The sequence below is a fragment of the Salmo salar genome, chromosome 16 (genome assembly GCF_965601325.2).
Source record: "Salmo salar chromosome 16, fSalSal1, whole genome shotgun sequence".
In the NCBI taxonomy this organism is placed as follows: Eukaryota; Metazoa; Chordata; class Actinopteri; order Salmoniformes; family Salmonidae; genus Salmo; species Salmo salar.
The window spans coordinates 98,074,315-98,142,500 of NC_138306.1; the positions used below are offsets into that span (position 1 = coordinate 98,074,315).

Consider the following 68,186-nt stretch of genomic DNA (forward strand, 5'->3'; position numbering starts at 1 on the left):
AATGGCACGAGTATTCATGCAGTTTGGATGAACACGGGAGCCGTGGCCGACTTTTTCAAGTGATTGGTTTGAAATCAGATGAAAGTATCATGCCAGATTAAAAGCAAATATATTTTTACAGTTTAGATGATGCCTTTATTAGTTCCATTTAATAATGCTTACGTAAGCACTCAATAGAGACCCTGAATGTCATGGTGGAATTGGCACTGTGAGGGCTACAGGGCAGTAGTCAATAGACCCTGAATGTCATGGTGGAATTGGTACTGTGAGGGCTACAGGGCAGTAGTCAATAGACCCTGAATGTCATGGTGGAATTGGTACTGTGAGGGCTACAGGGCAGTAGTCAATAGACCCTGAATGTCATGGTGGAATTGGTACTGTGAGGGCTACAGGGCCGTAGTCAATAGACCCTGAATGTCATGGTGGAATTGGTACTGTGAGGGATACAGGGCGGTAGTCAATAGACCCTGAATGTCATGGTGGAATTGGCACTGTGAGGGCTACAGGGCAGTAGTCAATAGACCCTGAATGTCATGGTGGAATTGGCACTGTGAGGGCTACAGGGCAGTAGTCAATAGACCCTGAATGTCATGGTGGAATTGGTACTGTGAGGGCTACAGGGCAGTAGTCAATAGACCCTGAATGTCATGGTGGAATTGGCACTGTGAGGGCTACAGGGCAGTAGTCAATAGACCCTGAATGTCATGGTGGAATTGGTACTGTGAGGGCTACAGGGCAGTAGTCAATAGACCCTGAATGTCATGGTGGAATTGGTACTGTGAGGGATACAGGGCAGTAGTCAATAGACCCTGAATGTCATGGTGGAATTGGCACTGTGAGGGCTACAGGGCAGTAGTCAATAGACCCTGAAAGTCATGGTGGAATTGGTACTGTGAGGGATACAGGGCAGTAGTCAATAGACCCTGAATGTCATGGTGGAATTGGTACTGTGAGGGATACAGGGCAGTAGTCAATAGACCCTGAATGTCATGGTGGAATTGGTACTGTGAGGGCTACAGGGCAGTAGTCAATAGACCCTGAATGTCATGGTGGAATTGGTACTGTGAGGGCTACAGGGCAGTAGTCAATAGACCCTGAATGTCATGGTGGAATTGGTACTGTGAGGGCTACAGGGCAGTAGTCAATAGACCCTGAATGTCATGGTGGAATTGGTACTGTGAGGGCTACAGGGCAGTAGTCAATAGACCCTGAATGTCATGGTGGAATTGGTACTGTGAGGGCTACAGGGCAGTAGTCAATAGACCCTGAATGTCATGGTGGAATTGGTACTGTGAGGGCTACAGGGCAGTAGTCAATAGACCCTGAATGTCATGGTGGAATTGGTACTGTGAGGGCTACAGGGCAGTAGTCAATAGACCCTGAATGTCATGGTGGAATTGGTACTGTGAGGGCTACAGGGCAGTAGTCAATAGACCCTGAATGTCATGGTGGAATTGGTACTGTGAGGGCTACAGGGCAGTAGTCAATAGACCCTGAATGTCATGGTGGAATTGGTACTGTGAGGGCTACAGGGCAGTAGTCAATAGACCCTGAATGTCATGGTGGAATTGGTACTGTGAGGGCTACAGGGCAGTAGTCAATAGACCCTGAATGTCATGGTGGAATTGGTACTGTGAGGGATACAGGGCAGTAGTCAATAGACCCTGAATGTCATGGTGGAATTGGTACTGTGAGGGCTACAGGGCAGTAGTCAATAGACCCTGAATGTCATGGTGGAATTGGTACTGTGAGGGCTACAGGGCGGTAGTCAATAGACCCTGAATGTCATGGTGGAATTGGTACTGTGAGGGCTACAGGGCGGTAGTCAATAGACCCTGAATGTCATGGTGGAATTGGTACTGTGAGGGATACAGGGCGGTAGTCAATAGACCCTGAATGTCATGGTGGAATTGGTACTGTGAGGGCTACAGGGCGGTAGTCAATAGACCCTGAATGTCATGGTGGAATTGGTACTGTGAGGGCTACAGGGCGGTAGTCAATAGACCCTGAATGTCATGGTGGAATTGGTACTGTGAGGGCTACAGGGCGGTAGTCAATAGACCCTGAATGTCATGGTGGAATTGGTACTGTGAGGGCTACAGGGCAGTAGTCAATAGACCCTGAATGTCATGGTGGAATTGGCACTGTGAGGGATACAGGGCAGTAGTCAATAGACCCTGAATGTCATGGTGGAATTGGTACTGTGAGGGCTACAGGGCAGTAGTCAATAGACCCTGAATGTCATGGTGGAATTGGCACTGTGAGGGCTACAGGGCAGTAGTCAATAGAGACCCTGAATGTCATGGTGGAATTGGTACTGTGAGGGCTACAGGGCAGTAGTCAATAGACCCTGAATGTCATGGTGGAATTGGTACTGTGAGGGCTACAGGGCAGTAGTCAATAGACCCTGAATGTCATGGTGGAATTGGTACTGTGAGGGATACAGGGCGGTAGTCAATAGACCCTGAATGTCATGGTGGAATTGGTACTGTGAGGGCTACAGGGCGGTAGTCAATAGACCCTGAATGTCATGGTGGAATTGGTACTGTGAGGGCTACAGGGCGGTAGTCAATAGACCCTGAATGTCATGGTGGAATTGGTACTGTGAGGGCTACAGGGCGGTAGTCAATAGACCCTGAATGTCATGGTGGAATTGGTACTGTGAGGGATACAGGGCGGTAGTCAATAGACCCTGAATGTCATGGTGGAATTGGTACTGTGAGGGCTACAGGGCGGTAGTCAATAGACCCTGAATGTCATGGTGGAATTGGTACTGTGAGGGCTACAGGGCAGTAGTCAATAGACCCTGAATGTCATGGTGGAATTGGTACTGTGAGGGCTACAGGGCGGTAGTCAATAGACCCTGAATGTCATGGTGGAATTGGCACTGTGAGGGCTACAGGGCAGTAGTCAATAGACCCTGAATGTCATGGTGGAATTGGTACTGTGAGGGCTACAGGGCGGTAGTCAATAGACCCTGAATGTCATGGTGGAATTGGTACTGTGAGGGCTACAGGGCGGTAGTCAATAGACCCTGAATGTCATGGTGGAATTGGTACTGTGAGGGCTACAGGGCAGTAGTCAATAGACCCTGAATGTCATGGTGGAATTGGTACTGTGAGGGCTACAGGGCAGTAGTCAATAGACCCTGAATGTCATGGGGGAATTGGTACTGTGAGGGCTACAGGGCAGTAGTCAATAGACCCTGAATGTCATGGTGGAATTGGTACTGTGAGGGCTACAGGGCCGTAGTCAATAGACCCTGAATGTCATGGTGGAATTGGTACTGTGAGGGCTACAGGGCAGTAGTCAATAGACCCTGAATGTCATGGTGGAATTGGTACTGTGAGGGCTACAGGGCAGTAGTCAATAGACCCTGAATGTCATGGTGGAATTGGTACTGTGAGGGCTACAGGGCCGTAGTCAATAGACCCTGAATGTCATGGTGGAATTGGTACTGTGAGGGCTACAGGGCAGTAGTCAATAGACCCTGAATGTCATGGTGGAATTGGTACTGTGAGGGCTACAGGGCAGTAGTCAATAGACCCTGAATGTCATGGTGGAATTGGTACTGTGAGGGCTACAGGGCAGTAGTCAATAGACCCTGAATGTCATGGTGGAATTGGTACTGTGAGGGATACAGGGCAGTAGTCAATAGACCCTGAATGTCATGGTGGAATTGGTACTGTGAGGGCTACAGGGCAGTAGTCAATAGACCCTGAATGTCATGGTGGAATTGGTACTGTGAGGGCTACAGGGCCGTAGTCAATGTGGCTTGAACCCTTAAGAGTTTTTGGGAACAGGAATGATGGTGGTCTTCTTAAAACATTTCAAACAGGAACAAGGAGAGGTTGACCTCATTAAAGACTGGTGTTATTCAACCTCCATTGGCTTCTTATTCAATACAGATCAAATGTAAGATTCTGCTGCTCACCTTTAATGCCCTCAAGGGTGTTACACCTAAATACATATGCCAACTTCTTGCCAACGATTCCCCAGCACGCACACTACGGCCATCAGACTCAAATAGCCTGGCCACAAACCTGTGCTGCATGGCTGAAGGGGGTTGGAACCGGTTCAGGGAACAAAACTGGAAAATTTGACATTTTTAGAGAAACGGAATCAGAACCGGGAACAAAATTGATCTATACTGTTCTGGAACAGAACCGCTCTTTTAAAGCATGGGGACTAGTTAATAACTTTATTTTACATTCCGGGCATTTTTTTCCCAGTCCCACAAAAATGCAACAAAGCGCCTATGTAAAGCCCCCTCGGTCACAAAACGTATTCCAGTGTTGCCTGGCAGCTGAACACCTTGGCCAGTGTTTGTGGGCGTGTAGACTACCCGCCCCTCCCCCTTTCCAGTGTTGCCTGGCAGCTGAACGTCTTGGCCAGTGTTTGTGGGCGTGTAGACTACCCGCCCCTCCCCCTTTCTGCCTGGTAGCTGAACATCTTGGCCAGTGTTTGTGGGCGTGTAGACTACCCGCCCCTCCCCCTTTCCAGTGTCCGCCTGGCAGCTGAACATCTTGGCCAGTGTTTGTGGGCGTGTAGACTACCCGCCCCTCCCCCTTTCCGCCTGGCAGCTGAACACCTTGGCCAGTGTTTGTGGGCGTGTAGACTACCCGCCCCTCCCCCTTTCCGCCTGGCAGCTGAACACCTTGGCCAGTGTTTGTGGGCGTGTAGACTACCCGCCCCTCCCCCTTTCCGCCTGGCAGCTGAACACCTTGGCCAGTGTTTGTGGGCGTGTAGACTACCCGCCCCTCCCCCTTTCCGCCTGGCAGCTGAACACCTTGGCCAGTGTTTGTGGGCGTGTAGACTACCCGCCCCTCCCCCTTTCCGCCTGGCAGCTGAACACCTTGGCCAGTGTTTGTGGGCGTGTACACTACCCGCCCCTCCCCCTTTCCAGTGTTGCCTGGCAGCTGAACGTCTTGGCCAGTGTTTGTGGGCGTGTAGACTACCCGCCCCTCCCCCTTTCCAGTGTTGCCTGGCAGCTGAACGTCTTGGCCAGTGTTTGTGGGCGTGTAGACTACCCGCCCCTCCCCCTTTCCGAAGGCTACTGTAGCCTACTGACATTACAAGCCTGATTCAGAAATTATGGAGTTTTTAAAATGTTATTACAGAAGAATGGATTCACTTTCAATACTAATTTAACGATACTCTAGTTATGTTTCATATTGGATTTATGAACTGCAAAAAGGTAAAACGCGCTTTATTTTAATTCTGGTGCCGGCTTTGCACACACGAGCTTGTTAGCTAGCCAACTCTGGTCGGAAGTTCAAAGATATTGAAAGTTCCTGGATAGAAGCAGCTTGTATAATTGGGCCTAATTCAGATATGACATTTCATAAGATTCCCAGTGCGCCAAGCATCCTCCTCCACGCTCTCTCCCCACCTGCAAAATGTAAGCTCTTTCTGGAGACCTTTCCAATGCTCCACAGCCAGCTGCTTAATCTGCATTGCCTGGCTACTCAAACTCCATGCTCTGGCCAAACGCTACGCCACGCCCACGACGTTAGTTTCTTCACCACAATGAGTCTGGATCTGAGTACCTCCCCAACTTGTCTTGTTTTTCCTCACACCTGGTTCTCATTTCCCTCATTATGTGTTGTGTATTTAACCCTCTGTTTTCCCCGTGTCTTGGTGTGGGATTGTTTATTGTTAGGTCGGTATGTTTCCGGGTGCTGTTTAACCCGTGTTTTGTGAATACCGTTATTTGTTTGCACATTGGGATTGTTACTTTGTGCTTATTGCCTTAAGTAAAGTGTGTTGTTCACTCATCTCTGCTCTCCTGCGCCTGACTTTATGCACCAGCTACACCCACCACCTGACAGAAGGAGAGTGATGGAAGACTGCATCAGATGACCTGGCCTCCACAATCCCCCGACCTCAACCAAATTGAGATGGTTTGGGATGAATCGGACTGCAGAGGGAAGGAAAAGCAGCCTACAAGTGCTCAGCATAGGTGGGAACTCCTTCAAGACTGTTGGAAAAGCATTCCAGGTGAAGCTGGTTGAGAGAATGCCAAGAGTGTGCAAAGCTGTCATCAAGGCAAAGGGCGCTATTTGAAGAATCTCAAATTCAAATTTTGATTTGTTTAACACTTTTTTGGTTACTACATGATTCCATATGTGTTATTTATTCGTTTTGATGTCTTCACTATTATTCTACAATGTAGAAAATAGTAAAAATAAAGAAAAACCCTTGAATGAGTCGGTGTTATAAAACTTTTGACCGGTACTGTAAAAGTTTTTAAAAAAGATATTCATTTGAAAAAATGATTTTGGAGGTTTAGAAAGGAACGATATCAACCTAAACTTTTTGGGGGTTTGAACCAGTTCAGAACTTTATTTTGCTGGTTGGCACAGTGAAACTGAACAGACAAAATAATGCTTCTGTTCAGAACAAAACGATTGCAAAGTAATTTGGGTTCCAACCCCTGTTTCTCTCATGGCCCCTCATGGTTAGGGTTAGGGGTTAGGGGTTAGGGTTAGGATTTGGGGTTAGGGTTAAGGGTTAGGGGTTAGGGTTAGCCTAACCCTAACCCTCAGCTCTGGAAAACTCTACCTGCACATGTCAAGGAGGCAGCTTACATTTCATTGTTTAAAACACAACTAAAGACCTACCTTTTCAAGCTAGCGTTTAATGTTTGATCGCTTAATCTGCTTCAAGCCTATATGTTTTATTAGAAGGTTAGGGTTAGCTAGGTTATATCAGGTTAGGGTTAGCTAGTTAATGAGGTTAGGGTTAGCTAGTTTATATAAGGTTAGGGTTAGCTAGTTAATGAGGTTAGGGTTAGCTAGTTTATATAAGGTTAGGGTTAGCTAGTTTATATAAGGTTAGGGTTAGCTAGTTAATGAGGTTAGGGTTAGCTAGGTTATATAAGGTTAGGGTTAGCTAGGTTATATAAGGTTAGGGTTAGCTAGGTTATATCAGGTTAGGGTTAGCTAGTTAATGAGGTTAGGGTTAGCTAGTTTATATAAGGTTAGGGTTAGCTAGGTTATATAAGGTTAGGGTTAGCTAGTTAATGAGGTTAGGGTTAGCTAGTTTATATAAGGTTAGGGTTAGCTAGTTTATATAAGGTTAGGGTTAGCTAGGTTATATAAGGTTAGGGTTAGCTAGTTAATGAGGTTAGGGTTAGCTAGTTTATATCAGGTTAGGGTTAGCTAGTTTATATAAGGTTAGGGTTAGCTAGTTAATGAGGTTAGGGTTAGCTAGGTTATATCAGGTTAGGGTTAGCTAGTTAATGAGGTTAGGGTTAGCTAGTTTATATAAGGTTAGGGTTAGCTAGTTAATGAGGTTAGGGTTAGCTAGTTTATATCAGGTTAGGGTTAGCTAGGTTATATAAGGTTAAGGTTAGCTAGTTAATGAGGTTAGGGTTAGCTAGGTTATTTAAGGTTAGGGTTAGCTAGTTTATATAAGGTTAGGGTTAGCTAGTTTATATAAGGTTAGGGTTAGCTAGTTAATGAGGTTAGGGTTAGCTAGTTTATAAGGTTAGGGTTAGCTAGTTTATATAAGGTTAGGGTTAGCTAGTTAATGAGGTTAGGGTTAGCTAGGTTATATAAGGTTAGGGTTAGCTAGTTAATGAGGTTAGGGTTAGCTAGTTTATATAAGGTTAGGGTTAGCTAGGTTATATAAGGTTAGGGTTAGCTAGGTTATATAAGGTTAGGGTTAGCTAGTTTATATAAGGTTAGGGTTAGCTAGTTAATGAGGTTAGGGTTAGCTAGTTAATGAGGTTAGGGTTAGCTAGTTTATATCAGGTTAGGGTTAGCTAGTTTATATAAGGTTAGGGTTAGCTAGTTAATGAGGTTAGGGTTAGCTAGTTTATATCAGGTTAGGGTTAGCTAGTTAATGAGGTTAGGGTTAGCTAGTTAATGAGGTTAGGGTTAGCTAGGTTATATAAGGTTAGGGTTAGCTAGTTAATGAGGTTAGGGTTAGCTAGGTTATATAAGGTTAGGGTTAGCTAGTTTATATAAGGTTAGGGTTAGCTAGTTAATGAGGTTAGGGTTAGCTAGGTTATATAAGGTTAGGGTTAGCTAGTTAATGAGGTTAGGGTTAGCTAGTTTATATCAGGTTAGGGTTAGCTAGTTAATGAGGTTAGGGTTAGCTAGTTTATATAAGGTTAGGGTTAGCTAGGTTATATAAGGTTAGGGTTAGCTAGGTTATATAAGGTTAGGGTTAGCTAGTTTATATAAGGTTAGGGTTAGCTAGTTTATATAAGGTTAGGGTTAGCTAGTTTATATAAGGTTAGGGTTAGCTAGTTAATGAGGTTAGGGTTAGCTAGTTAATGAGGTTAGGGTTAGCTAGTTTATATCAGGTTAGGGTTAGCTAGTTAATGAGGTTAGGGTTAGCTAGTTTATATAAGGTTAGGGTTAGCTAGTTTATATAAGGTTAGGGTTAGCTAGTTTATATCAGGTTAGAGTTAGCTAGTTTATATAAGGTTAGGGTTAGCTAGTTTATATAAGGTTAGGGTTAGCTAGTTAATGAGGTTAGGGTTAGCTAGTTAATGAGGTTAGGGTTAGCTAGTTAATGAGGTTAGGGTTAGCTAGTTTATATAAGGTTAGGGTTAGCTAGTTAATGAGGTTAGGGTTAGCTAGGTTATATCAGGTTAGGGTTAGCTAGTTAATGAGGTTAGGGTTAGCTAGGTTATATAAGGTTAGGGTTAGCTAGGTTATATAAGGTTAGGGTTAGCTACTTAATGAGGTTAGGGTTAGCTAGTTTATATAAGGTTAGGGTTAGCTAGTTTATATAAGGTTAGGGTTAGCTAGTTAATGAGGTTAGGGTTAGCTAGTTTATATAAGGTTAGGGTTAGCAAGGTTATATAAGGTTAGGGTTAGCTAGTTAATGAGGTTAGGGTTAGCTAGTTTATATAAGGTTAGGGTTAGCTAGTTTATATAAGGTTAGGGTTAGCTAGTTTATATAAGGTTAGGGTTAGCTAGTTTATATAAGGTTAGGGTTAGCTAGTTAATGAGGTTAGGGTTAGCTAGTTAATGAGGTTAGGGTTAGCTAGTTAATGAGGTTAGGGTTAGCTAGTTTATATAAGGTTAGGGTTAGCTAGTTTATATAAGGTTAGGGTTAGCTAGTTTATATAAGGTTAGGGTTAGCTACTTAATGAGGTTAGGGTTAGCTAGTTTATATAAGGTTAGGGTTAGCTAGTTTATATTTGACTGGGTACTCTGTTTTCCTGTTGGATACCCTTTGGCGTCATGCTTCAGTGTATGTTTTCCATAGCTCAGCTTTTCGTACCCAAACATCCCCCTTCACCCTAGATAATACTGCACTGTTGGAGCTGGGAACACAAGCATTTAGTTAGATATTACTGTTGGAGCTGGGAACACAAGCATTTAGTTAGATATTACTGTTGGAGCTAGGAACACAAGCATTTCATTACACGCACAATAATATCTGATAAATATGTTTGTGACCAATAACTTATTTTATTTGACCCTCTACCCTAACCACCCTCCCCTCTACCCTCTACCATAAGCCTTCCCTAACCACCCTCCCCTCTCCCCTCTACCATAACCCTTCCCTAACCACCCTCCCCTCTACCCTCTACCCTAACCCTTCCCTAACCACCCTCCCCTCTACCCTAACCCTTCCCTAACCACCCTCCCCTCTACCCTAACCCTTCCCTAACCACCCTCCCCTCTACCCTAACCCTTCCCTAACCACCCTCCCCTCTACCCTCTACCATAACCCTTCCCTAACCACCCTCCCCTCTACCCTCTACCATAACCCTTCCCTAACCACCCTCCCCTCTACCCTAACCCTTCCCTAACCACCCTCCCCTCTACCATAAGCCTTCCCTAACCACCCTCCCCTCCACCCTAACTTTCACCTTCCATTCCCTCCCCTCCACCCTAACCCTCCTCCACCCTAACTCTCCTCCACCCTAACGCTCCTCCACCCTAACTCTCCTCCACCCTAACGCTCCTCCACCCTAACGCTCCTCCACCCTAAGCCTCACCTCCCATTCCCTCCAGCTGTATACGACATGTTTACGATATGTGGTGATGTTGATCTGCTGGGAGAGCTTTGACAGCTCCTAGCCCTCTTCTTTCCCTACCCTAGAAACCTACCCTAGAACCCTGCCCTAGAACCCTGCCCTAGAACCCTACCCTAGAACCCTACCCTCTAGTCTAACTCTAGTCCAGTCTAGTGTACTGCATAGAACTCTACCCTAGTGTACTGCATAGAACCCTGCCCTAGAACCCTGCCCTAGAACCCTGCCCTAGAACCCTGCCCTAGAACCCTACCCTAGTGTACTGCATAGGGCTCTACCCTAGAACCCTACCCTAGAACCCTACCCTAGAACCCTACCCTAGAACCCTACCCTAGTGTACTGCATAGGGCTCTACTACCCTAGAACCCTACCCTAGTGCTCTAGCTCTAGTCCAGTCTAGTGTACTGCATAGGGCTCTAGTCCAGTCTAGTGTACTGCATAGGGCTCTAGTCCAGTCTAGTGTACTGCATAGGGCTCTAGCCCAGTCTAGTGTACTGCATAGGGCTCTAGTCCAGTCTAGTGTACTGCATAGGGCTCTAGTCCAGTCTAGTGTACTGCATAGGGCTCTAGTCCAGTCTAGTGTACTGCATAGGGCTCTAGTCCAGTCTAGTGTACTGCATAGGGCTCTAGTCCAGTCTAGTGTACTGCATAGGGCTCTAGTCCAGTCTAGTGTACTGCATAGAGCTCTAGTCCAGTCTAGTGTACTGCATAGGGCTCTAGTCCAGTCTAGTGTACTGCATAGGGCTCTAGTCCAGTCTAGTGTACTGCATAGGGCTCTAGTCCAGTCTAGTGTACTGCATAGGGCTCTAGTCCAGTCTAGTGTACTGCATAGAGCTCTAGTCCAGTCTAGTGTACTGCATAGGGCTCTAGTCCAGTCTAGTGTACTGCATAGGGCTCTAGCCCAGTCTAGTGTACTGCATAGGGCTCTAGCCCAGTCTAGTGTACTGCATAGAGCTCTAGTCCAGTCTAGTGTACTGCATAGGGCTCTAGTCCAGTCTAGTGTACTGCATAGGGCTCTAGCCCAGTCTAGTGTACTGCATAGGGCTCTAGCCCAGTCTAGTGTACTGCATAGAGCTCTAGTCCAGTCTAGTGTACTGCATAGGGCTCTAGTCCAGTCTAGTGTACTGCATAGGGCTCTAGTCCAGTCTAGTGTACTGCATAGGGCTCTAGTCCAGTCTAGTGTACTGCATAGGGCTCTAGTCCAGTCTAGTGTACTGCATAGGGCTCTAGTCCAGTCTAGTGTACTGCATAGGGCTCTAGTCCAGTCTAGTGTACTGCATAGGGCTCTAGTCCAGTCTAGTGTACTGCATAGGGCTCTAGCCCAGTCTAGTGTACTGCATAGGGCTCTAGTCCAGTCTAGTGTACTGCATAGGGCTCTAGCCCAGTCTAGTGTACTGCATAGGGCTCTAGTCCAGTCTAGTGTACTGCATAGGGCTCTAGTCCAGTCTAGTGTACTGCATAGGGCTCTAGTCCAGTTCTCAGCCCCGCCTCTTCTTTCCCTACCCTGATGGTTTGACTGTCCAACACCATACCTCCTGTCGTTGCTCATTTATCATTCAGCTATATTGCTATAGCTTGTTGCCTGAGGCTGGGGAGGGACAGAGATCAGGCTGGGGAGCGGCAGAGGGAACATGCCTCTAAGGTGGATCAGCGTCATGTGGGTGATCATCCAGGTATGATGCATAAGGCAAACATTTAGTTCTGTGCACGTGGGGCTGTCTTTTAGCACGCATCATACTGGTGTAGATGGCTTCGTCTCCCCGCTATCCTTTGAACCAAATGACTATACTGAACAAATATTAAAACGCAACAGGTAAAGTGTTGGTCCCATGTTTCAGGAGCTGAAATAAAAAATCCCAGAAATGTTCCATATGCACAAAAAGCTTATTTCTCTCATTTTGTGAACAAATGTATTTACATCCCTTTGCCAAGATAATCCATCCGCCTGACAGGTGTGGTATATCAAGAAGCTGATTAAACAGCCCGATCATTACACAGGTGCACCTTGTGCCGGGGACAATAAAAGGCCACTCTAAAATGTGCAGTTTTGTCACACAACATAATGCCACAGATGTCTCAAGTTCTGAGGGAGCGTGCGCATCTGCAGGAATGTCCACCAGAGCTGAATGTTCATTTCTCTACCACAAGCCACCACCAACGTTGTTTTAGAATAATTTGGCAGTAGGTCCAACCGGCCTCGCAACCGCAGGCTACATGTAACCACGCCAGCCCAGGACCTCCACATCCGGCTTCTTCGCCAGCGGGATCGTCTGAGACCAGCCACCCGGACAGCTGATGAAACTGGGTGCATCTGAGACCAGCCACCCAGACAGCTGATGAAACTGGGTTCATCTGAGACCAGCCACCCGGACAGCTGATGAAACTGGGTTCATCTGAGACCAGCCACCCGGACAGCTGATGAAACTGGGTTCATCTGAGACCAGCCACCCGGACAGCTGATGAAACTGGGTTCATCTGAGACCAGCCACCCAGACAGCTGATGAAACTGGGTTCATCTGAGACCAGCCACCCGGACAGCTGATGAAACTGGGTTCATCTGAGACCAGCCACCCAGACAGCTGATGAAACTGTGGGATCGTCTGAGACCAGCCACCCGGACAGCTGATGAAACTAGGTTCATCTGAGACCAGCCACCCAGACAGCTGATGAAACTGGGTTCATCTGAGACCAGCCACCCGGACAGCTGATGAAACTGGGTTCATCTGAGACCAGCCACCCAGACAGCTGATGAAACTGGGTTTGCACAACCAAAGAAATTCTGCACAAACTGTCTCGGGGAAGCTCAACTGCGTGCTCGTCGTCTGCACCAGGGCCTTGACCTGACTGCAGTTTGGCGTTATAACTGACTTAAGTGGGCAAATGCTCACCTTCGATGGCCACTGGCATGCTGGTGAAGTAGATCTCCAAGGATGAATCCCGGTTTCAACTGTACTGGGCAAATTGCAGACAGCGTGTGTGGCGTCGTGTGGGTGAGCGGTTTGCTGATGTCAACGCTGTGAACATGGTGGGATATTGGTATGGGCCCCATGGTGGTGGTGGGGTTATGGTATGGGCCCCATGGTGGAGGTGGGGTTATGGTATGGGCCCCATGGTGGCGGTGGGGTTATGGTATGGGCCCCATGGTGGAGGTGGGGTTATGGTATGGGCCCCATGGTGGAGGTGGGGTTATGGTATGGGCCCCATGGTGGAGGTGGGGTTATGGTATGGGCAGGTATGCTAGGACAAAGAACACAACTGCATTTTATCTATGGCAATTCGACTGGACAGAGATACCGTGACGAGATCCTGAGGCCCATTGTCGTGCCATTCATCCACCGCCATCACCTCATTTTTCAGCATGATAATGCACGGCCCCGTGTCGCAAGGATCTGTACACAATTCCTGGAAGCTGAAAATGTCCAGTTCTTGCATGGCTTGCATACTCACCAGAAATGTCACCCATTGAGCATGTTTGGGATGCTCTGGATTGACAGAATGTTCGAGTTTTTGCCAATATCCAGCAACTTCGCACAGCCATTGAAGAGGAGTGGGACAACATTCCACAGGCCACAATCAACAGCCTGATCAACTCTATGTGAAGGAGATGTCGCGCTGCATAAGGCCACCCCAGATACTGACTGGTTTTCTATTCCATGCCCCTACCTTTTTATTTAAGGTGACCAACAGATGCATGTCTGTATTCCCAGTCATGTGAAATCCATAGATTAGGGCTTAATGAATTTATTTCAATTGACTGATTTCCTTATGAACTGTTGCAGAGTAAAATATTTGAAATTGTTGCATTTATATTTTTGTAAAGTGTATATAACGTTAACTGCTGCTGCTTACCTGCAGTCTAACACTAACCAACAAGTATTGGATTCCTTTGTAGCGCAGTTGGTAGAGCATGGTGCTTGTAAACGCCAGGGTAATGGGTTTGATTCCCAGGTCCACGTACATAAGATTTCTGCACGCATGTCAAACCTCATTTGGATAAAAGCGTCTGCTAAATGTCTTTATTATATGAACATTTGTTGTCATTTTATGTGAGTGGGAAGCACAGAGTTACATCTCGTAAAACTATTTATGTAGAGGTCATTACAGGGACCGACTGGTACCGGAACCGAGCGCCACTTCGACAACTAGTTGAGGGCATGCGCAGTAGCTATGTTTACCTCCCCTCATCTCGTCGTCAGGGAGGGAGGGAGAGAGCTAGGGAGCGAGCTAGGAGCTAGCGTTGTCCTGCGCCTGGGTTAAAGGGGCCAAGCGAGAGAATGAGGAGGATACAACAACTCTGACCAGAAACCATCGAGATGGATTAAAACAAGTTTATGTGCTAAGAGGATGTTTATCCAGTGATGGTTGTCTGACTGAATTTCCCAACAACAAACCAGAGTCTAGGAGACGAGACGTCTGGTGTTGCCATCGATGGAGGTGATCTCTTACGACCGCTTTTGACGCTGAATTTGGCACTAACGTTATAATATTTCCGTAAAATAATTTCTTCCAGTGAGATATTCATATTATATTTAAGATATGTTTGGCGTTGTTTAAACGTTTGTATAAGCGCCTCTTCGTAGTTGACATTTCAGCTAGCTATAAAACAGTTAGCTTGGTTGTTCTGGCCATGTCTGAACTAACATTAGTAATTATCGTTCACTTCATTATCGACAGTTTATCAGACGCAGAGTGAAGTGCTCAACTACTGAAAACAGAAATGAACATCGTCCCAGCTTTGTTGTGATTTATTGTGGGACTGTCACCTTGCTTACGTTAGCCACCGTTGGCTAACTATTAGGTAACTATTAGCTCGCTAACCTCTGAGTACATGAACGTTACTAGATAACTTTATTTATGCCTGGATATAACAACCATCTAACATTAGTAGCTACACAGCTAGCCACTTCTTTGCCCTGTTACTGGCTTCGTGTTGGTCACAAAATGCATCAACAGGACTTTTCAGGAGATTCCTCTGGGTCTAGGAAGATGTCTTTCCACAATAGAAGAGGCAGTAACGCAACCGGTAGTGGCGGGGCATCTGGGTCTGCTGCAGGTAGTAGTAATGTAATGCCCACTGATGATTATCAGTCAACTAGCCAGGCTGGGTCCTCCTCCCCTGGGCTGCACCACCACCCCCTGAGCCTTAACCTCCCCCAGTCCGGGTTTCAGGTGAAGAAGAAGAGTGGCTTCCAGATAACTAGCGTGACCCCAGCCCAGGTCTCTGTTAGCACCAACAACAGCACAGCAGACGACACAGAGAGTTATGATGACATGGATGAATCCCACACAGAGGACCTGTCCTCCTCTGAAATGCAGGAAGCGTCCGTATCTCGGGACACCGGCGTCCCTGAGAGGAGCTCCTCGGACGAGACCCTGAACAGCCCCCATGGGGTGGAGACCCCAGGCGCAGCGTCCCCTAATGAACCCCTGAACCCTCACTCCCTACCCCAGGACCCTCCGTGCGAACCCCTGCAGCCTCAGGACCCTCCACAGCCTGGTAACATGGAGAATGGGACTGTGCATCATCTGCAAGAGAATGTGGTGCCAGCAGCCTTTACTGTCTCAGTGGCAGGGGGGAGTTCCTCTGAAATGGCTGGGCCCAACCAGACCCAGATGGGGCAGGGTATGGTTCAGAATACCACCGCCCAGGTCTCTGTTACCATCACTGCTGGGCCAGGCATGGATGTGTCATCTATAGTCAGTGGTAGTGGTGTCCCTCCCTCTGCGGGCCCTGTAATCTTTGACAGTAGTGGAGGCCGGCAAGGGACATCCAGTGGAGTAGGGGCTCTCCCTGGAGGCACAGGGCCCACCAATAGCACTCAGATTGGGGTGTCAGTAGCAGTGGCACAGCCTGTGACCTCCAGCACCCAGACACAACAGACCCAAGCCACACCGGGGTCTCGCTTCAGAGTGGTGAAGCTGGACTCTAACTCAGAGCCGTTCCGCAAGGGAAGATGGGTATGTACAGAGTACTATGAGAAGGAGCTTCCCCCTGCCGGGCCCACTTCTGACCCTGCACCCAGCGCTGCCGGCCCAGAGAGCCAAGCAGGGAATGGAAGTGTGGTGGCCGGTGTTGTCCAATACAGAGGCACAGAGATGGGAGCAGTGGCACCCCAGACCTTTCAGCCATACCAGCACCAGGACTACACCAGCCCTGAGACTGTCCAGAACTCTCTGCAGGCCCACATGGTCCCTCAGGACCCTAACCCTCTCCTGTTGCAGCAGACCAGCATGGTCCCCCTTGGTACTCTACCAGCAGCCCCCCAGGTGAATGCCCAGGGCGCTCGGAGTCAGGCCATGCCCCAGCAGATGCCCTATGATATGGAGCATGCCCAGACAGGCTACCCCACGCCCCAGCTCCCAGCGGGGCTCGTGAGCCAGACAGGCAGCCGGCCTCCAGACTTCATTCAGCCTACGGCTCCTCTCCAGTCCCAGGTCCTCCCCCCACACCCTGGCTCCCTTGGGGTGTCCATGCCTGGCCCGGCCGCTGTCCCTCAACCCCTTCTGAGTCAGCTCCAGAACCTCCCAGCTCAGCAGCTGCACCCTCATCCCCAGCACCCCTCCGCCCCTTTCGTGACCACACTCCGAGCTGACCTCCAGCCCCTCCTGACTCACGGGGTGCCCCTCAGCCACACCAGCCTGGCCCAAAGCGGGGCTCTGTACGGGGGAAGCATCCCCACCCTAACGGCATCCCAGCTGGAGGATGCCCAGAGGCTGCTGTTCAAACGCCAGTCCCTGCTGACGCTGCCCCGGCTGGGGGCTGCAGGAGGAGGCATGGCTGGAGATGCCAGTGCCTTAGTGGCCGCTGCTGCAAGCCTGAGGACACAGTCTGCAGATGGAGAGGAGGACAGGTAAGGATGGATGGATGGATGGATGGATGGATGGATGGATGGATGGATGGCCTCCGTGTTGGAATTAGAACTGTTGAACATAGCTGAGTCTATATGACATCAGACTGCTTTAAAGGTCCAATGCAGCTGTTTTTCAGTATGACATCCAGACTGCTTTAAAGGTCCAATGCAGCCGTTTTTCAGTATGACGTCATAGACTGATTTAAAGGTCCATTGCAGCCGTTTCTGGGTAACACTTAAGTAGGCCTACCTTACTGTGATAGTTTTACATTTAAAATGCTAAAAAAGAAACAAATAGCTTCTTTGCAAAAGTTTCTGCAATTTCTCAAGCAAGAACTTTGCCAGGACTGACTGGTCTGAGTGGGGAGGGGAAAAGAACTGAGAACTAGCTGTTATTGGCAGAGAGGTTTGGAACTCTCTTTCTTATTGGTCTATTAACTAATATACCGCCTGGTGATGTCACCAGCCAAGCCAAAACTCCATCCCACCAAAACAGGCTGAAATTTCAGGCGATCTTTTCAAACAGCTCTTACACTAAAAGGGCATTATCATCATTTTCACAATTTCATAGTATTATTCCAACCTCATACATTTACATTTAAGTCATTTAGCAGACATACACACATATATATATATATATATATATATATATATATATATATATATATATATATATATATATATATATATATATATATATATATATATATATATATATATATATATATATATATATATATACTCATACACACAGTACCAGCCAAAAGTTTGGACACCTACTCATTCCAGAGTTTTTCTTTATTTTTATTATTTTCAACATTGCAGAATAATAGTGAAAACATCAAAACTATGAAATAACACATGGATTCATGTAGTAACCAAAAAAGTGTTAAACAAATCAAAATATATTTGAGGTTCTTCAAAGTAGCCACCCTTTGCCTTGATGTCAGCTTTGCACGTTCTTGGCTTTCTTTTAATCAGCTTCATGAGGTTTGCTTTTCAAACAGTCTTGAAGGAGTTCCCACATATGCTGAGCACTTGTTGGCTGCTTTTCTTTCACTCTGCGGTCCAACTCATCCCAAACCATCTCAATTGGGTTGAGATCGGTGATTGTGGAGGCCAGGTCATCTGATGCAGCATTCCATCACTCTCCTTCTTGGTCAAATAGCCCTTACACATCCTGGAGGTGTGTTGGGTCATTGTCCTGTTGAAAAACAAATGATAGTCCCAATAAGCCCAAACCAGATGGGATGGCGTATTGCTGCAGAATGCTGTGGTAGCCATGCTACCAGTGTCACCAGCAAAGCACCATCACACCACCTCCTCCATGCTTCACAGTGGGAACTGCACATGCAGAGATCATTCGTTCACCTACTCTGCATCTCACAAAGACCAACACAATTGAACCAAAAATCAAATTTGGACTCATCAGACCAAAGGACAGATTTCCACCGGTCTAATGTCCATTGTTCATGTTTCTTGGCCAAAGCAAGTCACTTCTTCTTGGTGTCCTTTAGTAGTGGTTTCTTTGCGGCAATTTGACCATGAAGGCCTGATTCACGCAGTCTCCTCTGAACAGTTGATGTTGAGATGTCTGTTACTTAAACTCTGAAGCATTTATTTGAGCTGCAATTTCTGAGGCTGGTAACTCTAATGAACTTATCCTCTGCAGTAGAGGTAACTCTGGGTCTTCCTTTCCTGTGGTGGTCCTCATGAGAGCCAGTTTCATCATAGCGCTTGATGTTTTTTGCGACTGCACTTGAAGAAACATTCAAAATTCTTGAAATTTATCTGAATTGATTAACCTTCATGTCTTAAAGTAATGATGGACTGTCGTTTCGCTTTGCTTATTTGAGCTGTTCTTGCCATAATATGGACTTAGCCCTATTTGGTTGAAAGACCATCTTCTCTATACCCCCCCAACCCACAACACAACTGATTGGATCAAATGCATTAAGAAGGAAAGAAATTCCGCGAATTAATTTTTAACAAGGCACACTGTTTAATTTAAATGCATTCCAGGTGACTACTTCATGAAGCTGGTTGAGAGAATGCCAAGTGTGTGCAAAGCTGTCATCAAGGCAAAGGGTGGCTGCTTTGAAGAATCTAAAATATAAAATATGTTTTGATTTGTTTAAAACTTTTTGGGGTATGCTACATGATTCCATATGTGTTATTTCATAGTTTTGATTTCTTCACTATTATTCTACAATGTAGAAAATAGTCAAAATAAAGAAAAACCCTTGAATGAGTAGGTGTTTCCAGACTTTTGACTGGTACTGTAGGTAAACCATTGGTATGGGTTACCGCGGTCCTGGCTACCTACCAGACGGAGCAGTTCAGTCTACCGCGGTCCTGGCTACCTACCAGACGGAGCAGTCCTGGCTACCTACCAGACGGAGCAGTCCTGGCTACCTACCAGACGGAGCAGTCCTGGCTACCTACCAGACGGAGCAGTCCTGGCTACCTACCAGACGGAGCAGTCCTGGCTACCTACCAGACGGAGCAGTCCAGGCTACCTACCAGACGGAGCAGTCCTGGCTACCTACCAGACGGAGCAGTCCTGGCTACCTACCAGACGGAGCAGTCCTGGCTACCTACCAGACGGAGCGGTCCTGGCTACCTAACAAACCGTGCTCCCCTTACAGCTGTCCCTCACCCACTCAGCAACAATGGTAGTTAATGCCGTGGTTCTCTGGTGTGTCCTCCTCCATGTTGTCAGTCCATGGATCTTCCATGTCCCACTTCTCATCAATGTGACGGCTCGTTGCAGTGATGTATTACAGCGTGTTCATAGACGCCCAACAATTTGTTAACGTCAGCCTCGTATGGTGTTTGAGAGCTTGCGCTTTGTATTTGCAGAGCGATCATTGTATAATTTAGGCCCTTACGGTTTTCCCACATGGTATCTAGTAGTCTGGTTCTAGAGATGTCATATGGTTATTGAAGCGGACATCCTCTACCATTGACAGTGGCTGCATATCAACTGCAATCATTTCTGGAATCAGTACTGTGATTTTTCTCACTCCGTCCCTTATTCCACTGCTGCCAGCAATGGGTTGGGTCTTATGGTGGTGCCTCTTTCAGATGGTTAAGCATTGCCTTTGTACTGCCACTGTAGCTTAATTCCACCTCACAAAATGAGTATTTATTTCACCACCTTCTCATCCAACTCAAAGTATTGCCATACAGGACTGGGCTGCTGTCTCTTCCCTGTCTCGCTCTGACATCTCTCCAGCTGTTGATGATGATGGCGTGCAGAGTGCTTTATATCCATGCCAAATCATTTTGTTGTTGTTGAAAGATGCAGATCTCCTAACGTTACAGCGTTGTTGCGTTAGGTATTTGTAAAATGAAGAACGTTTGGGACCTGTTAGTGGTAGTGTTGTGATAACTGCACTGTGATTTTTGAAATGTTGTAAAAAAACAAATCTAAACTTTTCGGTTAGGGATTTTTTCCTAAACGTTAGTGATCCCAATGTCATTTAAATGTTTACACCACTATTTTGTCTTTCTAATGTGTCAAGTAATTATCTTTTTGTTTTCTCATGATTTGGTTGGGTCTAATTGTGTTGCTGTTTAGGGTTGTACATTTTGGGGAATATTCAGAGGTGGAAACTTTCCGTGGGAATATATGGGAATTCATATTAATACCGTTTTAAATGTAGATGTTTTTTGCATTGGATATATTTACCATATCATATGGAGACAAACATAAACCTATTACCTTATCATAAGTAGACATAATTGCGAATTATTAAATCTTTCCAATAGGAAAAAAAACAAACTATTTAGTTATGAATGTAACTTTAATTAAATGAGTTGACTCTTCACATGGGATGATTTCACTGAACAACAAAATAAAGGGAATATTGAATGATCCCCAGTGATCCATCTCATCTCCCAAAAACGTTTTCAACTTACATCTGTAAAATGATAGTCTAGAAACTAAAGCTTTGGTTGTCTTCCTCTCAGGCTTCCATGTCTTCTCCCTGGACCTCCTCAATGTCCACCTCTTGAACATCAGACTGAGGCCTCATCTTCACTGTCACTTTCCAACCTTGTTGAGGATGGCTCGTTGTCAGGCTCGTTGTCAGGCTCGTTGTCAGGCTCGTTGTCAGGCTCGTTGTCAGGCTCGTTGTCAGGCTCGTTGTCAGGCTCTAAAAGCCTGAAATTTTCCCGGCTGGCCACCAATTTTTCAACCCTTGTATTGGTCAGCCTGTTGCGTGCGGGGGGTGTGTGGTGTGTGTGTGTGTGTGTGTGTGTGTGTGTGTGTGTGTGTGTGTGTGTGTTCCCAAACAAGGACCAGTTGCGCTCTGAGGCGGCTGATGTTGGTGGGATTTGGAGGATGATGGAGGCAACAGGGGAAAGAGCCTCAGATCCACAAAGTCCCTTCTTCCACCTGGTGGCTGATGATCTGTTGGCACGACTGCCATATTGCATCTCCATCCCAAAGCCTTTGCTTGGAAGTGTACTTCGCCAGACTGCCATATTGCATCTCCATCCCAAAGCCCTTGCTTGGAAGTGTACTTCACCAGACTGCCAAGAACCTTGCCCTCATCCAGGCCAAGGTGGCGAGACACGGTAGTGATGACACCATAGGCCTTGTTGATCTCTGCACCAGACAGGATGCTCTCGCCAGCATACTTGGGGCCCAACATGTACGCTGCGGCGTGTGGAGTGTATGGACAGGACAGGATGCTCTTGCCAGCATACTTGGGGTCCAACATGTACGCTGTGGTGTGTATGGGCTTCAGGCAGAAGTCTTCACGCTTTTTGATGTATTTCAGAACTGCAGTTTCCTCTGCTTGGCGCAACAGTGAAGTGGGCAGGGCTGTATGGATTTCTTCTCTTACATCTGCAAGTCTGAACATCAGACAGGATGGCATTGTCTCCCTCAATCCGTGCAATGGCTACTGATATAGGTTTCAGGCTGCTTACCACTCTCTCCCAAAATACAAAACACACCCCAACATACCTAACCATTTATTTCGCTCTCTTACAGAGTGTTTCCATTGTTTTTAGTGTCATGATGTCCTTGAGGAGCAGATTCAATGCATGAGCAGCACAGCCAATGGGTGTGATGTGAGGATAGGACTCCTCCACTTTAGACCAAGCAGCCTTCATGTTCACAGCATTGTCTGTCACCAGTGCAAATACCTTCTGTGGTTCAAGGTTATTAATGACTGCCTTCAGCTCATCTGCAATGTAGAGACCGGTGTGGCTGTTGTCCCTTGTGTCTGTGCTCTGGTAGAATACTGGTTGAGGGGTGGAGATGATGTAGTTAATTATTCCTGGCCCACAAACATTCAACCACCCATCAGAGATGATTGCAATGCAGTCTGCTTTCTCTATGATTTGCTTGACCTTCACTTGAACTCTGTTGAACTCTGCATCCAGCAAATGAGTAGATAAAGCATGTCTGGTTGGAGAGGTGTATGCTGGGAGAAAAACATTCAGAAATCTCTTCCAATACACATTGCCTGTGAACATCAGAGGTGAACCAGTTGCATACACAGCTCGAGCAAGACATTCATCAGCATTTCTCTGACTACGTTCCTCCATTGAGTCAAAAACACTTCTGATTCCAGGAGGACCGTGAGCTGTTGCTATCGATAAGGCGTCTGATTCATCATTTTCACCTCCAATAGAAGTAGAGGGACTTTAGTCAGAGGTTGCTTGTTGTGAGCGCTGAGGGAACTTTATGCACTTGGCCGGATGATTCTGCATCTTTGTTGCATTCTTCACATATGATTTGGCACAGTATTTGCAAATGTACACAGCTTTTCCTTCTACATTAGCTGCAGTGAAATGACAAATCAGATAGTGCCCGTGGCATTTTCCTGTAAAGATTAGACGAAAAAAAAGTGCACCATGTCGGCAGCTAAGCAGTTAGATTAAACGATACTTAAAAAAAAAATGAAACGTGTATGGAAACAGGTGAATTAACACTCCTCAGTTAGCAGGCTCAAGCAAGCGAAAACCCACATGGTAGCAAAAACTAGCTTGCAGAAATTGTTAACAATACCAACGGAGGCGGTGTTGCGGTCTATATTCAGAACCACATTCCTGTAAAGCTTAGAGACGATCTAATGTTAAATACTGTTGAAGTAATATGGCTACAGGTTCATCTGCCTCACCTAAAGCCCATTCTGCTGGGAAGCTGCTATAGACCACCAAGTCCTAACAGTCAGTATCTGGATAATATGTGTGAAATGCTTGATAATGTATGTGATATCAACAGAGATGTATATTTTCTGGGTGACTTAAATATTGACTGGCTTTCATCAAGCTGCCCACTCAGGAAAAAGCTTCTAACTGTAACCAGTGCCTGTAACCTGGATATCAGTCAACCTACCAGGGTAGTTACAAACAGAACAGGAATTAAATCAAGATGTATTGATCACATCTTTACTAATACTGCAGATATTTGCTTTAAAGCAGTATTTTATTTATTTTTTATTTCACCTTTATTTAACCAGGTAGGCCAGTTGAGAACAAGTTCTCATTTACACCTGCGACCTGGCCAAGATGAAGCAAAGCAGTGCGACAAAAACGACAGAGTTACACATGGAATAAACAAACGTACAGTCAATAACACAATAGGAAAATCTGTATGCAGTGTGTGCAAATGAAGTAAGGGGGTAAGGCAATAAATAGGCCAAAAGCGGCGAAGTAATTACAATTTAACAATTTACACTGGAGTGATAGATGTGCAAATGAGGATGTGCAAGTAGAAATACTGGGGTGCAACAGAGCAGAAAAACAAAACAAATATGGGGATGAGGTAGTTGGATGGGCTATTTACAGATGGGCTATGTACAGCTGCAGCAATCGGTTAGCTGCTCTGACAGCTGATGCTTAAAGCTAGTGAGGGAGAAATAAGTCTCCAGCTTCAGAGATTTTTGCAATTTGTTCCAGTCATTGGCAGCAGAGAACTGGAAGGAAAGGCGGCCAAAGAGGTTTGCTGTGTTGGCTATGGGGATGATCAGTGAAATAGGGAAATGGGGTTAGGTATGGGGGGGTTGGGTATGGGGGGGTTGGTATGGGGGGGTTAGGTATGGGGTTAGGTATGGGGGGAGATGGGGTTAGGTATGGGGGGAGATGGGGTTAGGTATGGGGGGGTTAGGTATGGGGGAGATGGGTTTAGGTATGGGGGGTTAGGTATGGGGGGTTAGGTATGGGGGGAGATGGGGTTAGGTATGGGGGGGTTAGGTATGGGGGGAGATGGGGTTAGGTATGGGGGGGGGTTAGGTATGGGGGAGATGGGGTTAGGTATGGGGGAGATGGGGTTAGGTATGGGGGGTTAGTTATGGGGGTTAGGTATGGGGGGTTAGGTATGGGGGAGATGGGGTTAGGTATGGGGGGTTAGGTATGGGGGGTTAGGTATGGGGGGGAGATGGGGAGATGGGTTTAGCTATGGGGGGGTTAGTTATGGGGGAGATGGGGTTAGGTATGGGGGAGATGGGTTTAGGTATGGGGGGAGATGGGGTTAGGTATGGGGGGTAGGTATGGGGGAGATGGGTTTAGGTATGGGGGGGTTAGGTATGGGGGGGTTAGGTATGGGGGAGATGGGTTTAGGTATGGGGGGGTTAGGTATGGGGGGTTTAGGTATGGGGGGGTTAGGTATGGGGGGGTTAGGTATGGGGGAGGTGGGTTTAGGTATGGGGGGGTTAGATATGGGAGGTTTAGGTATGGGGGGTTAGATATGGGAGGTTTAGGTATGGGGGTTAGGTATGGGGGGGTTAGGTATGGGGGAGATGGGTTTAGGTATGGGGGGGTTAGTTATGGGGAGATGGGTTTAGGTATGGGGGAGATGGGTTTAGGTATGGGGGGGTTAGGTATGGGGGGGTTAGGTATGGGGGAGATGGGTTTAGGTATGGGGGGGTTAGGTATGGGGGGTTTAGGTATGGGGGGTTAGGTATGGGGGGGTTAGGTATGGGGGAGGTGGGTTTAGGTATGGGGGGGTTAGATATGGGAGGTTTAGGTATGGGGGGTTAGATATGGGAGGTTTAGGTATGGGGGGTTAGATATGGGAGGTTTAGGTATGGGGGTTAGGTATGGGGGGGTTAGGTATGGGGGAGATGGGTTTAGGTATGGGGGGGTTAGTTATGGGGAGATGGGTTTAGGTATGGGGGAGATGGGTTTAGGTATGGGGGGGTTAGGTATGGGGTTTGGTATGGGGGAAATGGGGTTAGGCATGGGGGGGTTAGGTATGGGGGGGTTAGGTATGGGGGGTATGGTATGGGGGGTTAGGTATGGGGGAGATGGGTTTAGGTATGGGGGGGGTTAGGTATGGGGGAGGTGGGGTAGGTATGGGGGGTTTAGGTATGGGGGTTCGGTATGGGGGTAGGTATGGGGGGGTTAGGTATGGGGGAGATGGGTTTAGGTATGGGGGGTTAGGTGTGGGGGAGATGGGGTTAGGTATCGGGGGAGATGGGGTTAGGTATGGGGGGAGATGGGGTTAGGTATGGGGGGAGATGGGGTTAGGTATGGGGGGTTAGGTGTGGGGGAGATGGGGTTAGGTATGGGGGGGTAGGTATGGGGGTGTTAGGTATGGGGGGAGATGGGGTTAGGTATGGGGGGGTTAGGTATGGGGTTTAGGTATGGGGGGTTAGGTATGGGGGGGTTAGGTATGGGGTTTAGGTATGGGGGAGATGGGGTTAGGTATGGGGGAGATGGGGTTAGGTATGGGGGGTTAGGTATGGGGGGGAGATGGGGTTAGGTATGGGGGGTTAGGTATGGGGGAGATGGGTTTAGCTATGGGGGGGTTAGTTATGGGGGAGATGGGGTTAGGTATGGGGAGATGGGTTTAGGTATGGGGGGAGATGGGGTTAGGTATGGGGGGGTAGGTATGGGGGAGATGGGTTTAGGTATGGGGGGGTTAGGTATGGGGGGGTTAGGTATGGGGGAGATGGGTTTAGGTATGGGGGGGTTAGGTATGGGGGGTTTAGGTATGGGGGGTTAGATATGGGAGGTTTAGGTATGGGGGGTTAGATATGGGAGGTTTAGGTATGGGGGTTAGGTATGGGGGGGTTAGGTATGGGGGAGATGGGTTTAGGTATGGCGGGGTTAGTTATGGGGGAGATGGGTTTAGGTATGGGGGAGATGGGTTTAGGTATGGGGGGTTAGGTGTGGGGGAGATGGGGTTAGGTATGGGGGGAGATGGGGTTAGGTATGGGGGGAGATGGGGTTAGGTATGGGGGGAGATGGGGTTAGGTATGGGGGGTTAGGTGTGGGGGAGATGGGGTTAGGTATGGGGGTGTTAGGTATGGGGGGAGATGGGGTTAGGTATGGGGGGGTTAGGTATGGGGTTTAGGTATGGGGGGTTAGGTATGGGGGAGATGGGGTTAGGTATGGGGGGCTTAGGTATGGGGGGAGATGGGGTTAGGTATGGGGGGTATGGGGGGAGATGGGGTTAGGTATGGGGGAGATGGGGTTAGGTATGGGGGGTAGGTGTGGGGGGTTAGGTGTGGGGGAGATGGGGTTAGGTATGGGGGGGTAGGTATGGGGGGAGATGGGGTTAGGTATGGGGGGAGATGGGGTTAGGTATGGGGGGAGATGGGGTTAGGTAGGGGGGAGATGGGGTTAGGTGGGGGGAGATGGGGTTAGGTATGGGGGAGATGGGGTTAGGTATGGGGGGGTAGGTATGGGGGGTTAGGTATGGGGGGATTAGGTATGGGGGGGTTAGGTATGGGGGCGATGGGGTTAGGTATGGGGGGTAGGTGTGGGGGGTTAGGTGTGGGGGAGATGGGGTTAGGTATGGGGGGTTAGGTATGGGGGGAGATGGGGTTAGGTATGGGGGAGATGGGGTTAGGTATGGGGGTTAGGTAGGGGGGGTTAGGTATGGGGGGAGATGGGGTTAGGTAGGGGGGTTAGGTAGGGGGGTTAGGTATGGGGGGAGATGGGGTTAGGTAGGGGGGGTTAGGTATGGGGGAGATGGGGTTAGGTATGGGGGAGATGGGGTTAGGTATGGGGGAGATGGGGTTAGGTATGGGGGTTTAGGTATGGGGGGTTAGGTATGGGGGTTTAGGTATGGGGGGGTTAGGTATGGGGGGAGATGGGGGTTAGGTATGGGTGGTTAGGTATGGGGTTAGGTATGGGGGGTAGGTATGGGGGGAGATGGGGTTAGGTATGGGGGAGATGGGGTTAGGTATGGGGGGATTAGGTATGGGGGTTAGGTATGGGGGGAGATGGGTTTAGGTATGGGGGTTTAGGTAAGGGGGGGTAGGTATGGGGGAGATGGGGTTAGGTATGGGGGAGATGGGGTTAGGTATGGGGGTTAGGTATGGGGGTTAGGTATGGGGTTAGGTATGGGGGGTTAGGTATGGGGGGAGATGGGGTTAGGTATGGGGGAGATGGGGTTAGGTATGGGGGTTAGGTAGGGGGGGTTAGGTATGGGGGGAGATGGGGTTAGGTAGGGGGGGTTAGGTATGGGGGAGATGGGGTTAGGTATGGGGGAGATGGGGTTAGGTATGGGGGAGATGGGGTTAGGTATGGGGGTTTAGGTATGGGGGTTAGGTATGGGGTTTAGGTATGGGGGTTAGGTATGGGGGTTTAGGTATGGGGGGGTTAGGTATGGGGGGAGATGGGGGTTAGGTATGGGTGGTTAGGTATGGGGTTAGGTATGGGGGGGTAGGTATGGGGGGAGATGGGGTTAGGTATGGGGGAGATGGGGTTAGGTATGGGGGGATTAGGTATGGGGGGATTAGGTATGGGGGTTAGGTATGGGGGGAGATGGGTTTAGGTATGGGGGTTTAGGTAAGGGGGGGTAGGTATGGGGGAGATGGGGTTAGGTATGGGGGAGATGGGGTTAGGTATGGGGGTTAGGTATGGGGGTTAGGTATGGGGTTAGGTATGGGGGGTTAGGTATGGGGGGTTAGGTATGGGGTTAGGTATGGGGGGTTAGGTATGGGGGCATTAGGTATGGGGGGTTAGGTATGGGGGAGATGGGTTTAGGTATGGGGGTTTAGGTATGGGGGGTTAGGTATGGGGGGGTTTAGGTATGGGGGGTAGGTATGGGGGGGTTAGGTATGGGGGTAGGTATGGGGGTTAAGGTATGGGGGTTAAGGTATGGGGGAGGTGGGGTAGGTATGGGGGGGTTTAGGTATGGGGGTTAGGTATGGGGGGTTAGGTATGGGGGAGATGGGTTTAGGTATGGGGGTTTAGGTATGGGGGGGTAGGTATGGGGGTTAGGTATGGGGGGGTTAGGTATGGGGGTTAGGTATGGGGTTAGGTGGGGGGGTTAGGTATGTGGGGCGATGGGGTTAGGTATGGGGGTTTAGGTATGGGGGTTAGGTATGGGGGAGATGGATTTAGGTATGGGGGTTTAGGTATGGGGTTTTAGGTATGGGGGGGTAGGTATGGGGGTTAGGTATGGGGGGGTTAGGTATGGGGGAGGTGGGGTAGGTATGGGGGGGTTTAGGTATGGGGGGTTAGGTTAGGTATGGGGGTAGGTATGGGGGTTAAGGTATGGGGGTTAAGTTATGGGGGGGTTAGGTATGGAGGGGTTAGGTATGGGGGTTTAGGTATGGAGGGGTTAGGTATGGAGGGGTTAGGTATGGGGGGCAGGTATGGAGGGGTTAGGTATGGGGGTAGGTATGGGGCATTGTGTGGGAGCAGTAGCATAACAGTACATTGGGGGTAGGTATGGGGCATTGTGTGGGAGCAGTAGCATAACAGTACATTGGGGGTGGGTTTGGGTATGGGGGTAGGTATGGGGTAGGTATGGGGGTTTGGGTATGGGGGTTAAGGTATGGGGGTTAAGGTATGGGGGTTAAGGTATGGGGGTTAAGGTATGGGGGTTTAGGTATGGGGTAGGTTGGGGAGGTGGGTTAGGTATGGGGGGGTTAGGTATGGAGGGGTTAGGTATGGGGGTTTAGGTATGGGGGTAGGTATGGGGGGGTTAGGTATGCCAACTCGCTGTTGGCTGGGCTCCCTGCCTGTGCCATTAAACCCCTACAACTCATCCAGAACGCCGCAGCCCGTCTGGTGTTCAACCTTCCCAAGTTCTCTCACGTCACCCCGCTCCTCCGCTCTCTCCACTGGCTTCCAGTTGAAGCTCGCATCTGCTACAAGACCATAGTGCTTGCCTACGGAGCTGTGAGGGGAACGGCACCTCCGTACCTTCAGGCTCTGATCAGGCCCTACACCCAAACAAGGGCACTGCGTTCATCCACCTCTGGCCTGCTCGCCCCCCTACCTCTGAGGAAGCACAGTTCCCGCTCAGCCCAGTCAAAACTGTTCGCTGCTCTGGCACCCCAATGGTGGAACAAGCTCCCTCACGACGCCAGGACAGCGGAGTCAATCACCACCTTCCGGAGACACCTGAAACCCCACCTCTTTAAGGAATACCTGGGATAGGATAAAGTAATCCTTCTAACCCCCCCCTTAAAAGATTTAGATGCACTATTGTAAAGTGGTTGTTCCACTGGATATCATAAGGTGAATGCACTAATTTGTAAGTCGCTCTGGATAAGAGCATCTGCTAAATGACTTAAATGTAAATGTATGGAGGGGTTAAGGTATGGGGGTTAAGGTATGGGGGTTAAGGTATGGGGGTTAAGGTATGGGGGTTTAGGTATGGGGGTTAAAGTATGGGGGTTTAGGTATGGGGGTTTAGGTATGGGGGTTTAGGTATGGGGGGATTAGGTATGAGGGGGTTAGGTATGGGGGCGATGGGGTTAGGTATGGGGGGTAGGTGTGGGGGGTTAGGTGTGGGGGAGATGGGGTTAGGTATGGGGGGTTAGGTATGGGGGGAGATGGGGTTAGGTATGGGGGAGATGGGGTTAGGTATGGGGGTTAGGTAGGGGGGGTTAGGTATGGGGGGAGATGGGGTTAGGTAGGGGGGTTAGGTAGGGGGGGTTAGGTATGGGGGGAGATGGGGTTAGGTAGGGGGGGTTAGGTATGGGGGAGATGGGGTTAGGTATGGGGGAGATGGGGTTAGGTATGGGGGAGATGGGGTTAGGTATGGGGGTTTAGGTATGGGGGGTTAGGTATGGGGGTTTAGGTATGGGGGGGTTAGGTATGGGGGGAGATGGGGGTTAGGTATGGGTGGTTAGGTATGGGGTTAGGTATGGGGGGTAGGTATGGGGGGAGATGGGGTTAGGTATGGGGGAGATGGGGTTAGGTATGGGGGGATTAGGTATGGGGGGATTAGGTATGGGGGGAGATGGGTTTAGGTATGGGGGTTTAGGTAAGGGGGGGTAGGTATGGGGGAGATGGGGTTAGGTATGGGGGAGATGGGGTTAGGTATGGGGGTTAGGTATGGGGGTTAGGTATGGGGTTAGGTATGGGGGGTTAGGTATGGGGGGAGATGGGGTTAGGTATGGGGGAGATGGGGTTAGGTATGGGGGTTAGGTAGGGGGGGTTAGGTATGGGGGGAGATGGGGTTAGGTAGGGGGGGTTAGGTATGGGGGAGATGGGGTTAGGTATGGGGGAGATGGGGTTAGGTATGGGGGAGATGGGGTTAGGTATGGGGGTTTAGGTATGGGGGTTAGGTATGGGGGTTTAGGTATGGGGGGGTTAGGTATGGGGGGAGATGGGGGTTAGGTATGGGTGGTTAGGTATGGGGTTAGGTATGGGGGGGTAGGTATGGGGGGAGATGGGGTTAGGTATGGGGGAGATGGGGTTAGGTATGGGGGGATTAGGTATGGGGGGATTAGGTATGGGGGGAGATGGGTTTAGGTATGGGGGTTTAGGTAAGGGGGGGTAGGTATGGGGGAGATGGGGTTAGGTATGGGGGAGATGGGGTTAGGTATGGGGGTTAGGTATGGGGGTTAGGTATGGGGTTAGGTATGGGGGGTTAGGTATGGGGGGTTAGGTATGGGGGGTTAGGTATGGGGGGTTAGGTATGGGGGAGATGGGTTTAGGTATGGGGGTTTAGGTATGGGGGGTTAGGTATGGGGGGGTTTAGGTATGGGGGGTAGGTATGGGGGGGTTAGGTATGGGGGTTAAGGTATGGGGGAGATGGGTTTAGGTATGGGGGTTTAGGTATGGGGGGTTAGGTATGGGGGGTTAGGTATGGGGGAGATGGGTTTAGGTATGGGGGTTTAGGTATGGGGGGGTAGGTATGGGGGTTAGGTATGGGGGTTAGGTATGGGGTTAGGTGGGGGGGTTAGGTATGTGGGGCGATGGGGTTAGGTATGGGGGTTTAGGTATGGGGGTTAGGTATGGGGGAGATGGATTTAGGTATGGGGGTTTAGGTATGGGGTTTTAGGTATGGGGGGGTAGGTATGGGGGTTAGGTATGGGGGGGTTAGGTATGGGGGAGGTGGGGTAGGTATGGGGGGGTTTAGGTATGGGGGGGTTAGGTTAGGTATGGGGGTAGGTATGGGGGTTAAGGTATGGGGGTTAAGTTATGGGGGGGTTAGGTATGGAGGGGTTAGGTATGGGGGTTTAGGTATGGAGGGGTTAGGTATGGAGGGGTTAGGTATGGGGGGCAGGTATGGAGGGGTTAGGTATGGGGGTAGGTATGGGGCATTGTGTGGGAGCAGTAGCATAACAGTACATTGGGGGTAGGTATGGGGCATTGTGTGGGAGCAGTAGCATAACAGTACATTGGGGGTGGGTTTGGGTATGGGGGTAGGTATGGGGTAGGTATGGGGGTTTGGGTATGGGGGTTAAGGTATGGGGGTTAAGGTATGGGGGTTAAGGTATGGGGGTTTAGGTATGGGGTAGGTTGGGGAGGTGGGTTAGGTATGGGGGGGTTAGGTATGGAGGGGTTAGGTATGGGGGTTTAGGTATGGGGGTAGGTATGGGGGGGTTAGGTATGCCAACTCGCTGTTGGCTGGGCTCCCTGCCTGTGCCATTAAACCCCTACAACTCATCCAGAACGCCGCAGCCCGTCTGGTGTTCAACCTTCCCAAGTTCTCTCACGTCACCCCGCTCCTCCGCTCTCTCCACTGGCTTCCAGTTGAAGCTCGCATCTGCTACAAGACCATAGTGCTTGCCTACGGAGCTGTGAGGGGAACGGCACCTCCGTACCTTCAGGCTCTGATCAGGCCCTACACCCAAACAAGGGCACTGCGTTCATCCACCTCTGGCCTGCTCGCCCCCCTACCTCTGAGGAAGCACAGTTCCCGCTCAGCCCAGTCAAAACTGTTCGCTGCTCTGGCACCCCAATGGTGGAACAAGCTCCCTCACGACGCCAGGACAGCGGAGTCAATCACCACCTTCCGGAGACACCTGAAACCCCACCTCTTTAAGGAATACCTGGGATAGGATAAAGTAATCCTTCTAACCCCCCCCTTAAAAGATTTAGATGCACTATTGTAAAGTGGTTGTTCCACTGGATATCATAAGGTGAATGCACTAATTTGTAAGTCGCTCTGGATAAGAGCATCTGCTAAATGACTTAAATGTAAATGTATGGAGGGGTTAAGGTATGGGGGTTAAGGTATGGGGGTTAAGGTATGGGGGTTAAGGTATGGGGGTTAAGGTATGGGGGTTTAGGTATGGGGGTTAAAGTATGGGGGTTTAGGTATGGGGGTTAAAGTATGGGGGTTTAGGTATGGAGGTTTAGGTATGGGGGTTTAGGTATGGGGGTTAAGGTATGGGGGTTAAGGTATGGGGGTTAAGGTATGGGGGTTAAGGTATGGGGGTTTAGGTATGGGGGTTAAGGTATGGGGCATTGTGTGGGAGCAGTAGCATAACAGTACATTGGGGCTAGGTATGGGGGTTAAGGTATGGGGGTTAAGGTATGGGGGTAGGTATGGGGAGGTGGGGTAGGTATGGGGGGTTTAGGTATGGGGGTTAAGGTATGGGGGTAGGTATGGGGGTAGGTATGGGGCATTGTGTGGGAGCAGTAGCATAACAGTACATTGGGGCTAGGTATGGGGGTTAAGGTATGGGGGTTAAGGTATGGGGAGGTGGGGTAGGTATGGGGGGGTTAGGTATGGGGGTTAAGGTATGGGGGTTTAGGTATGGGGGTTAAGGTATGGGGGTAGGTATGGGGCATTGTGTGGGAGCAGTAGCATAACAGTACATTGGGGCTAGGTATGGGGGTTAAGGTATGGGGGTTAAGGTATGGGGAGGTGGGGTAGGTATGGGGGGGTTAGGTATGGGGGTTAAGGTATGGGGGTTTAGGTATGGGGGTTAAGGTATGGGGGTTTAGGTATGGGGGTTAAGGTATGGGGGTAGGTATGGGGCATTGTGTGGGAGCAGTAGCATAACAGTACATCAGGGTCAGTACATTGTATACGTGAGTTGAGACCGTGCTCTGTGCTGGGATTTTCTGGTGTGTGTGTCTTACTCAGGTGTGTCGTGCTCTCAGGTAGGTGTGTGTGTGTGTGTGTGTGTGTGTGTGTGTGTGTGTCGTGCTCTCAGGTAGGTGTGTGTGTGCACGCATTCGAGAGAGCTGATGAGAAGAGACAGGGTGGCTACAGGCGCAGGCGGGGATTGGTCTGACGTACCTCCACACACAGACAGAGAGACAGAGACAGAGAGAGACAGACAGAGAGACAGACCTGGTAGAACAGAGACAGACAGAGAGAATCATCACACAGTTCATCTGGATCTGATTTATCGAGTTCACAGAAGAAGAAAAAACGAAGAAATGCAATTAAAATAATTGAGCCGACGTCGGCCGATAATGACTGAAATGTTGGTTCATCGCTCAGCACGGTGTTCATATTCGCATAAGATCAAACCATGGAGGGATCCTCTTCTGATTGTACAGCTGAGTACAAAATGTTCCCATGTATTCACTCAACCAATCAGATCACCAGCTGAACCAACAGCACAGAAGCTGAACTTGAGTTACAAAGGAGCTGCCAGAGCACAGAGCTGCTAGCTCTGTAGAGCCCTGTCTATAGGATAGATCAGTCGCTGCTAGCTCTGTAGAGCCCTGTCTATAGGATAGATCAGTCGCTGCTAGCTCTGTAGAGCCCTGTCTATAGGATAGATCAGTCGCTGCTAGCTCTGTAGAGCCCTGTCTATAGGATAGATCAGTCGCTGCTAGCTCTGTAGAGCCCTGTCTATAGGATAGATCAGTCGCTGCTAGCTCTGTAGAGCCCTGTCTATAGGATAGATCAGTCGCTGCTAGCTCTGTAGAGCCCTGTCTATAGGATAGATCAGTCGCTGCTAGCTCTGTAGAGCCCTGTCTATAGGATAGATCAGTCGCTGCTAGCTCTGTAGAGCCCTGTCTATAGGATAGATCAGTCGCTGCTAGCTCTGTAGAGCCCTGTCTATAGGATAGATCAGTCGCTGCTAGCTCTGTAGAGCCCTGTCTATAGGATAGATCAGTCGCTGCTAGCTCTGTAGAGCCCTGTCTATAGGATAGATCAGTCGCTGCTAGCTCTGTAGAGCCCTGTCTATAGGATAGATCAGTCGCTGCTAGCTCTGTAGAGCCCTGTCTATAGGATAGATCAGTCGCTGCTAGCTCTGTAGAGCCCTGTCTATAGGATAGATCAGTCGCTGCTAGCTCTGTAGAGCCCTGTCTATAGGATAGATCAGTCGCTGCTAGCTCTGTAGAGCCCTGTCTATAGGATAGATCAGTCGCTGCTAGCTCTGTAGAGCCCTGTCTATAGGATAGATCAGTCGCTGCTAGCTCTGTAGAGCCCTGTCTATAGGATAGATCAGTCGCTGCTAGCTCTGTAGAGCCCTGTCTATAGGATAGATCAGTCGCTGCTAGCTCTGTAGAGCCCTGTCTATAGGATAGATCAGTCGCTGCTAGCTCTGTAGAGCCCTGTCTATAGGATAGATCAGTCGCTGCTAGCTCTGTAGAGCCCTGTCTATAGGATAGATCAGTCGCTGCTAGCTCTGTAGAGCCCTGTCTATAGGATAGATCAGTCGCTGCTAGCTCTGTAGAGCCCTGTCTATAGGATAGATCAGTCGCTGCTAGCTCTGTAGAGCCCTGTCTATAGGATAGATCAGTCGCTGCTAGCTCTGTAGAGCCCTGTCTATAGGATAGATCAGTCGCTGCTAGCTCTGTAGAGCCCTGTCTATAGGATAGATCAGTCGCTGCTAGCTCTGTAGAGCCCTGTCTATAGGATAGATCAGTCGCTGCTAGCTCTGTAGAGCCCTGTCTATAGGATAGATCAGTCGCTGCTAGCTCTGTAGAGCCCTGTCTATAGGATAGATCAGTCGCTGCTAGCTCTGTAGAGCCCTGTCTATAGGATAGATCAGTCGCTGCTAGCTCTGTAGAGCCCTGTCTATAGGATAGATCAGTCGCTGCTAGCTCTGTAGAGCCCTGTCTATAGGATAGATCAGTCGCTGCTAGCTCTGTAGAGCCCTGTCTATAGGATAGATCAGTCGCTGCTAGCTCTGTAGAGCCCTGTCTATAGGATAGATCAGTCGCTGCTAGCTCTGTAGAGCCCTGTCTATAGGATAGATCAGTCGCTGCTAGCTGTGTAGAGCCCTGTCTATAGGATAGATCAGTCGCTGCTAGCTGTGTAGAGCCCTGTCTATAGGATAGATCAGTCGCTGCTAGCTCTGTAGAGCCCTGTCTATAGGATAGATCAGTCGCTGCTAGCTGTGTAGAGCCCTGTCTATAGGATAGATCAGTCGCTGCTAGCTGTGTAGAGCCCTGTCTATAGGATAGATCAGTCGCTGCTAGCTGTGTAGAGCCCTGTCTATAGGATAGATCAGTCGCTGCTAGCTCTGTAGAGCCCTGTCTATAGGATAGATCAGTCGCTGCTAGCTGTGTAGAGCCCTGTCTATAGGATAGATCAGTCGCTGCTAGCTCTGTAGAGCCCTGTCTATAGGATAGATCAGTCGCTGCTAGCTCTGTAGAGCCCTGTCTATAGGATAGATCAGTCGCTGCTAGCTCTGTAGAGCCCTGTCTATAGGATAGATCAGTCGCTGCTAGCTGTGTAGAGCCCTGTCTATAGGATAGATCAGTCGCTGCTAGCTGTGTAGAGCCCTGTCTATAGGATAGATCAGTCGCTGCTAGCTGTGTAGAGCCCTGTCTATAGGATAGATCAGTCGCTGCTAGCTGTGTAGAGCCCTGTCTATAGGATAGATCAGTCGCTGCTAGCTGTGTAGAGCCCTGTCTATAGGATAGATCAGTCGCTGCTAGCTGTGTAGAGCCCTGTCTATAGGATAGATCAGTCGCTGCTAGCTGTGTAGAGCCCTGTCTATAGGATAGATCAGTCGCTGCTAGCTGTGTAGAGCCCTGTCTATAGGATAGATCAGTCGCTGCTAGCTCTGTAGAGCCCTGTCTATAGGATAGATCAGTCGCTGCTAGCTCTGTAGAGCCCTGTCTATAGGATAGATCAGTCGCTGCTAGCTCTGTAGAGCCCTGTCTATAGGATAGATCAGTCGCTGCTAGCTCTGTAGAGCCCTGTCTATAGGATAGATCAGTCGCTGCTAGCTCTGTAGAGCCCTGTCTATAGGATAGATCAGTCGCTGCTAGCTCTGTAGAGCCCTGTCTATAGGATAGATCAGTCGCTGCTAGCTCTGTAGAGCCCTGTCTATAGGATAGATCAGTCGCTGCTAGCTCTGTAGAGCCCTGTCTATAGGATAGATCAGTCGCTGCTAGCTCTGTAGAGCCCTGTCTATAGGATAGATCAGTCGCTGCTAGCTCTGTAGAGCCCTGTCTATAGGATAGATCAGTCGCTGCTAGCTCTGTAGAGCCCTGTCTATAGGATAGATCAGTCGCTGCTAGCTCTGTAGAGCCCTGTCTATAGGATAGATCAGTCGCTGCTAGCTCTGTAGAGCCCTGTCTATAGGATAGATCAGTCGCTGCTAGCTCTGTAGAGCCCTGTCTATAGGATAGATCAGTCGCTGCTAGCTCTGTAGAGCCCTGTCTATAGGATAGATCAGTCGCTGCTAGCTCTGTAGAGCCCTGTCTATAGGATAGATCAGTCGCTGCTAGCTCTGTAGAGCCCTGTCTATAGGATAGATCAGTCGCTGCTAGCTCTGTAGAGCCCTGTCTATAGGATAGATCAGTCGCTGCTAGCTCTGTAGAGCCCTGTCTATAGGATAGATCAGTCGCTGCTAGCTCTGTAGAGCCCTGTCTATAGGATAGATCAGTCGCTGCTAGCTCTGTAGAGCCCTGTCTATAGGATAGATCAGTCGCTGCTAGCTCTGTAGAGCCCTGTCTATAGGATAGATCAGTCGCTGCTAGCTCTGTAGAGCCCTGTCTATAGGATAGATCAGTCGCTGCTAGCTCTGTAGAGCCCTGTCTATAGGATAGATCAGTCGCTGCTAGCTCTGTAGAGCCCTGTCTATAGGATAGATCAGTCGCTGCTAGCTCTGTAGAGCCCTGTCTATAGGATAGATCAGTCGCTGCTAGCTCTGTAGAGCCCTGTCTATAGGATAGATCAGTCGCTGCTAGCTCTGTAGAGCCCTGTCTATAGGATAGATCAGTCGCTGCTAGCTCTGTAGAGCCCTGTCTATAGGATAGATCAGTCGCTGCTAGCTCTGTAGAGCCCTGTCTATAGGATAGATCAGTCGCTGCTAGCTCTGTAGAGCCCTGTCTATAGGATAGATCAGTCGCTGCTAGCTCTGTAGAGCCCTGTCTATAGGATAGATCAGTCGCTGCTAGCTCTGTAGAGCCCTGTCTATAGGATAGATCAGTCGCTGCTAGCTCTGTAGAGCCCTGTCTATAGGATAGATCAGTCGCTGCTAGCTCTGTAGAGCCCTGTCTATAGGATAGATCAGTCGCTGCTAGCTCTGTAGAGCCCTGTCTATAGGATAGATCAGTCGCTGCTAGCTCTGTAGAGCCCTGTCTATAGGATAGATCAGTCGCTGCTAGCTCTGTAGAGCCCTGTCTATAGGATAGATCAGTCGCTGCTAGCTCTGTAGAGCCCTGTCTATAGGATAGATCAGTCGCTGCTAGCTCTGTAGAGCCCTGTCTATAGGATAGATCAGTCGCTGCTAGCTCTGTAGAGCCCTGTCTATAGGATAGATCAGTCGCTGCTAGCTCTGTAGAGCCCTGTCTATAGGATAGATCAGTCGCTGCTAGCTCTGTAGAGCCCTGTCTATAGGATAGATCAGTCGCTGCTAGCTCTGTAGAGCCCTGTCTATAGGATAGATCAGTCGCTGCTAGCTGTGTAGAGCCCTGTCTATAGGATAGATCAGTCGCTGCTAGCTGTGTAGAGCCCTGTCTATAGGATAGATCAGTCGCTGCTAGCTGTGTAGAGCCCTGTCTATAGGATAGATCAGTCGCTGCTAGCTGTGTAGAGCCCTGTCTATAGGATAGATCAGTCGCTGCTAGCTGTGTAGAGCCCTGTCTATAGGATAGATCAGTCGCTGCTAGCTGTGTAGAGCCCTGTCTATAGGATAGATCAGTCGCTGCTAGCTGTGTAGAGCCCTGTCTATAGGATAGATCAGTCGCTGCTAGCTGTGTAGAGCCCTGTCTATAGGATAGATCAGTCGCTGCTAGCTCTGTAGAGCCCTGTCTATAGGATAGATCAGTCGCTGCTAGCTCTGTAGAGCCCTGTCTATAGGATAGATCAGTCGCTGCTAGCTCTGTAGAGCCCTGTCTATAGGATAGATCAGTCGCTGCTAGCTCTGTAGAGCCCTGTCTATAGGATAGATCAGTCGCTGCTAGCTCTGTAGAGCCCTGTCTATAGGATAGATCAGTCGCTGCTAGCTCTGTAGAGCCCTGTCTATAGGATAGATCAGTCGCTGCTAGCTCTGTAGAGCCCTGTCTATAGGATAGATCAGTCGCTGCTAGCTGTGTAGAGCCCTGTCTATAGGATAGATCAGTCGCTGCTAGCTCTGTAGAGCCCTGTCTATAGGATAGATCAGTCGCTGCTAGCTGTGTAGAGCCCTGTCTATAGGATAGATCAGTCGCTGCTAGCTGTGTAGAGCCCTGTCTATAGGATAGATCAGTCGCTGCTAGCTGTGTAGAGCCCTGTCTATAGGATAGATCAGTCGCTGCTAGCTCTGTAGAGCCCTGTCTATAGGATAGATCAGTCGCTGCTAGCTGTGTAGAGCCCTGTCTATAGGATAGATCAGTCGCTGCTAGCTCTGTAGAGCCCTGTCTATAGGATAGATCAGTCGCTGCTAGCTCTGTAGAGCCCTGTCTATAGGATAGATCAGTCGCTGCTAGCTCTGTAGAGCCCTGTCTATAGGATAGATCAGTCGCTGCTAGCTCTGTAGAGCCCTGTCTATAGGATAGATCAGTCGCTGCTAGCTCTGTAGAGCCCTGTCTATAGGATAGATCAGTCGCTGCTAGCTCTGTAGAGCCCTGTCTATAGGATAGATCAGTCGCTGCTAGCTCTGTAGAGCCCTGTCTATAGGATAGATCAGTCGCTGCTAGCTCTGTAGAGCCCTGTCTATAGGATAGATCAGTCGCTGCTAGCTCTGTAGAGCCCTGTCTATAGGATAGATCAGTCGCTGCTAGCTCTGTAGAGCCCTGTCTATAGGATAGATCAGTCGCTGCTAGCTCTGTAGAGCCCTGTCTATAGGATAGATCAGTCGCTGCTAGCTCTGTAGAGCCCTGTCTATAGGATAGATCAGTCGCTGCTAGCTCTGTAGAGCCCTGTCTATAGGATAGATCAGTCGCTGCTAGCTCTGTAGAGCCCTGTCTATAGGATAGATCAGTCGCTGCTAGCTCTGTAGAGCCCTGTCTATAGGATAGATCAGTCGCTGCTAGCTCTGTAGAGCCCTGTCTATAGGATAGATCAGTCGCTGCTAGCTCTGTAGAGCCCTGTCTATAGGATAGATCAGTCGCTGCTAGCTCTGTAGAGCCCTGTCTATAGGATAGATCAGTCGCTGCTAGCTCTGTAGAGCCCTGTCTATAGGATAGATCAGTCGCTGCTAGCTCTGTAGAGCCCTGTCTATAGGATAGATCAGTCGCTGCTAGCTCTGTAGAGCCCTGTCTATAGGATAGATCAGTCGCTGCTAGCTCTGTAGAGCCCTGTCTATAGGATAGATCAGTCGCTGCTAGCTCTGTAGAGCCCTGTCTATAGGATAGATCAGTCGCTGCTAGCTCTGTAGAGCCCTGTCTATAGGATAGATCAGTCGCTGCTAGCTCTGTAGAGCCCTGTCTATAGGATAGATCAGTCGCTGCTAGCTCTGTAGAGCCCTGTCTATAGGATAGATCAGTCGCTGCTAGCTCTGTAGAGCCCTGTCTATAGGATAGATCAGTCGCTGCTAGCTGTGTAGAGCCCTGTCTATAGGATAGATCAGTCGCTGCTAGCTCTGTAGAGCCCTGTCTATAGGATAGATCAGTCGCTGCTAGCTCTGTAGAGCCCTGTCTATAGGATAGATCAGTCGCTGCTAGCTCTGTAGAGCCCTGTCTATAGGATAGATCAGTCGCTGCTAGCTGTGTAGAGCCCTGTCTATAGGATAGATCAGTCGCTGCTAGCTGTGTAGAGCCCTGTCTATAGGATAGATCAGTCGCTGCTAGCTCTGTAGAGCCCTGTCTATAGGATAGATCAGTCGCTGCTAGCTGTGTAGAGCCCTGTCTATAGGATAGATCAGTCGCTGCTAGCTGTGTAGAGCCCTGTCTATAGGATAGATCAGTCGCTGCTAGCTGTGTAGAGCCCTGTCTATAGGATAGATCAGTTGCTGCTAGCTCTGTAGAGCCCTGTCTATAGGATAGATCAGTCGCTGCTAGCTGTGTAGAGCCCTGTCTATAGGATAGATCAGTCGCTGCTAGCTCTGTAGAGCCCTGTCTATAGGATAGATCAGTCGCTGCTAGCTCTGTAGAGCCCTGTCTATAGGATAGATCAGTCGCTGCTAGCTCTGTAGAGCCCTGTCTATAGGATAGATCAGTCGCTGCTAGCTCTGTAGAGCCCTGTCTATAGGATAGATCAGTCGCTGCTAGCTCTGTAGAGCCCTGTCTATAGGATAGATCAGTCGCTGCTAGCTCTGTAGAGCCCTGTCTATAGGATAGATCAGTCGCTGCTAGCTCTGTAGAGCCCTGTCTATAGGATAGATCAGTCGCTGCTAGCTCTGTAGAGCCCTGTCTATAGGATAGATCAGTCGCTGCTAGCTCTGTAGAGCCCTGTCTATAGGATAGATCAGTCGCTGCAAGCTCTGTAGAGCCCTGTCTATAGGATAGATCAGTCGCTGCTAGCTCTGTAGAGCCCTGTCTATAGGATAGATCAGTCGCTGCTAGCTCTGTAGAGCCCTGTCTATAGGATAGATCAGTCGCTGCTAGCTCTGTAGAGCCCTGTCTATAGGATAGATCAGTCGCTGCTAGCTCTGTAGAGCCCTGTCTATAGGATAGATCAGTCGCTGCTAGCTCTGTAGAGCCCTGTCTATAGGATAGATCAGTCGCTGCTAGCTGTGTAGAGCCCTGTCTATAGGATAGATCAGTCGCTGCTAGCTGTGTAGAGCCCTGTCTATAGGATAGATCAGTCGCTGCTAGCTGTGTAGAGCCCTGTCTATAGGATAGATCAGTCGCTGCTAGCTGTGTAGAGCCCTGTCTATAGGATAGATCAGTCGCTGCTAGCTGTGTAGAGCCCTGTCTATAGGATAGATCAGTCGCTGCTAGCTGTGTAGAGCCCTGTCTATAGGATAGATCAGTCGCTGCTAGCTGTGTAGAGCCCTGTCTATAGGATAGATCAGTCGCTGCTAGCTGTGTAGAGCCCTGTCTATAGGATAGATCAGTCGCTGCTAGCTGTGTAGAGACCTGTCTATAGGATAGATCAGTCGCTGCTAGCTGTGTAGAGACCTGTCTATAGGATAGATCAGTCGCTGCTAGCTGTGTAGAGCCCTGTCTATAGGATAGATCAGTCGCTGCTAGCTGTGTAGAGCCCTGTCTATAGGATAGATCAGTCGCTGCTAGCTGTGTAGAGCCCTGTCTATAGGATAGATCAGTCGCTGCTAGCTGTGTAGAGCCCTGTCTATAGGATAGATCAGTCGCTGCTAGCTCTGTAGAGCCCTGTCTATAGGATAGATCAGTCGCTGCTAGCTCTGTAGAGCCCTGTCTATAGGATAGATCAGTCGCTGCTAGCTCTGTAGAGCCCTGTCTATAGGATAGATCAGTCGCTGCTAGCTCTGTAGAGCCCTGTCTATAGGATAGATCAGTCGCTGCTAGCTCTGTAGAGCCCTGTCTATAGGATAGATCAGTCGCTGCTAGCTCTGTAGAGCCCTGTCTATAGGATAGATCAGTCGCTGCTAGCTCTGTAGAGCCCTGTCTATAGGATAGATCAGTCGCTGCTAGCTCTGTAGAGCCCTGTCTATAGGATAGATCAGTCGCTGCTAGCTCTGTAGAGCCCTGTCTATAGGATAGATCAGTCGCTGCTAGCTCTGTAGAGCCCTGTCTATAGGATAGATCAGTCGCTGCTAGCTCTGTAGATCCCTGTCTATAGGATAGATCAGTCGCTGCTAGCTCTGTAGAGCCCTGTCTATAGGATAGATCAGTCGCTGAACATTGACTGTTGTTTTAATAGAGGTAAGGATGAACATTGATTGTGTCTGTTAAAGGTGAGGATGAACATTGATTGTGTCTGTTAAAGGTGAGGATGAACATTGATTGTGTCTGTTAAAGGTGAGGATGAACATTGATTGTGTCTGTTAAAGGTGAGGATGAACATTGATTGTGTCTGTTAAAGGTGAGGACCTGCCCTTTATATTTGGATCTAGGTTGTTGCTGTCTCATTTGATAAGGCTACATGTAGGTTACTAACTCCTAACCTGGTTTCACCTACAGTCCCAAGTCCCACCTGCCGCTGCAGCGGATCCCCTATAACCCTAACACAATTATTATTTAAAACATCTATTTTCACATTCTGGTCTACTGTACCTGAACAGGCCTGAGTTTCCCTTGTATTAGTCATTCATTCTGCTCATACATGGTCTACAGTTGTTTTAGCAGTTACAATGAAGATGACAAATGTTGAAGCTCACAACCTTTTTAATGAAGAAAGAAGAGGTATTGGAGATCGGTTTCCTATCGGTTTCCCAGTGAGAACTCGTCGTCCCGGGCTGCTTCCTATGTTCTCTGTGTGTTTTGAATGGCAGTGTTCGGGACAGGTACATACGAAGCTGGGCCACAGGTGGGGGCGTTGCTGCTTAAATTATTAAAATGAGCTCTCTCTCCGCCAATGGCATCATTTCTGCAGTTGGGACAGGAGCTGCAGATTCCCAGCTTAGCAGAGCTAGGAGGTCTCATTGTGCTTATTGTTTGTTCTGCGTCGGGACACGAGCAGGTTGCCACCTTGTATCGCCCAGAGAACAGAATTTCTGCCAATTCTGTTTGGATATTTTTTACTTTTATTAAACTGGACATTTTCTACATTTGAAGTATTACTTTTTGGTGTTAATGGACAAAAAAGAATGAATTCCTAGTTTTATACAGTGGAGATGGACGTTGGTGTTTGTCAACTGAGGAATTTCTCTCTCTTTTCTGTCATCTGTGTTTGCAAAAGAGACAACTCCAGTCAGGCTTGACAATAGGTAAAATGTTTTGCTAGCTTATTTATCAAACTATTCATTCATTCATTCATTCATTTGCAAAGACAGTAGAATATGGCTATGCATTGAATGAATGGGACCGTGGCGGTTTGAATTGGATTTCCATGTATGGAGATGAGGATGTTATATGCTTTTCTGTGGTGCGTTCTTGAGGCTGCCCTGCAGTATTGAGGAGTTCATAACTTGATGAGCTCTGCAGTGTTAAACCTTTCTGCATCGTGTTGACTATAAATCATTTACAACCATAACATTATATAAACCTTGTAGCTAAAGCCTCACAACAATAACCTGATAGTTAAACCCCAACCTTGTAGCTAAAGCCCCACAACAATAACCTGATAGTAAAGCCCCACAACAATAACCTGATAGTAAAGCCCCACAACAATAACCTGATGGTTAAACCCCACAACAATAACCTGATGGTAAACCCCGACCTTGAAGCTAAAGCCCCACAACAATAATAATGTTCTGGCTATATATTAAAGTGTAATAGTGGTCCATTCCTTCATTCAGTCCGTTAATGTGATGGAAAAGCGTTCGCGGCAGAAATCAGTTTGAGAGTTCAGAATGCTCCTTCATTAATGTCAACATCTGTCAATCCCAGTGATATCTTTACAGGCGATGAGCATCATAATGTTTCAATTCATCTATGTTTTATTGTTAAAGCTGGAAATTAATGTTTGTGTTTCAGCTCTTCTGGTGCCAGTTTGGTGGCCATCGACAATAAAATCGAACAAGCAATGGTAAGTTAATATCCTCATTGTTAATATGTATATAATCAAATCTAAATGACTCAAAGGTGAAATGTAAATGCCAACTTTATTTAAACGGCGTCGGACCGGTGTTCAGAGGACTGGGGTCTGATTAAAGTTTTGGAACATCTGACTGTTCTGGGAGAGAGAACATGTTGTTAATAAAACGGTACAATAAAAACACTTTTATTCAATGACTGCAACCGTCTGTATTTTCTGTGATCCGGTTGGTATTCGGTTCTGTCTGCTCCCTGTCAGGTGTTGCTAGGCCTGCTGGGGGTCTGTTCCCTGTCTGTTCCCTGTCAGGTGTTGCTAGGCAGGCTGGGGGTCTGCTCCCTGTTAGATGTTGCTAGGCAGGGCTGGGGGTCTGTTCCCTGTCAGGTGTTGCTAGGCATGCTGGGGGTCTGCTCTCTGTCTGCTCCCTGTTAGATGTTGCTAGGCAGGGCTGGGGGTCTGTTCCCTGTCAGGTGTTGCTAGGCATGCTGGGGGTCTGTTCCCTGTCAGGTGTTGCAAGGCCTGCTGGGGGTCTGTTCCCTGTCAGGTGTTGCTAGGCATGCTGGGGGTCTGTTCCCTGTCAGGTGTTGCTAGGCATGCTGGGGGTCTGTTCCCTGTCAGGTGTTGCTAGGCCTGCTGGGGGTCTGCTCCCTGTCAGGTGTTGCTAGGCCTGCTGGGGGACTGTTCCCTGTCTGTTCCCTGTCAGGTGTTGCTAGGCCTGCTGGGGGACTGTTCCCTGTCTGTTCCCTGTCAGGTGTTGCTAGGCCTGCTGGGGGTCTGCTCCCTGTCAGGTGTTGCTAGGCCTGCTGGGGGTCTGCTCCCTGTCAGGTGTTGCTAGGCATGCTGGGGGTCTGCTCTCTGTCTGCTCCCTGTCAGGTGTTGCTAGGCCTGCTGGGGGTCTGTTCCCTGTCAGGTGTTGCTAGGTCTGCTGGGGGTCTGTTCCCTGTCAGGTGTTGCTAGGCCTGCTGGGGGACTGTTCCCTGTCTGTTCCCTGTCAGGTGTTGCTAGGCCTGCTGGGGGTCTGCTCCCTGTCAGGTGTTGCTAGGCCTGCTGGGGGTCTGCTCCCTGTCAGGTGTTGCTAGGCCTGCTGGGGGTCTGTTCCCTGTCTGTTCCCTGTCAGGTGTTGCTAGGCATGCTGGGGGTCTGTTCCCTGTCAGGTGTTGCTAGGCATGCTGGGGGTCTGTTCCCTGTCAGGTGTTGCTAGGCATGCTGGGGGTCTGTTCCCTGTCTGCTCCCTGTCAGGTGTTGCTAGGCCTGCTGGGGGTCTGTTCCCTGTCAGGTGTTGCTAGGCCTGCTGGGGGTCTGTTCCCTGTCAGGTGTTGCTAGGCCTGCTGGGGGTCTGTTCCCTGTCAGGTGTTGCTAGGCCTGCTGGGGGTCTGTTCCCTGTCAGGTGTTGCTAGGCGTGCTGGGGGTCTGCTCTCTGTCTGCTCCCTGTCAGGTGTTGCTAGGCCTGCTGGGGGTCTGTTCCCTGTCAGGTGTTGCTAGGCGTGCTGGGGGTCTGTTCCCTGTCAGGTGTTGCTAGACCTGCTGGGGGTCTGCTCTCTGATGCCCCGGTATAAATAACTTGTCTGTTAGCTCCTCCCTCCAGATGCAGAACATTTTGTTCTCTAGCTTGTCAGTTAGAAGGCAGGAACTGGATAGACCACTAACGAACTGCTATGGGACTGCCTGTACACAATAGACCACTAACGAACTCCTATGGGACTGCCTGTACACAATAGACCACTAACGAACTGCTATGGGACTGCCTGTACACAATAGACCACTAACTAACTGCTATGGGACTGCCTGTACACAATAGACCACTAACTAACTGCTATGGGACTGCCTGTACACAATAGACCACTAACGAACTGCTATGGGACTGCCTGTACACAATAGACCACTAACGAACTGCTATGGGACTGCCTGTACACAATAGACCACTAACGAACTGCTATGGGACTGCCTGTACACAATAGACCACTAACGAACTGCTATGGGACTGCCTGTACACAATAGACCACTAACGAACTGCTATGGGACTGCCTGTACACAATAGACCACTAACGAACTGCTATGGGACTGCCTGTACACAATAGACCACTAATGAACTGCTATGGGACTGCCTGTACACAATAGACCACTAATGAACTGCTATGGGACTGCCTGTACACAATAGACCACTAACGAACTGCTATGGGACTGCCTGTACACAATAGACCACTAATGAACTGCTATGGGACTGCCTGTACACAATAGACCACTAACGAACTGCTATGGGACTGCCTGTACACAATAGACCACTAACTAACTGCTATGGGACTGCCTGTACACAATAGACCACTAATGAACTGCTATGGGACTGCCTGTACACAATAGACCACTAACGAACTGCTATGGGACTGCCTGTACACAATAGACCACTAACTAACTGCTATGGGACTGCCTGTACACAATAGACCACTAACGAACTTCTATGGGACTGCCTGTACACAATAGACCACTAACGAACTGCTATGGGACTGCCTGTACACAATAGACCACTAACGAACTGCTATGGGACTGCCTGTACACAATAGACCACTAACGAACTGCTATGGGACTGCCTGTACACAATAGACCACTAACGAACTGCTATGGGACTGCCTGTACACAATAGACCACTAACGAACTGCTATGGGACTGCCTGTACACAATAGACCACTAACGAACTGCTATGGGACTGCCTGTACACAATAGACCACTAACGAACTGCTATGGGACTGCCTGTACACAATAGACCACTAACGAACTGCTATGGGACTGCCTGTACACAATAGACCACTAACGAACTGCTATGGGACTGCCTGTACACAATAGACCACTAACGAACTGCTATGGGACTGCCTGTACACAATAGACCACTAACGAACTGCTATGGGACTGCCTGTACACAATAGACCACTAACGAACTGCTATGGGACTGCCTGTACACAATAGACCACTAACGAACTGCTATGGGACTGCCTGTACACAATAGACCACTAACGAACTGCTATGGGACTGCCTGTACACAATAGACCACTAACGAACTGCTATGGGACTGCCTGTACACAATAGACCACTAACGAACTGCTATGGGACTGCCTGTACACAATAGACCACTAACGAACTGCTATGGGACTGCCTGTACACAATAGACCACTAACGAACTGCTATGGGACTGCCTGTACACAATAGACCACTAACGAACTGCTATGGGACTGCCTGTACACAATAGACCACTAACGAACTGCTATGGGACTGCCTGTACACAATAGACCACTAACGAACTGCTATGGGACTGCCTGTACACAATAGACCACTAACGAACTGCTATGGGACTGCCTGTACACAATAGACCACTAACGAACTGCTATGGGACTGCCTGTACACAATAGACCACTAACGAACTGCTATGGGACTGCCTGTACACAATAGACCACTAACGAACTGCTATGGGACTGCCTGTACACAATAGACCACTAACGAACTGCTATGGGACTGCCTGTACACAATAGACCACTAACGAACTGCTATGGGACTGCCTGTACACAATAGACCACTAACGAACTGCTATGGGACTGCCTGTACACAATAGACCACTAACGAACTGCTATGGGACTGCCTGTACACAATAGACCACTAACGAACTGCTATGGGACTGCCTGTACACAATAGACCACTAACGAACTGCTATGGGACTGCCTGTACACAATAGACCACTAACGAACTGCTATGGGACTGCCTGTACACAATAGACCACTAACGAACTGCTATGGGACTGCCTGTACACAATAGACCACTAACGAACTGCTATGGGACTGCCTGTACACAATAGACCACTAACGAACTGCTATGGGACTGCCTGTACACAATAGACCACTAACGAACTGCTATGGGACTGCCTGTACACAATAGACCACTAACGAACTGCTATGGGACTGCCTGTACACAATAGACCACTAACGAACTGCTATGGGACTGCCTGTACACAATAGACCACTAACGAACTGCTATGGGACTGCCTGTACACAATAGACCACTAACGAACTGCTATGGGACTGCCTGTACACAATAGACCACTAACGAACTGCTATGGGACTGCCTGTACACAATAGACCACTAACGAACTGCTATGGGACTGCCTGTACACAATAGACCACTAACGAACTGCTATGGGACTGCCTGTACACAATAGACCACTAACGAACTGCTATGGGACTGCCTGTACACAATAGACCACTAACGAACTGCTATGGGACTGCCTGTACACAATAGACCACTAACGAACTGCTATGGGACTGCCTGTACACAATAGACCACTAACGAACTGCTATGGGACTGCCTGTACACAATAGACCACTAACGAACTGCTATGGGACTGCCTGTACACAATAGACCACTAACGAACTGCTATGGGACTGCCTGTACACAATAGACCACTAACGAACTGCTATGGGACTGCCTGTACACAATAGACCACTAACGAACTGCTATGGGACTGCCTGTACACAATAGACCACTAACGAACTGCTATGGGACTGCCTGTACACAATAGACCACTAACGAACTGCTATGGGACTGCCTGTACACAATAGACCACTAACGAACTGCTATGGGACTGCCTGTACACAATAGACCACTAACGAACTGCTATGGGACTGCCTGTACACAATAGACCACTAACGAACTGCTATGGGACTGCCTGTACACAATAGACCACTAACGAACTGCTATGGGACTGCCTGTACACAATAGACCACTAACGAACTGCTATGGGACTGCCTGTACACAATAGACCACTAACGAACTGCTATGGGACTGCCTGTACACAATAGACCACTAACGAACTGCTATGGGACTGCCTGTACACAATAGACCACTAACGAACTGCTATGGGACTGCCTGTACACAATAGACCACTAACGAACTGCTATGGGACTGCCTGTACACAATAGACCACTAACGAACTGCTATGGGACTGCCTGTACACAATAGACCACTAACGAACTGCTATGGGACTGCCTGTACACAATAGACCACTAACGAACTGCTATGGGACTGCCTGTACACAATAGACCACTAACGAACTGCTATGGGACTGCCTGTACACAATAGACCACTAACGAACTGCTATGGGACTGCCTGTACACAATAGACCACTAACGAACTGCTATGGGACTGCCTGTACACAATAGACCACTAACGAACTGCTATGGGACTGCCTGTACACAATAGACCACTAACGAACTGCTATGGGACTGCCTGTACACAATAGACCACTAACGAACTGCTATGGGACTGCCTGTACACAATAGACCACTAACGAACTGCTATGGGACTGCCTGTACACAATAGACCACTAACGAACTGCTATGGGACTGCCTGTACACAATAGACCACTAACGAACTGCTATGGGACTGCCTGTACACAATAGACCACTAACGAACTGCTATGGGACTGCCTGTACACAATAGACCACTAACGAACTGCTATGGGACTGCCTGTACACAATAGACCACTAACGAACTGCTATGGGACTGCCTGTACACAATAGACCACTAACGATCAGGCCCTACACCCAAACAAGGGCACTGCGTTCATCCACCTCTAACCCTAACCCTAAGCACAGTGGGCTCCTAAAGGACAGGTAACACAGTGAGCTCCTAAAGGACAGGTAACACAGTGAGCTCCTAAAGGACAGGTAACACAGTGAGCTCCTAAAGGACAGGTAACACAGTGAGCTCCTAAAGGACAGGTAGCACAGTGAGCTCCTAAAGGACAGGTAACACAGTGAGCTCCTAAAGGACAGGTAACACAGTGAGCTCCTAAAGGACAGGTAACACAGTGAGCTCCTAAAGGACAGGTAGCACAGTGAGCTCCTAAAGGACAGGTAACACAGTGAGCTCCTAAAGGACAGGTAACACAGTGAGCTCCTAAAGGACAGGTAACACAGTGAGCTCCTAAAGGACAGGTAACACAGTGAGCTCCTAAAGGACAGGTAACACAGTGAGCTCCTAAAGGACAGGTAACACAGTGGGCTCCTAAAGGACAGGTAGCACAGTGAGCTCCTAAAGGACAGGTAACACAGTGAGCTCCTAAAGGACAGGTAACACAGTGAGCTCCTAAAGGACAGGTAACACAGTGAGCTCCTAAAGGACAGGTAACACAGTGAGCTCCTAAAGGACAGGTAACACAGTGGGCTCCTAAAGGACAGGTAGCACAGTGAGCTCCTAAAGGACAGGTAGCACAGTGAGCTCCTAAAGGACAGGTGGCACAGTGAACTCCTAAAGGACAGGTAACACAGTGAGCTCCTAAAGGACAGGTAACACGTACAGTTGAAGTCAGAAGTTTACATAAACTAAGTTGACTGTGTCTTTAAACAGCTTAGAAAATTCCAGAAAATGATGTCATGGCTTCAGAAGCTTCTGATAGGCTAATTGACATCATTTGAGTCAATTGGAGGTGTACCTGTGGATGTATTTCACAGCATACCTTCAAACTCAGGGCCTCTTTGCTTGACATCATGGGAAAATCAAAAGACATCAGTTGTGGCAAATGGCTTAACATTTACATTTACATTTTAGTCATTTAGCAGACGCCCTTATCCAGAGCGACTTACAGTAGTGAATGCATACATTTCATTTCATACATTATTTTTCTGTGCTGGCCCCCCGTGGGAATCGAACCCACAACCCTGGTGTTGCAAACACCATGCTCTACCAACTGAGCTACAGGGAAGGCTTAAGGACAACAAAGTCAAGGTATTGGAGTGGCCATCACAAAGCCCTGACCTCAACCCAATAGAAAATTTGTGGGCAGAACTGAAAAAGCATGTGTGAGCAAGGAGGCCTACAAACCTGACTCAGTTACACCAGCTCTGTCAGGAGGAATGAGCCAAAATTCACCCAACTTATTGTGGGAAGCTTGTGGAAGGCTACCCGAAACGTTTGACCCAAGTTAAACAATTTAAAGGCAATGGTACCAAATACTAATTGAGTGTATGTAAACTTCTGACCCACTGGGAATGTGATGAAAGAAATAAAAGCTGAAATAAATCATTCTCTCTACTATTATTCTGACATTTCACATTCTTAAAATAAAGTGGTGATCCTAACTGACCTAAGACAGGGAATTTTTACTAGGATTAAATGTCAGGAATTGTGAAAAACTGAGTTGAAATGTATTTGAGTAAGGTGTATGTAAACTTCTGACTTCAACTGTACATTTCTCTCCCTTCGTCCCTTCCTCTCTCTCCATCTTCCCCCTTCCATCTCTCCCCCCACCCATCTCTCTCTCTCTCCCCACCCGTCTCTCTCTCTCTCTCTCTCCCCATCCATCTCTCTCTCTCTCTCTCCACCCATCTCTCTCTCTCTCCCCACCCATCTCTCTCTCTCCCCACCCATCTCTCTCTCTCCCCACCCATCTCTCTCTCCCCATCCATCCATCTCTCTCTCTCCCCATCCATCCATCTCTCTCTCTCCCCCCCACCCATCTCTCTCTCTCCCCCCCACCCATCTCTCTCTCTCCCCCCCACCCATCTCTCTCTCTCTCTCTCTCCCCCCCACCCATCTCTCTCTCTGTCTCCCCCCCACCCATCTCTCTCTCTGTCTCCCCCCCACCCATCTCTCTCTCTGTCTCCCCCCCACCCGTCTCTCTCTCTCTCTCCCCCCACCCATCTCTCTCTCTCTCTCCCCCCCACCCATCTCCCCCCCACCCGTCTCTCTCTCTCTCTCTCCCCCCCACCCATCCCCCCCACCCGTCTCTCTCTCTCTCTCCCCCCACCCGTCTCTCTCTCTCTCTCTCCCCACCCGTCTCTCTCTCTCTCCCCCCACCCGTCTCTCTCTCTCTCTCTCTCTCTCTCTCTCTCCCCCACCCGTCTCTCTCTCCACCCATCTCTCTCTCTCTCCCCACCCGTCTCTCTCTCTCTCCCCCCACCCATCTCTCCCCCCCACCCGTCTCTCTCTCTCTCTCCCCCCACCCATCTCTCTCTCTCTCTCTCTCTCCCCACCTGTCTCTCTCTCTCTCTCCCCCCACCCGTCTCTCTCTCTCTCTCTCTCTCTCTCTCTCTCCCCCCACCCGTCTCTCTCTCTCTCTCTCTCTCTCTCCCCCTACCCATCTCTCTCTCTCTCTCTCTCTCCCCCTACCCATCTCTCTCTCTCTCTCTCTCCCCCCACCCGTCTCTCTCTCTCTCCCCCCACCCGTCTCTCTCCCCCCACCCGTCTCGCTCTCTCTCCCCCCCACCCGTCTCTCTCTCTCTCTCTCTCCCCCCACCCGTCTCTCTCTCAGGACCTGGTGAAGAGCCACCTGATGTATGCTGTGAGAGAGGAGGTAGATGTGTTGAAGGAACAGATTAAGGAGCTGGTCGAGAGGAACTCCCAGTTGGAGCAGGAGAACAGCCTGCTGAAAACCCAGGCCAGCCCAGAGCAGATGGCTCAGTTCCAGGCTCAGGTCCAGCCCAGCTCTGGCTCCCCGACAGGGACCGGCTCCTCTAACCCTCAGCCCCTGCCGTCCTCACAGAGCTCTGGGACCTCTACATAGCCCCCCCTCCTCGGAGAGACGTACGCAGGGAGGAGGAGGAGGGAGGAGAATAATCCTCACTGTGATCTGACCTCATGCAAAGCAACAAGAACCACTATGGCTGAAACAAGGAGAGACCGCTACAAAAATAAAATCATGTTTTGCACATTTTATTTAACTGACCAAAGACGATGATGGACACTTGTGTGTCAGGTGATCTCTTAGCTTGGGATGCTTCAGACGATCGCCATGGAGACCAGGGAGGTGAATGGAACAGAGGGACAGTTGTCATGGAGATGAAACAGACAACACCCGCTACACCGTCTTCAGATCTCTGCAGTGACTGTTGAATTGTGCCGTTGCTGCCATTTCTTTACATTTTTTCATTTTGTTGTCAGTGTTGGATTATTACCTAGCTGTGAATTGAATCAAAGAAACAGAAATGAGGTGCATTATCTGTAGGGACCATTAAAGAGGAAACCAGACCCATCTGGTATGGGGTGCAGAGTGGAACATACAGGGCATTCAGAAATAAAGTCAGACCACTTTAGTTTTTCCACATTTTGTTGCAAAACAGTTTTTTTTGTAATTTTGTAATATAAAAAACAGAAATAGCACATTTACATAAGTATTCAGACCCTTTACTCAGTACTTTGTTGAAGCACCTTTGGCAGCGATTACAGCCTCTAGTCTTCTTGGGTATGACGCTACAAGCTTGGTACACCTGTATTTGGGGAGTTTCTCCCATTCTTCTTTGCAGATCCTCTCAAGCTCTGTCAGGTTGGATGGGGAGCGTCGCTGCACAGCTATTTTCAGGTCTCTCCTGTGATGTTCGATCGGGTTCAAGTCCAGGCCACACAAGGACATTCAGAGACTTGTCCTAAAGCCGCTCCTGCATTGTCTTGGCTGTGTGCTTAGGGTCATTGTCCTGTTGGAAGGTGAACCTTCGCCCCAGTCTGAGGTCCTGAGTGCTCTGGAGCAGGTTTTCATCAAGGATCTCTCTGTTCTTCGCTCCGTTTATCTTTCCCTCGATCCTGACTAGTCTCCCAGTCCCTGCTGCTGAAAAACATCCCCACAGCATGATGCTGCCACCACCATGCTTCACTGTAGGGATGGTGCCAGGTTTCCTCCAGACGTGACGCTTGGCATTCAGGCCAAAGAGTTCAATCTTGGTTTCATCAGACCAGAGAATCTTGTTTCTCGTGGTCTGAGAGTCTTTAGGGGCCTTTTGGCAAACTGTCATGTTTATTTTATTTATTTAACCAGGCAAGTCAGTTAAGAACAAATTCTTATTTTCAATGACGTCCTAGGAACAGTGGGTTAACTGCCTTGTTCAGGGGCTGAACGACAGATTTTTACTTTGTCAGCTCGGGGATTTGATTTTGCAACCTTTTGGTTACTAGTCCAACACACTAACCACTAGGCTACCTGCCGCCCCATGTGCCTTTTACTGAGGAGTGGATTTCGTCTCCCACTCTACCATAAAGGCCTGATTGGTGGAGTGCTGCAGAGATGCTTGTCCTTCTGGAATGTTCTCTCATCTCCACAGAGGAACTCTGGAGTTCTGTTAGAGTGACCATCGGGTTCTTGGTCACCTCCCTGATCAAGACCCTTCTCCACTGATTGGTCAGTTTGGCCGGGCGGCCAGCTCTAGGAAGAGTGTTGGTGGTTCCAAACTTCTTCCATTTAAGAATGATGGAGGCCACTGTGTTCTTGGGGACCTTGAATGCTGCAGAAATGTTTTGGTCCCTTCCCCAGATCTGTGCCTCGACACAATCCTGTCTCGGAGCTCTACGGACAATTCCTTTGACCTCATGGCTTGGTTTTTGCTCTGACATGCACTGTCAACTGTGGGACCTTATATAGACAGGTGTGTGCCTTTCCAAATCATGTCCAATATTTTGAATTTACCACAGGTGGACTCCAATCAAGTTGTAGAAACATCTCAAGGTTGATCAATGGAAACAGGAAGCACCTGAGCGCAATTTAGAGTCTCATAGCAAAGGGTCTGAATAATTTATGTAAATAAGCTGTTTTTGTTTTGTAATACATTTGCTAAAATTTCAAAAACCTGTTTTCGCTTTGTCATTATGGGGTATTGTGTGTAGCTTGAGGATTTTTTTATTTTATTTTATCCATTTTAGGATAAGGCTGTAACGTAACAAAATGTGAAAAAAGTTGAGGGGTCTGAATACTTTCAGAATGCACTGCAATAGAAGAATCACTATTCTCACAGCTGTCTATTCCATATGAGGGGTGATGTGGTGTAACAGAACTTTAGAAGAAGCAGCGTTCGCTTTTTGGAACTCGTTGATGGAGATGTTGCTCCTCTTCTTCTCCCTCAGACGTAATGATGGAGATGTTGCTCCTCTTCTTCTCCCTCAGACGTAATGATGGAGATGTTGCTCCTCTTCTTCTCCCTCAGACGTAATGATGGAGATGTTGCTCCTCTCTCCTCCTCCCTCAGACGTAATGATGGAGATGTTGCTCCTCTCCTCCTCCCTCAGACGTAATGATGGAGATGTTGCTCCTCTCTCCTCCTCCCTCAGACGTAATGATGGAGATGTTGCTCCTCTCTCCTCCTCCCTCAGACGTAATGATGGAGATGTTGCTCCTCTCCTCCTCCCTCAGACGTAATGATGGAGATGTTGCTCCTCTCCTCCTCCCTCAGACGTAATGATGGAGATGTTGCTCCTCTCTCCTCCTCCCTCAGACGTAATGATGGAGATGTTGCTCCTCTCTCCTCCTCCCTCAGACGTAATGATGGAGATGTTGCTCCTCTCTCCTCCTCCCTCAGACGTAATGATGGAGATGTTGCTCCTCTCTCCTCCTCCCTCAGACGTAATGATGGAGATGTTGCTCCTCTCTCCTCCTCCCTCAGACGTAATGATGGAGATGTTGCTCCTCTCTCCTCCTCCCTCAGACGTAATGATGGAGATGTTGCTCCTCTCTCCTCCTCCCTCAGACGTAATGATGGAGATGTTGCTCCTCTCCTCCTCCCTCAGACGTAATGATGGAGATGTTGCTCCTCTCCTCCTCCCTCAGACGTAATGATGGAGATGTTGCTCCTCTCTCCTCCTCCCTCAGACGTAATGATGGAGATGTTGCTCCTCTCTCCTCCTCCCTCAGACGTAATGATGGAGATGTTGCTCCTCTCTCCTCCTCCCTCAGACGTAATGATGGAGATGTTGCTCCTCTCCTCCTCCCTCAGACGTAATGATGGAGATGTTGCTCCTCTCTCCTCCTCCCTCAGACGTAATGATGGAGATGTTGCTCCTCTCTCCTCCTCCCTCAGACGTAATGATGGAGATGTTGCTCCTCTTCTTCTCCCTCAGACGTAATGATGGAGATGTTGCTCCTCTCTCCTCCTCCCTCAGACGTAATGATGGAGATGTTGCTCCTCTCTCCTTCTCCCTCAGACGTAATGATGGAGATGTTGCTCCTCTCTCCTCCTCCCTCAGACGTAATGATGGAGATGTTGTTGCTCCTCTCTCCTCCTCCCTCAGACGTAATGATGGAGATGTTGCTCCTCTCTCCTCCTCCCTCAGACGTAATGATGGAGATGTTGCTCCTCTCTCCTCCTCCCTCAGACGTAATGATGGAGATGTTGCTCCTCTCTCCTCCTCCCTCAGACGTAATGATGGAGATGTTGCTCCTCTCTCCTCCTCCCTCAGACGTAATGATGGAGATGTTGCTCCTCTCTCCTTCTCCCTCAGACGTAATGATGGAGATGTTGCTCCTCTCCTTCTCCCTCAGACGTAATGATGGAGATGTTGTTGCTCCTCTCTCCTCCTCCCTCAGACGTAATGATGGAGATGTTGCTCCTCTCTCCTCCTCCCTCAGACGTAATGATGGAGATGTTGCTCCTCTTCTTCTCCCTCAGACGTAATGATGGAGATGTTGCTCCTCTCTCCTCCTCCCTCAGACGTAATGATGGAGATGTTGCTCCTCTCTCCTTCTCCCTCAGACGTAATGATGGAGATGTTGCTCCTCTCTCCTTCTCCCTCAGACGTAATGATGGAGATGTTGCTCCTCTTCTTCTCCCTCAGACGTAATGATGGAGATGTTGCTCCTCTCTTCTTCTCCCTCAGACGTAATGATGGAGATGTTGCTCCTCTTCTTCTCCCTCAGACGTAATGATGGAGGGAATGGACTGTTTGGGGAAAGGGGGCTGATGAGAGTTTCAGTGTTTTTGGGAATGGAATGTTTCTAGGTTTGTTCCAGATACCAATTCAACCCATGTTCAGCAAACAGCCTGTTTTCCTCAGGCTGGACTGTGATGTTACTGCTCAGAGCAGGAAGAGAATAGCCACCCCAAACTCTATACAGACTGTTTCTAACCCTCACGCTGACAGCCCCGTGGACTGCACTGTATATGATTTACCTGTGCAGAAGATGTTCACTTGCTCAAATCATTTAAACTATTGGACAGTTAGAAATATATATATATATATATATATATATATATATATATATGTGTAGTGTGTGTGTGTGTGTGTGTGTGTGTGTGTATTATAAGGAAATAAAAGCTAGTTTAATAAAGAAATGCTCTGGACATTGAGCGGGATATAAGGAAATAAAAGCTAGTTTTTTAAGGGTAATGTGTAGAAGTACACTACCAGTCAAGTTTGGACCAGGTGAAGCCGGTTGAGAGAATGCCAACAGTGTGCAAAGCTTTGAAGAATCTCAAATATGAAATATATTTTGATCTGTTTAACATTTTGTTGGTTACTACATGATTCCATATGACTTATTTCATAGTTCTGATGTCTTCACTATTATTCTACAATGTAGAAAATAGTAAAAATAAAGAAAAATCCTTGAATGAGTAGGTGTCCAAACTTTGGACTGGTACTGTATGTCAGGACAATGTTTCTCAGCCCACAACAAATGTGATGTTACAATTGCACTAAACAGTTGCACTTCGACTTAAATAAAATGGGAAAACTAAATCTAAATGTTCGTCGCTTGTGATTTTATTGAACTGTTAAGTGGCAGAGTGGAGCAGGTGGTTAAAGACGTCATACAGATTTCTAACCCAGATCGCTCTTTGACAACATACAGTGGGAATGGCTGAGACTACAGCATTACATATTTATATTATTATATGTCAGTTCAGTGGTGAGAAACTTGTAAATGTTGTGGTCTGGTTGGTCATACCTGGCGCGCTTTGTCTTGTTTCATGCCTGTTGTTATAACCATTAGACCACGAAGTTCCTGAAGGTGGAACGTGTTCCAGTCACTTGTACAGGAAAGAAAGAAATCCAGTTAAATCTCAATCTCACCAGCAAACACACACGCTCACAGAACCAGATGGTGAAAGACAAGATTCCAGCCTACAAGACAACATGCAGTGGTCAAGCTGTAAGTCTGGGCGAACTGTTGAATGCAGAGGAGGCAATCATTCGCTTCACCCAAAGACAAAGGTTTCCAGAGGAGATCTTGACTTTGTCAAGGACGCCATCTACAGTCAAGAACGGTAGTAGCACTTTTAAGTTGGATCCAGTGTTGGTGGATGGAGTTCTCAGTGGGAGGACGGCTGTGTAAGGCAGCTATGCACCCTGTCATTCTCTCCAAAGACCTTCACATATCTACACTCATCCTCCACCACATACATCAACAAACAGGACATGGTGGAAGGAATCACACGCTCTCACTTCTCCGTCAAAGGTATTGGATCATCAATGTAAACTCTGCAGCAAGGAACATCATCTCAGTGTTGTGAGCAGAAGGCAAAGAGGCCAGATTGGTGAGCAGAAGATGGCCGATATGCTACTTGAAAGAATCTTCCCTGACATCCCAACATTTATCTTTGTAGGTGTGGATTACTTTGGTCCTACAGATATCAGAAGATGAAGAGGAAAGGTGAAAGATATGGAGTGATATTTACTGTCCACTAGAACAATACACATTGGAATTGCTTACTCTCTTAACACGGACTCGCGTGTCACCGCCATAAGAAGATTTCCGTGCAGAAGAGGACTGATCATGGGACTAACTTCGTTGGTTCTGAGAGAGAACTCAGCGAAGCTCTATTTGCTTTGATGGAGCCATTTTGGCCTGTTTATGTGTTGTGTGTATGTTTTCTGTCAAGAGTTATTTTTTACTTGTTTTGTACATGTTGGGGTCATGGGTCACTAGTAATGTGTGTGTGTATATAGGTAGTACAGGTGACCAGGAAGGGTTAGTACAGGTGACCAGGACGGGTTAGTACAGGTGACCAGGATGGGTTCGTACAGGTGACCAGGACGGGTTCGTACAGGTGACCAGGACGGGTTCGTACAGGTGACCAGGGCGGGTTCGTACAGGTGACCAGGATGGGTTAGTACAGGTGTGTTTCTGGTTGTTGTCATGCTGGAAGACCCAGCTACGACCCATCTTCAATGCTCTTACTGAGGGAAGGAGGTTGTTGGCCAAGATCTCGCGATACATGGCCCCATCCATCCTCCCCTCAATACGGTGCAGTCGTCCTGTCCCCTTTGCAGAAAAGCATCCCCAAAGAATGATGTTTCCACCTCCATGCTTCACAGTTGGGATGGTGTTCTTGGGGTTGTACTCATCCTTCTTCTTCCTCCAAACACGGCGAGTGGAGTTTAGACCAAAAAGCTCTATTTTTGTCTCATCAGACCACATGAACTCCTCCCATTCCTCCTCTGGATCATCCAGATGGTCATTGGCAAACTTCAGACAGGCCTGGACATGCGCTGGCTTGAGCAGGGGGACCTTGCGTGCGCTGCAGGATTTTAATCCATGATTGCGTAATGTGTTCCTAATCATCAAGGCGGTGACCCGATCCTGTAGGTTCATGCTCTACAACATTCGCAGAGTACGACCCTGCCTCACACAGGAAGCGGCGCAGGTCCTAATCCAGGCACTTGTCATCTCCCGTCTGGATTACTGCAACTCGTTGTTGGCTGGGCTCCCTGCCTGTGCCATTAAACCCCTACAACTCATCCAGAACGCCGCAGCCCGTCTGGTGTTCAACCTTCCCAAGTTCTCTCACGTCACCCCGCTCCTCCGCTCTCTCCACTGGCTTCCAGTCGAAGCTCGCATCCGCTACAAGACCATGGTGCTTGCCTACGGAGCTGTGAGGGGAACGGCACCTCCGTACCTTCAGACTTTGATCAGGCCCTACACCCAAACAAGGGCACTGCGTTCATCCACCTCTGGCCTGCTCGCCTCCCTACCTCTGAGGAAGCACAGTTCCCGCTCAGCCCAGTCAAAACTGTTCGCTGCTCTGGCACCCCAATGGTGGAACAAGCTCCCTCACGACGCCAGGACAGCGGAGTCAATCACCACCTTCCGGAGACACCTGAAACCCCACCTCTTCAAGGAATACCTGGGATAGGATAAAGTAATCCTTCTAACCCCCCCTTAAAAGATTTAGATGCACTATTGTAAAGTGGTTGTTCCACTGGATATTATAAGGTGAATGCACCAATTTGTAAGTCGCTCTGGATAAGAGCGTCTGCTAAATGACTTAAATGTAAATGTAAATGTTTTCTTTGAGAATGTGGTCCCAGCTCTCTTCAGGTCATTGACCAGGTCCTGCCGTGTAGTTCTGGGCTGATCCCTCACCTTCCTCATGATCATTGATGCCCCACGAGGTGAGATCTTGCATGGAGCCCCAGACCGAGGGTGATTGACCGTCATCTTGAACTTCTTCCATTTTCTAATAATTGCACCAACAGTTGTTGCCTTCTCACCAAGCTGCTTGCCTATTGTCCTGTAGCCCATCCCAGCCTTGTGCAGGTCTACAATTATATCCCTGATGTCCTTACACAGCTCTCTGGTCTTGGCCATTGTGGAGAGGTTGGAGTCTGTTTGATTGAGTGTGTGGACAGGTGTCTTTTTTACAGGTAACGAGTTCAAACAGGTGCAGTTAACCTGTTAGGGCTAGGGGGCAGTATTGACACGGCCGGATAAAAAACGTACCCGATTTAATCTGGTTACTACTCCTGCCCAATATGCATATAATTATTGGCTTTGGATAGAAAACACCCTAAAGTTTCTAAAACTGTTTGAATGGTGTCTGTGAGTATAACAGAACTCATATGGCAGGCCAAAACCTGAGAAGATTCCATGCAGGAAGTGGCCTGTCTGACAAGTTGTGTTTCATCTTGGCTCTTTTTATTGAAGACTGAGGATCTTTGCTATAACGTGACACTTCCTACGGCTCCCATAGGCTCTCAGAGCCCGGGAAAAAGCTGAACGATATCGAGGCAGCCTCTGGCTGAAACACTTTATCGCGTTGGCAAGTGGCCGATCAGAGTACTATGGGCTTAGGCGCGTGCCCGAGTCGACCCCATGCTTTATTTTCTTTCGTCTGTTTACCTAAACGCAGATTCCCGGTCGGAATATTATCGCTTTTTTATGAGAAAAATGGCATAAAAATTTATTTTAAACAGCGGTTGACATGCTTCGAAGTACGGTAATGGAATATTTCGAATTTTTTTGTCACGAATTGCGCCATGCTCGTCACTCTTATTTACCCTTTCGGATAGTGTCTTGAACGCACGAACAAAACGCCGCTATTTGGATATAACTATGGATTATTTTGAACCAAACCAACATTTGTTATTGAAGTAGAAGTCCTGGGAGTGCATTCTGACGAAGACATCAAAGGTAATAAAAATGTTCTTATAGTAAATCTGACTTTGGTGAGTGCTAAACTTGCTGGGTGTCTAAATAGCTAGCCCTGTGATGTCGGGCTATCTACTGAGAATATTGCAAAATGTGCTATTTTAAAATCGGACATATCGAGTGCATAGAGTTCTGTATCTATAATTCTTAAAATAATTGTTATGCTTTTTGTGAACGTTTATCGTGAGTAATTTAGTAAATTCACCGGCAGTGTTCGGTGGGAATGCTAGTCACATGCTAATGTAAAAAGCTGGTTTTTGATATAAATATGAACTTGATTGAACAAAACATGCATGTATTGTATAACATAATGTCCTAGGGTTGTCATCTGATGAAGATCATCAAAGGTTAGTGCTACATTTAGCTGTGGTTTGGGTTTATGTGACATTATATGCTAGCTTGAAAAATGGGTGTCTGATTATTTCTGGCTGGGTACTCTGCTGACATAATCTAATGTTTTGCTTTCGTTGTAAAGCCTTTTTGAAATCGGACAGTGTGGTTAGATTAACGAGAGTCTTGTCTTTAAAATGGTGTAAAATAGTCATATGTTTGAGAAATTGAAGTAATAGCATTTCTAAGGTATTTGAATAACGCGCCACAGGATTCCACTGCCTGTTACGTAGGTGGGACGATTTGGTGCCACCTACCCTAGAGAGGTTAATACAGGTAATGAGTGGAGAACAGGAGGGCTTCTTAACCTCTATGGGCTAGGTGGGACTATTTTACACCATTTTAAAGACAAGACTCTCGTTAATCTAACCACACTAGTAACTCAGATCGTTGGGAGTGGAGGTCTGGTAGATCTAGCTGGTGAAGGCGAGGGTCTAGTAGCTCAGATCGTTGGGAGTGGAGGTCTGGTAGATCTAGTCGTAGTGCGGTTAGTCTTCTTACAGTAGGTCTCTTGCTCTTTGCTGGTATTTGGATGAAGTTGTCTCCTTGAAGTGCTTCGACCAAATGGTGCTGAGTCTGAGATGATGCCCTTCTTTTATAGAGATTGTTAGGAGTATGGCCGTTTTGTCCAATCAGATCGCAGTACCTGTAGTGGCCTGCATGGGATGTCTATGTCATCAAGAGATCAAGTGCTCTGGGGTAGAGAGTTAGCTCCATTGATTACAATGGAGAATTGCATTGGGCCCGGTGACCTTTCTCTTGTGGGGTGCTGTTTCCGCTGTGGGTGGGTGAGCGGTCCAGGATGTATTGGAGGTAAGAGTCGAAGTCTGTGGGATTAGAAAGAGTCATTGATGAGGTTCCTAGGTGGTGTAGAAGTCCCTCACCTGGTCCTCCAAAGATGGTAGTCCTGACCGTTGCTCTGCCATAGACCTGTGTGTTAGCGTTAAGGAGCGGTAGGCTCATCCTCTCTGGTTTTAAGTGCCATATTAATTTTCTGAAGGTGGCAGGTCCAGGAGGTGTCAGAAGCAAGGGTGTACACTTGGGGGGTTGGAGCCAGCCCCTGTAGAGATCTTTCTGAGGTGTTTTGTGGTCATGGCAAGTGAATGAAGATGAGTAGTTAGCTGTCTTTTCTCTCTCCCATTGACTTGTATGGGGTGTTGGGAGCGGTTAGCTCTGGTTGTAGTAGGTTCATTTCGATATTGAGTGTGGGCCTTCCCAGGGTCCAAAGGGTGTTTAGGGCAGATGTCCACCTTCCTAGGTAGGTGCTCCTGTAAGGGGGTCCTGTTTGGAGGTGTTAAAGGGGTCCATACTTACCTTTGAAGTTGGGTGTCTGTGTTATGGATTCTCCATAGGCTTCCATTGTAGTGGAGGAGAGCGGTGGGCTATACTGTTGGTCTGGTGGTCTTTGCTCCTTTTCTGTGTGGGCCAACATTCTGAGGCTATAATAGGATGAAGATTACCCTTGTGGGGTTGTAGTCCACCCATTGCTTCCTTCCTGGGAGGTGTTTTCTATTTTTCCACTGTGGTTGAAGTTCAGGTAGTGGTGCTGTGTTATTGGTTTCCCATAGGTATTCATTGTGAAGTTCAGGTAGTGGTGCTGTGTTATTGGTTTCCCATAGGTATTCATTGTGAAGTTCAGGTAGTGGTGCTGTGTTATTGGTTTCCCATAGGTATTCATTGTGAAGTTCAGGTAGTGGTGCTGTGTTATTGGTTTCCCATAGGTATTCATTGTGAAGTTCAGGTAGTGGTGCTGTGTTATTGGTTTCCCATAGGTATTCATTGTGAAGTTCAGGTAGTGGTGCTGTGTTATTGGTTTCCCATAGGTATTCATTGTGAAGTTCAGGTAGTGGTGCTGTGTTATTGGTTTCCCATAGGTATTCATTGTGAAGTTCAGGTAGTGGTGCTGTGTTATTGGTTTCCCATAGGTATTCATTGTGAAGTTCAGGTAGTGGTGCTGTGTTATTGGTTTCCCATAGGTATTCATTGTGAAGTTCAGGTAGTGGTGCTGTGTTATTGGTTTCCCATAGGTATTCATTGTACCGGTGGAGAGCGGTGGGCTATATCAGCGTGTTGAAGGCCTAAGCTTCTCAGGGGTGTGGGTCCGAATCCTGCGGCTATAGGAGGATGGAGATTACTCCCTTGAGGTTGTCAGCAGTCAGGGTTAGGGTTAGGGGTTAGGGGTTAGGGTTAGGGGTTAAGGGTTAAGGGTTAGGGTTAGGGTTAAGAAAAAATTGCCCTTCAAGAGGACCAAGTACACGGGCACATGTTCTCTATTTCTATTTCTCCTATTGATACATCATAAAGGTTAAAATTAGGCTCTCATACTTTTGTTTCAAGCCTATGAGATTCCTGATGTCCACTTTTTGGGTCCCAGGGGGTTAGACTTTGAGGTTAAATGTGAGACATGAGTTCAAATTAGGGTTGGTATCGGGGTCATGATTCAGAGATTGAGGTGGGGTTAAGATTAGGATTGTAATTAGGGTTAGAATTAGGACTGAGGTTATTATCCGGGTTGAAATTAGGTTTAGGATTGGGGTTAAGATTGGAGCTAGGGTTGGGATTGCTCCAGTTTCAGGTGGAGTTAAAGTTAGGGTTTAAGTAAGGATCAGAGTTACAATCAAGGTTAGGGTTAAGGTTATAGTTAGAATAAACCAAGGGGTTAGGCTTAGGGTTAGAGTTAAGTTTAAGGCTGACGTTAGGGTTAAGGTTATGATCAAGGTTAGGTTTAAAATTGGGGTTAAGGTTAGAGCTAGGGTTGGGATTGCTCCAGTTAAAGGTGAGGTTAAGGTTAGGATTCAGGTTAAGGTCAGGGTTCAGGTTAGGATTAAGGTTACAATCCAGGTTAAGGTTAGGTTTAAAATTAAGGTTATGGTTAGGGTAAACCAAGGGGTTAGGTTTGGGGTTAGGTTTTGAGGCTGAGGTTAGGGTTAAGGTTATGATCAAGGTTGAGGTTAGGTTCAGGATTAGGGTTAAGGTTAGAGCTAGGGTTGGGATTGCTCCAGTTAAAGGTGAGGTTAAGGTTAGGATTCAGGTTAAGGTCAGGGTTCAGGTTAGGATTAAGGTTATAGTCAAGGTTAAGGTTAATTTTTGGATTAGGGTTGAGGTTATAGTTAGAGTAAACTGGGGTTAGGATAGTTCAGGTTAGTGTTCAGATCGGGGTTAGAAAAGTTTAGGTCTCTAATACTTTTCATTGAGGCCTGTAGGATTACAAGTACCCAATTTGTTTATCCAACACTGCTCCTTGATCTGTGTGTGTTTTAGCGACCACCCCTGGTTAGATTCCAACCCTGCTATTCTTAACTGAGCTACTGGATGAGATCTAAAGTGGATGTATAGTGTGGTTTTAACCGACTCCTTACTTATATGATAGAGATGTTGTTTGAGTCTGGCTTCCAAGGAGTTCCTGGTTTCTCCAATATACAATTTTCCACATTGTAGACATTCAATTCCATATACAATGTTGGTGGTCTTCAGTTGAAATACCTCCCATACTGGGGCCCCTAGACCCGACCATTTATTCTGAATGTATTTTACCTGTCTAAAATGTGATCCACTCCGCCCCGGCTTCTCCCTGAAACCAGAGTGTACCAGCACATCTTTCAAATTTTTATTCCGCCGATATGCTGATATTACTCTGAACTGTTGGAGACTCTCCACCTCCTCCCTCGTCTGCTCAAAATGATCCTTCACTATGGAGTTAAACCTCATAGAAGACTGTGAATATGTGGTGACAAATGGAATAATACATCCCTCATTACTAGTCCCCCCATATATAGGTTCCGTTACAAACATATTGTTCACCTCTGCTCTTATAGTGCGGAGGAAACGTTTTGAGTATCCTCTTGGTCTGAGAGCCCTAAAAAGAATTCCTGTAGCCTCATTAACATGGTTTCCCTGTGTACAAATCCTATTAAATCTAATAAGCTGCGATTTTATCAACCCCCTGTAGGTGTGTTTTGGATGAAAACTGGATTTATGTAAGAGGGAATGGGTGTCCGTAGGTTTAAAATAAACCTTTGTTGCTAATCGCTTCAGGTTATCACTCCCCTCTACAAAAAATACCTCGGTGTCCAAAAATTCTATTCGTTCCGGCTGAACATTGTGTTTAATCGTAATTGACGGATGATGTGTATTCAGAATCTTCACAAATTCCATAAAATCCGAAAGTGAGTATGTCCATAACCCAAATATATCATCTAGATACCGTAAATACAAAATTGGAAGCTTTGTACATTTGGGGAAGGTTGATTGTTCCCATTCTGCCATATAAATATTGGCATAGGACGGGGCAAACTTCTTCCCCATAGCTGTACCATGGATTTGAAGAAACCAATTAGAATTAAATTCAAAGTCATTTCTTATTAGACTGAGTTCCAATAATTGTAGTAAAGCCCCATCTGGTCTATCTAGGTCTGGATATTTATGGAAGATGTTTTTAATCGCTCTAAGACCCAAGTTGGTGTCAATGTTGGTATACAATGAATCAATATCAATTGAAAAAAACACCATTTCCTGAGGCACACTAATTTCTTTCAATTTTGTCACAAATTCATAGGTGTCTTTAACCTGTTGGGTCTAGGGGGCAGCATTTGCACGTCTGGATAAAAAAAATGTACCCGATTTAATCTGGTTACTAATCCTACCCAGTAACTAGAATATGCATATACTTATTATATATGGATAGAAAACACTCTAAAGTTTCCAAAACTGTTTGAATGGTGTCTGTGAGTATAACAGAACTCATTTGGCAGGCAAAACCCTGAGACATTTTCTGACAGGAAGTGGATACCTGATGTGTTGTATTGACTTTAAACCTATCCCATTGAAAAACACAGGGGTTTAGGAATATTTTGGCACTTCCTATTGCTTCCACTAGATGTCACCAGCCTTTACAAAGTGTTTTGAGTCTTCTGGAGGGAGATCTGACCGAACAAGAGCCATGGAACGGTGATGTCCCATTAGACACCTGGCGCGCTAGTTCATGTTGGGTACCCTCGTTCCAATACGTTATAAAAGAGTATGCATTCGTCCACCTTGAATATTATTCATGTTCTGGTTAAAAAAGGCCCTAATGATTTATGCTATACAACGTTTGACATGTTTGAACGAACGGAAATATATTTTTTCCCCTCGTTCATGACGAGAAGTCCGGCTGGCTTACATCATGTGCTAACGAGACGGAGATTTTTGGACATAAATGATGAGCTTTTTTGAACAAAACTACATTCGTTATGGACCTGTGATACCTGGAAGTGACATCTGATGAAGAGAATCAAAGGTAATGGATTATTTACATAGTATTTTCGATTTTAGATCTCCCCAACATGACGTCTAGTCTGTATCGCAACGCGTATTTTTCTGGGCGCAGTGCTCAGATTATTGCAAAGTGTGATTTCCCAGTAAGGTTATTTTTAAATCTGGCAAGTTGATTGCGTTCAAGAGATGTAAATCTATAATTCTTTAAATGACAATATAATATTTTACCAATGTTTTCTAATTTTAATTATTTAATTTCTGACGCTGACTTGACTGCCGGTTATTGGAGGGAAACGATTTCCTCAACATCAATGCCATAGTAAAACGCTGTTTTTGGATATAAATATGAACTTGATAGAACTAAAAATGCATGCATTGTCTAACATAATGTCCTAGGAGTGTCATCTGATGGAGATTGTAAAAGGTTAGTGCATCATTTTAGCTGGTTTTATGGTTTTGGTGACCCTGTCTTTGACTTGACAAAACATTACACACAACTCTTGTAAATGTACTGTCCTAACATACTCTAAATTTATGCTTTCGCCGTAAAACCTTTTTGAAATCGTAAAACGTGGTTAGATTAAGGAGATGTTTATCTTTCAAATGGTGTAACATAGTTGTATTTTTGAAAAATTTGAATTTTGACATTTATTTGGATTCAAATTTGCCGCTCTTGAAATGCACCTGCTGTTGATGGAGTGCACCACGGGTGGCACGCTAGCGTCCCACCTAGCCCCAAGAGGTTAATGAAGCTTTGATGTTTCCGTGACAGAGGATTTATAAAATAATCTAAATACTCCGCTATTCTATACGAGTCCGAACCACAGTCCGATACAATCGGCCTACCACATGGAACCTCAGAAGGAATGGTCCAAGTCTCAGGAGATTTGTGGATTTTAGGCAACAAATAAAATTGTCTGGGGCGTGGGGTATCTGGTCCAAATAGGTAAAACATTTGTTTGTCTGTAATGTAATTATTCTCATAAAGTTCTCCTATAATCTGCCTCATTTGTCTCTGGGTCTCCTGCTGCAATGAATGAGTCAGTGGTCTATAATGTTTAGAATTACTCAATTGCCTTTTCGCCTCGATCAGATACTGGGTTTTATCCAATATAACGATCTTTGATCCTTTATCCGCTGGTTTTATAACTATGTTCGAATTCTTACTTAAGGATTTTAAGGATTTACGTTCTTGTTTTGTAAGATTATCTTTCCCTGCCATAAAAAACCTAAATGTACTAAAAGAGGTAGAGTCCCTTTGAATTAAAGTCTGCATCGTATTTGACACTCCCTCTAACCTAGGCTCCGTGTGATGGACCAATGAATGGTATTCTTTGGTTATCAGTATTATAATTAAAATGATCAAGTAATTTTAATTTTCTATGATAGGTATGCAGATCCCTCCTGAGCTCCATGCGGTCTATCTTAGTGGGTGTCGGGATAAACATAAGACCC

At 47.8% G+C, this 68,186-nt stretch overlaps 1 protein-coding gene across 1 annotated transcript; it reads left to right on the forward strand.

Moving 5' to 3' along the window:
• The first annotated feature begins 14,194 nt into the window (after window positions 1-14,194).
• LOC106575047 (TSC22 domain family protein 1-like) lies at window positions 14,195-57,400 on the forward strand. The gene is made up of 3 exons (XM_045713516.2): window positions 14,195-16,854; window positions 43,864-43,915; window positions 52,212-57,400. Exons 1-3 carry the CDS (start codon window positions 14,858-14,860, stop codon window positions 52,461-52,463), a joined length of 2,301 nt encoding a protein of 766 aa, XP_045569472.2. The 5' UTR covers window positions 14,195-14,857; the 3' UTR covers window positions 52,464-57,400.
• The last annotated feature ends 10,786 nt before the right edge of the window (window positions 57,401-68,186 follow it).

What these genes read in the sequence shown, in the direction of transcription:
- LOC106575047 (XM_045713516.2), top strand. Translation starts at nt 14,858, where the DNA reads ATGCCTGGATATAACAACCATCTAACATTAGTAGCTACACAGCTAGCC. An exon ending in GCAGATGGAGAGGAGGACAG is followed by an intron (nt 16,855 to 43,863) that starts GTAAGGATGGAT and finishes TTTGTGTTTCAG; the next exon opens with CTCTTCTGGTGCCAGTTTGG. An exon ending in ATAAAATCGAACAAGCAATG is followed by an intron (nt 43,916 to 52,211) that starts GTAAGTTAATAT and finishes TCTCTCTCTCAG; the next exon opens with GACCTGGTGAAGAGCCACCT.